Genomic DNA, 72,089 nt, shown 5'->3' on the forward strand with positions numbered 1-72,089 from the left:
CATTTTATTTGTATTTTAAATGACTGACTTAATTGTGATTGAAATGAACTTAAGGCTTTTTAAATTTCATTTTATTTGTGTTTTAAATGAATGACTTAATTGTGATTGAAATGAACTTAAGGTTTTTAAACTTTCATTTTATTTGTGTTTTAACTGAATATGACTTAATTGTGATTGAAATGATTGAAGATGATTATGATTATATGAGTAAATGATAGTATTATTTGATGATAGGGTGATGATGATATCTCTACATTCATTGTTTGATTCTTGGCAGGTCTTTGACAAATCAACTAATTTGATGGCTATGGATTGTTAGATTTTTCAAAAACAAATGAAGAACATAAATTTTATTTCAGATAATTATAGGATTAAGAAACATTGTTTGAATTTAATAGAAATATTATGTAGATTTGTTCACTAATAAAAATCTTATAATTTTGATTTTTGAAATCTTTTTGTTCATGTTAAATTATGTAAAATATTAAAAAAAACAATTAGTAATTGTTTTAAATTAATATAGTCACCCTTTAGTGACGGTAATTAAATACTGTAGTCACCTTAGCCACAGTAATATAATACCGTAGCCACTTAATAACAACAATACTAGGTCCTGTAGCTATATTTTAGCTATAGAACCAATAGCGTCGGTTGGCAACGGTCATGTTAACCCTGGTTATTAACCTTTAACGACAGTAAATCGATCAATAGCGACAGTATTTCTGGTCACTATTGATCTATTTTTTACTAAATTTATATATATCAATACTTTTAAAATTCTTAATTAAAAAATAATTATTATCTTTTCAAAAATAATAAAATCATTATTATTTTCATTAAAAAAATTTAAATAACTCAAATCTAAAAAAACAAAAAGATATTTTATTTTTATTTTATGATAAAAAAAGAGGATTAAGAGGCTGAAAAAAGATAAGTTAACCTTTTTTTTCTTTACAAAAAAACTCAAAATAAGTTGAAAACTCATTTATTCTTTTGTCTTGTTTATTTTTCTATGACAAAAAATTAAGTTAATGTTGTGTTTAGTTTTGTTTTTTTGGGTATTCTATTTAGCCATGAACAATATTTTCGTCTCATTTTTATAATTTGAAGGATATTTTTAATAGTTGATAGATAGTTGTTGTTTATGTCCTCGGATTTTGTTAATAATAATTTCTCTTATTCCGTTTCATTCTTATCAATAAATTAAAAGAGATTATTAAATTTAAGGTTGTTTTTTATTTTTTAATAATAAAATGTTATTATAGGTCAAAAATCTGATTGAGTTTCTATCGTATATTTAAATATGAAATTTAACAAATTATAGGATGATTGATTATTGTTAATTGAGAAGTTTATTTGGTAAATTATTCATATATATATATATATATATTATTAATTTTTTATTTTGTAGATGTTATTTGTATTATTTATTAATAATTAATTCATTAAAAAAAATATATATATATATATATATTATATATATATATAATATATATATATATATTATATACCGGATGATACATATCTATATTCTAAGATAATGAATCAATAATTCATTTCTCAAATGGATAGGTTTTGATTCAAGTTTCTCCATGTTAATTTTTTTTTTCCTATGATTAATTTCTGATTTTTTTGGTATGATTTATTCTGTTTCTTACTAATTAACTAGAGACATAATGTTTTACTTTTTCTAAAGAGATTTAAAAAAAAATTAAAAATAATCAGATATATATATATTTATTTTTTTAAGATGAACACCCATAATAAAATTAAAATTTCATAATAATAATAATATTATATATAAATGATATGAATACGAATTGTTAAAAGTTTATTTACAATAACATAAAATGGTAAAAATTAAGAGTTTACGTAAAATTGTTACACCATTATAAACTATAGTCGTAAACTAGAATGGTAAACTCGTAAAAGTTTACTTAAAAATAATATTTAATTAATCTTTATAAATAAAAATCATGTTAAAATATAATAATCATTTCAAACATATTTATAATTTATTTAATATTCCAATTAATATATAAAATATAAATAGATAATTTAATTTAAACCAAATTAATTTTTATTATAAATTATAATTAAATTCAATATACTGATAATTATATATTTGAAAGAATTAATGTTGACACTTACATTTTATACCCCAATATTATAATTAAATTCAATAGACTACAAAAATTAAAATGAGATTTAATTAATTTGATATATTTGATTAATTTGTTTGTATTTTGATCCTTTTGAAGAAATAAAAATGGATGTCAAACAAGAAGAAGAACACGCCTAAAGCAAGGCTTTCCTCTTTCATATTGCGATGCTCTGTTTTCTCTCTCTGAAGAAGAACAAACAGATATCTTCTTTGGGAAAGATTCTTCTTTTGACCTAATGGACAGTCTCATCCAAAATATTTGTTGTATTTAAGAATAAAAACAAATATGTGATTTAATATGAGAAGTTGTTTAATCTATCATCATTATCTGTTATTTGTATGAGAGTTATTGAAGTGTTTGCTTTACTTATTTATTTATTTATTTTTGTCCATCTCTTTTAAATCCGAATTTTGCACTTTTAGTTTGTGGATAAAAATAAGCTCATCAAATTAACCAAAAGTTCCAACAATTCATGGTGAAAATAATTCTCATCTTAATAATAAAACATATTTAGTTGATTTTAATACTTCAGTAATTATTTGAACACATTTTTTTTACATAGGTATGTTTGGATTTACGGATATTGTCTTAAACTTTACCATATTTAAAATTATTTTTGAAATTCTACCTTATTGTAAATGTATTTTCCAATATTATCTTTTAATTCATTTTTTTTTTGGCTATGGGATAACCTAGACCTTGACGCTTGGTTTGAGAAATATAACGATACAAAATTAGACACATGTTTATGTTTGGATTACTTTTAGACGCATATCATAAGATTGTTTAAATAAATAATGTGTAGAATAATTTTTTTTTTATGTCCAAAATTTTTTAAATAGAGATTGTTATATGATAAACACATTAGACATAGTGCGATAACCATTTCTAACGTGTAACCAAACATCAAACCAATAACAAAATCTCTAAAATGTATTTAAAACATGCAAAATATTTTTTTTTCATAATTTTTTAAATAGTAAATTATGTAACAATTTTAAGAAAGTCAAAACTAGTCTAAATCGATGTTTTTTAAATGCACTATCGCTAGTTAAGCCTACCACTTTGATTCATCGTCTCATTTGAGACTCGAAAGAAAAGTGAATTATGAAACGCGTCTATTGAAATACTATTTGAAGGTATGAAGGTGGCCGGTGGACATCTTCATGAATATTGCCATGTCTTATTAGTCGTTAATTATTATCTAAAGTTGGGGATTAATTTTTTTCTCATTTGTTAAAAAAATTAAAAAGTCTTAATAGATTTAGTTGCATTTAATTATTTTTTACTAGAGAAATTTGATGGGTCGGCAATAACATATTTTACTGACGTATAATTTTTCCTTTTCGCCGTAAATTGTGCCAGTAACTTTTGTTTTACATAAATTTATTTATGTGTCATCAACATATTTTTTTTATCTGCATGTATTGACTTATTACCAGCATAAATTTATGTGTCACACGATTTACCGACTCCACTTTTACTTATGTTAATTTAAGAATCAATAAAAGTCATCTTTTATAATGCCAGTACACATATAATTACTTATATAGAACCATCTATAAGTGCAAGAATTAATAGTATGAAAATAACATGTACCTAAATAAATTAAATACATTAATGATTTGGGAGGTGGACATTTTTTTGCCTATATATATATATATATATATATATTTAAAATTCCTAAATTCTATATTGTGAATTTCATTAGGATGGTCACTCGTTTAATTTACTGAATTAAAGTGTATTAAAAAAATGGTAAATATATATAAAAAGGGAAACTAGCTCATTAATTAAAGTAAAAGTTACTTGTTGTTTTCTTATTTAATGACTTTAAATTTTACATTACAAATCGATTCATTACATTTGCTTGCTGTCAAATTATTAATTAGTAACTAATTATAAAAAGTTATATATTTTCCAAAAAAAAAAACTTAAAAATCATTTTTGAGGCTATATATTGAAACTTATCTTATAACTTTTATGGATCTTGTTTTGTGATCCTATTATTAATAGTCTTTTTTTACAAATTTTAGTATTTGAGGTATGAATTGATATTTCATTCTTGTACTCTAATTTTGTTGTACAGGTTTATTTTAAAAAAAATACAATATAATATAAATAACAGTCTTTCAAACTATTAAGCGTAACAGAAAAACAATAAAAAAACCTGAGTGAAATTAATTTTGTTTCTAAATTCGCATGATGATATATGGTAAAAATCTAAGCTAAAATAGTACAAATTCTTTGTATTTTATAACATGCCAAATTATTGATGATCAGCTGCCCCAAATCTATGTACACTTATAAAACATTACATTTTATTATTTATTGGTCTAATTATTATTTCGAACTTAATGAGACTCAAATTTTGATTCGTGCCATATAGAGTTTGAACTATCATAATTTGAACAATTTAAGGTATTTTTTAAAAATAGACAGGACGTTCGTTTTTTATTATAACGCATAATTTTTGTTTTTTTAATTAATTTGTCACATAATTCTAATTTGTTGGATGTGGTTTGAGTGACTAAATAAATGTGTGATATAGAGAAATATTTAAATAAAAATCCGAATAGAGATAGATTTGGGATTTAATGATACTGTCTACCAATTTAAACACATTTGTTTTTTACATTGAGTATTTTATTTTTGAGATATACGCGTTTTAAACTATTGAATTCAATTTAAATATTGTAATAAAATTTTGATACATGGGTATATTTCTATTTTTATTTTAAAAATATGATAAATTAATTAAAAAAATAAAAATATTACATTAAAATAAGAAAACGAATATTAAATATAGCTTTAAATAATAAAAATTATGATTATTCAAGTCTTATATAACATTGACCATTATTTATTGAAAATAATTGCATACACATATAATAGATATTTAATTAATTAAGATGTAAAGTCTGAAATTAAGCTTCAATGAGGCTTCAATTCAGTATTTACCATACTTAGTCTAAATTAATGAGAGTACATGCATGATTATGATCACCTCGATCGATCGGGGCTATATTCTTTAGCAAAATATATATTTATTAAACCGACTCGCCAGATCTGTCCTTCCACTTCGACTTAAGCCACCCTGCAGTTACAACAATATATTATTTACCTCGACATACTTTGTTTGATTATTTGAAAAAAAATAAAATGAAAGGAAGAGAAATTGACTTAGTGCAGTCGGTACTGGGGTCGATCTTGTAGGGAATATTGACACCGCATTTGGCAGGGATTCCAGCTGCATATTTGAAAGTTGAGGCTCCGGCTCCGGCGAATTGTTTGAGACAAGCGCAGGCGGCACGACGGTCGGCGGTGGTCTTGCCGGCGGTACTGAAGTTTCTAACTCCGTTGCAGCAAGCCTGCGGGATTGCGCCACCATTCCTTGCGTAGGTGACGCAGGGTAAGATGTAACTTGTGACCGTGCCACAAGTTATGGCTGCTTGGGAAGTTGGACTCATCACCATGCAAATAACTACTAACAAAACACAACCAATTCTAACATTTTTTATCACCTTCATTTCTTATAATATTATCAAGACTATATATATATTAATTTCTTATGTCTTTGCAAACTAGTTAAGTCTTCTGTTGTTTATATAGTGAAAATGGACCCTTTCTGCATTTGACACGTGGCATGCATCAAGACGTACTTACACATAGAAACATCTTGTGGGCATATTATTCAATTCATGATTTAGATGTAAATCTAATATTGTTTTCTCTACAAACTGTTTATACAAAAATAGTTTATTTCAGTTTTAATTATTAACTTATTAAGATTGTTTAAGTGAAAATAATTAGTGTTTAAAAGATTAATGTCACCAATTGTAGTGAATATTATTTATTTTTTAAATTAAAAAAATATATATGTTAAATTTGAAAAGATATATCAAAACGTCCGAAGGACAATGTATATTATTAGAAAATTAGGTACGGGAGTACGAGAATTTATTAGAAATGTCAAATATACTTCTAAACTGAAATAATTATATTTATAGATACAAATTAACAAAAATGAAGACTTTAAAAAAAAATATATGACATGTGTATTTGTTTTATAATACATCTCTAATTTTAAAACAGTTTTAAAAATGTATTTGTTAACTATGAAATTGGAATCAAAATATCTAATTCTAATTTTAAAATTAGGTAGACTATCTAATATTAGGAAATGAAATTGAATATAGAATTTTAATAGAATTCAAATCAATACAATTTTATACTTTTCAAATTCTGTCATTTTAGCTTGGATAGTAATTTTAATATTTTTTTTTTATGTTTTTCAAATAAAATATTTTATTATTTTATTATTTACAACATTATTAACGTGTTTAATCAAATTTTTAAAATTTATAAGTTTAAAAACTCGAACCAATATTTTTTTCTTTTGTATTTAGTCAGTTAACATTTTGACGTGGAACTAATATTTTTTTTAATTTTAAAAGTTAACATGTTGAATCATTTTATATTTTTCTTATTGAGAAGGAACTTAGACATAATTCTTGACAATGTATTTATTTTAATTAATTGTGTAAATTTATAATAAAATTATTTTTATTATATATATATATATATATATATATATATATATATATATTAAAGGTAAGAATTAGAATTGAATTCTATATTTGGAACTAGAATTTCAAATATCAAATTTCTTAATTTTTTATATTTTTTATTTTAAAATTAAAAGGAAAAAATAAGTTCATTATTTTTCTTTCTTTTATCAAGGATATAGAGAGAGAGCATAACTACTTTCTTCTTTGTTTTGGTGATTGAAGTGGGTTTTAAATTATTGTATTTATTTATATGAATGTTTAAAATTACTTGATCATATTCTACAAAGTTGAGTACATAATTGCAAATAAGTGCCGACATGAGTACATAAACTCATAAAGCATCACTTTTATATATATATAGAACCATTTACGTGTAACGTAGCCCCAAAAATTAATTAAATTATTTAAATGCAAGTACCTAGTTAGCTAGGAAAACAACCAAACACCTAAATGCATTAATGGCTATTTTCATTTCAATTTTGATTGTAACTCTTCTATCTTTCAATATTTATACAAAACTTGAAAGATCTTTTTCTTTTTTCATTTTATCTTCTTTTTCATATATTCTTACAAATTTGTTGTAGGTAAAACAAAATAAATAAATAAACTCCGGGTACAATCTTTTTTTCAGAAGATCTGATGCTACTAATATAAAGCACATCATTTCTATTTATAAAAAGAGTTATAAAAAATAGTACTTACATTTTGCTAAGATTTTTTTTATCATTTAGAGTTTGAGGTGCTATCTTCAATTGTCTAGAGCCATATTCACAATATTCGATTATCAGGAGCCCGAGGAATATACATATGATATGTTTTTCTAGCTCGCGAGATTATTGTGGAAGAGCGAATTTTCCTAGTCCCTTCCTCGTGTATTTTTATACTCTTAAATTTGTATTTGTATTTAGAAGGCACTTAATTAATCAACTTCAGGTATATAACCATTTTCTCTTCTAAAGGAAATTGTGTTCTTCTCCTTTAAGACCTAGGAAGCTATCATAGAAAGGGTTTATCTCCATCAAAGGTTTTATGATTTGCTCTTGAGCAGCTGTTAAAATGCTCATAGGTATTGTCCAAAAAAAAAGTGTGTAAAATTAAACAGAAAGAGAAATAAACAAATCAATTATAGATTCAAATAATATTACAATGGTTCAAGAGACTCTTTCCGAAAAACTTCGTGGGGACAACTTTACGATGACGGACGACAGCCCGTAGAAGCAAATTTTTGTATATTAATTCTTTTTTTTTTTTTAATTCACCCCAACTCAAGTTTTTAGACCCTTTATCGATAATTGAATGATCATTTTTTTTATCATTCTTAGCATATATTGGGTGAATCTTCAATATTTTAAATTTGTACATTAACGCAATCGCACTTATTAACAAATTCTTGAGAAATGTATTTTTTTTTATAATATGATTTAAATTGTATTTATATATGATAATAAAATATTTTAATTGTTTTTGTATTGATGTGAACGATTAAGAGGATGGATCAAATGATGTTTTATTATGATTGCATTTTAAAAAAAAAATAACAAGCTTTAAGACTTTTGTCATTTAAATAGCATTTTTTTTTTAAATTTAAATTTATGTTTTTTAATTACCTATTTAAATTTACATGATAAAAAATATAATTAATTATTTAAAAAAATTAAGTTTAGTTTATAATTTTATTAAGGAATAATGGTGTTGTAATTAATAAATGTAGATATTTGTTGGCCGTTGCCTTAATATTTGTGGACGGCTACAAAAGTACTTTGGTCACTAATTGTTGTGGGTCCCGCCATGTTTCTTGTTCATTCACTTATTATTACTTATTTAAAATATTAATAATAAACAATTTAAAAAAAAAAATTAGAATAACATTTAAGTGCACATAATCCAAAATACTCTGTATATGATAACAATGTCAAATTTTACTAGTTTTTATTTTTTTATAACACAATGTTTATAAAAAATATAGTTTACAAACTTGTATATTTTTCAACAAAGATTTCTCACCAGCATGTCCTAAACACATGTTATAGTTTATTACCTCTAATTCTTTTTTACTTCCGAAAATTGATATAGTTGATGTTATCCTATTAATTGTACTACCTTGATAATAATAATACAAAATATTTAATTTCTTGATGACTTTCAACATTATTAGTGGTCTAGAGACCACTTTAAGAATATTATTTTAAGAAATGAAATTCTTTTTCATATTCGTTATGTATCGAACATCTCTAACAATTATGGTAATTTATCATCATTTCTTAACTTGATTGAACATATCTTATTTATCTTACATGTATGATTGTTTCTCATATAAACAACTCCTCCATCAAGTTCTTTAAAATTAAAGAACCACTAAATTGGTGTTATATGATAACTGAATGCCGAGTCTAATATCTACGCATCAGGATGTGATGTTGTGTGTAACATCGTTAAAGAGAAATTTGAATCTACATCGCTTTTATTTTTTGCAATATTTGCATCTTTAGTATCATTTCATTTCTTCTTCAACTTTGGGCAATTTTTCTTTCAATGTCCTATCTCATAGAAATCACATTCATCTTTTTGGCAATTCTACTTTTAAATCTTTGCCCTCTCCCTTTTGATTTGTTTTGCTGACGGACCATTGTCACCATTGTTTCATCTGTTGTTAAGAATGACAATTTAAAAACGATAATCGAACCGAATTGCCACAATTGTGGTGGGTATTCCCAGTTTGACCAGTAGTTGATCGGGGACGGGGCATTAATGGTATATGTGTCATCCACCCTGACCTACCCCGATATTATCATGATTCTGTCCCGAATACTATAAACACATTTAAATATATAAAATCATCAATATATATATTTATTTATTTATTATATTTTATAATAGTTTTAAATTTATTTTTTTATAATAATATAAATTTTCAATTTATATTAAAAAAATCATATATAATATGTATATTTAAAGAATATATGGTATAAACGATGTCTAGCGAGAATCCTCAAAACAAAACGGGGCGGGATAGTAATAAAAACAAATTTTCGAAATAAAACGGGACGGGGATGATAAATAAATTCTCCGAACCACCCCATTGTCATCCATATCTGTTATAATTATTTTGTCTTTAGTTTTGTACTGTTTTCTCAATTCGTTATTATATAAAACAAAACTTATAATATTAAAATTCACATTTATCTTCTAATGAAATAACGTTGTTTCTAAATATTTAAATTCACTAGAAAGAAATGATAACAATATCAAAATCAAATTTTCATGGTCAAAGTTTACATCAAGATTTAAAAATCTGCCATTAATTGATTAACTTTAAACTCAGTGATGCGTTTATTCATGGTGATATACTGATAATTAAACCGAAACAAATATTTTTTTTTTTTCTTAAAGAGTTTATTCAGATCAATTTTCAAAATGGCCTAGTTGATGCTTCTTTGGTGGGTTTATTACCCAGGAATGTGCGTGAAAGAAATAAATTTAGGTATCTGGTTCATGGGTGTGATTTCACTGTATTATTTTTAGTTACAGAAAAAAAAAATTAATAGAGTTAATTGACATTCACACTTCATTCATAGAATTTAATTAATATTTTTTTAATGTGATGATCGACGGTGATATAAATTATTGAAAACAATATGTGATTAATATGTTTATTGTCATTTCGATTTTTGTCACCCAGTTTTTTTTAAATGCTACTCGATTTGTATATGTAATTTAGTCATTTTTTAATTATTATTATATTTTATTATTTTGTAAATATTTTATGGTTGAATCTTAAATCTGATTTTCATAAATTATATCAAATTTAAATATCTAAATATATAAATAAATAGTATAAAATTATTATCTTATATAAAAGGAAATATATAAGAGAAGCAAAACAATAACACAAGGTTGAGAACAAATAGATATAAAGATAAAGATTATCTTATTTTGGCTTGTCTTCCATATTAATTACCACATACCCTAAAACATAGGCACAAAATGAAGATTTCATACAAGAATTTGTAAATATATTGGCCATTGTTTATGAATAACTTATTAAAGGAAGGCCGGTCTAATTCTTGAATGAATGAATGAATCAGTTTCTAACAAATATTCTCAATTCAAAAGCAACATACGGATGATGAAGAGGAAATGGAAATATAGTGTATATATTAAATTGAAAATATAGTGTAAAATATGAGTGTCTAAAACACGAAAAAATTAGGTTTTATTAATGTATATTTTAGTTTGGGTCGAACAAATCAACTAATTTAATCTTAATTAATAAATATATCAAAATCGAATGCAAAAGTGACCCAAAATAATAGTGCTAATACCTTTACAAAAAATTTATTTTTGGAATTTTGTGTTTTTTCCTTTACTACTCACTCTTCCATTTTCACTTACAATTATATATGTTTTAACTTGACTAATTCTCACTTTTTAGTTGTTTATCAGTAGGCATCAAAGTCACTTATAATTGTTATCTTCACTTTATAAATCATATCTATTTTATCGGTTTAACTTTTAACACGTTTGTTTTTTAATTATGTTATTCTTTTGTCTTCATCGCAAGTTGAAAAAAGTCAATCAGGATAGGTTTAATAAAAGTAAATATGAGTTAAAATTAATAGTAAGAAAAATTAAAATATTTTTATGCTATATATTATATATATATATATATTATATATATATTATATATATTATATATATTATATATATTATAATTATGTTTAATTTTTTAAGTATCCGGGTTGCAGAGTCGAGAGTTGCGGTTAATTTGGATATATATATATATATGTGTGTGTGAGAATAAATAGATTTTTGAATCGAATTATGGGTTGACCCGCCTATAAACTTATAACGTATAAAAATAAAATTAAAAATGTTATATATATGTTTCGAACTTGTAACATAACAAAATAAGTACAATTTTTAACTAACTACACTAATAAGACATTATATTTTAAATTAAACACCAAATTTGATGAACGCGAGACATTTTTAACAATAAAGGTTCAACTTTTTAACTAACTAATCTATATATATAATGATGCTTAATTTTCAATATATCCGGATTACCGAGTCGAGAGTTGTGATTAATTTGAATATATATGTGAGAGTAACTATATATTTTGGTTGTATTGTGGTTGATCTGCCCATAAACTTAAAACGGTCATTTATGTTTCGAACTTTCAACCTTAAAAACAAATACAATCTTTTAACCAAGTGTGATTGAAATGTGGTTTGTCGAGGAATAATAGACGATAACAATTGAAAATGGTTAAAATCTATAAATAAAATATTTGATTAACCAAAGTGTAAGGAGGTCATGTTGCTAAATGTTATAAAATATGAATAAGATATTTAATAGACTGAAAGTAAAAATATAAAGTCACAAGATGAGAGATTAATTGGAAAAAAATGTAAGAAGATGAGTTGTTTTACCGAAATGAATAAAATGTTAAAAGAGTGTTTTATTTTCCATTTTAATATATTATTAGTGATTTATTAAAAAAAATTAAATATTAAATAAATATTATTATAATTTTTTTTTAAAAAAATTATTTATAATTTTATTAATGTGTATCCCAAAATTTCCTAATCTATATATATATATAATGATGCTTAATTTTTAAAGTGTCCAAATTGTCGGATTGAGAGCTATGGTTAATTTAGATATTTATGTCGGACTATGAGTTGACCCACCTTTAAATTTAAAACGTTTGACCCACCTTGTTAAACAAGGCCTTAAATTGCTTTCCCTTTTCTCCCACAAATGAAAAAAACACGCCTAAAGCAAGGCTTTCCTCTTTCACATTTAGATGCTCTTTTCTCTGGACATCAGAGATCTTCTTTGGGAAAAGATTCTTCTTTTGACCGATAATTAATCTCATTTTGTATTTTTTTTTAAAATTATTCAAAGTATTTGTTGTAGGTAAGATTATTGAATTGTTTGTTTTACTTATTTATTTATTTTCGTAGGTACTGATTAATCGGATGATTTTTGTCCATCTCTTCTAAATCCAATTTTTGCAATAACACGTCCCAAAACGTGTTTATTATAGATAAAAATAAGTTCACTACTCAAAGAGAAGGTGAATTATAGAGCGCGACTATTAGTAACCAATTTTTTTGGGGTAATGATTAATTTTTGGTATTAAAACAGGTTATTACAGTTAATAAGTTAAATAAATTATTTTTATTATTAATAAAAAATAGGACTGCAAAATCATTTTATCAACTATCGAGTAATATAAACATTAATTATAGACGGTTTCATTTAGAGAAAAGTCATCATTTTTTCCTATACAGCATAGTTGCATAAATGCTTTCAAATGTTTTACTTTTTTAGAAAATTAGAAATAGAATATGATATATATTTATTTTTTATATAAAATAATTTCATAATAATAACATTATATAAATATATAAATGATATGATTACGATTATTAAACATTTATTTACAATAAAATAATTTATCAGAAAATACCAAAAATGGTTTCAGAACTCTAAACTTAACCTATTAGTTAGCTCAATTCAAATCATCAAACAACAACTCTTTCACAAGTATTTATACAATCGGCCCTAAGAATATGAGCCCATTAAAAAATAATATATTATTACTAATATAAACTAAAACTTATATTTATATATATATATATATATATATATTTTAGGGAATCCATAACTTCCTACTATAATAGGTAGATTAGGAATTTTACTAACGATTTTATCATTTTGGATGTTTTCATTCCAGGCTTCAGTTGTTGTATCCATGAATTTTCTTATTTTTTCTGCAATCGGTTGAAAACTCGTTCTCTTCTTTCTTCGTGGTGTTGATCCTTAGAAGTCCCCCTTCTAAGAACTGCACAAATAGTTCAACGCGAAGGTACTTCTCCGGATTCAACTTTGCCATACATTCGTAATCTATGATAATGTCTATAAGCAAAATATATCTTCCACCGCGACTTGGCAGATAAGTTTTGATTATGGCAGTATAATAACCCTCCTCCGTTCTTGTTAAATGTCTAACATATATATATATATATATATATATATATATATATATATACTGTTTCTCAAACCAATCTGGAATCGTCATGATAAGAAAAAGAGATATTATTTTGAGAATCCGGATAAATTATATATATATAAGAAGAATGAATATTGATTTGGAAAAATATTTTTGGTTTTGCAGGAGTGCATGGGACAGCTGTAAGGAGATTTGCTAGCAGTGGAGTACGATTCAGAGGCGTACCATTTTTTATTTATTTATTTATTTATTTATTTATTTTTATGGTTGTATCCTTTTTAATAATTAAGAAAATGAAATGGACTATTTGAAGCTTTTATACAAGTTGGAGAAAATGGATATATAATATGATTGTATCTTTTTAATAGGTCAAGTCGGGGTACATAGTTTTAAACTGTATATAGACTATGATTAAGCTATCATTTATAGAGAGCAATACATAAATATTTATTTTAGATAAAACCAAAATAGTACATTATGCATAATTCTCAATACATGACTGTAATAATCTAATTCATGTGATTATTTAGAAGAAAAAAAAATTAAGTATCGAATGATTATTTTGAGGAGGCCAGGAGAGTACTAAAATAAATTGATTAAAAAAAATGAAAATAAAATATATTTATTATTTTAATATTTTAATTAATAAATAAAGTGATTTGATATATAATATGAAGGTAAAATGATATCTTGTAAATTATTTATATATATATATATATTAAATTATTATTTTTTATTTTTTATTTAATTTTGTAAATGTTATTTGTATTATTTATTAAAAAAAATATATTAACTTCTGAATATTTTTTTGTATGATTTACTGTTCCTTACCAATAAATCAGAGAATTAGTTTTGTTTTTTTTTAAAGAGATTTAAAAGAAAATTAGAAATTCAATATGCTATATATTTATTTCTTTAAAGATATTCCTATAATAAAATTAAAATGTCATAATAATAACAATTTATATAAATGATATGAATACGATTATATTTACTGTAAAATTAAGGTGGTCAAAATCGTAAGTTTATGTAAAATCGTTACACCGTAGACTCGAATTATAAACTCGTAAAAGTTTATATTTACTGTAAAATAATTATTTAACTATAAAATAAAAATCTTTATAAATAAAAATAATTCCAAATATACTTATAATTTATTTAATATTTCAATTAATATATAAAATATAAATAAGTAATTTAATTTAAACTAAATTAATATTAATTATAACCGAATAAAAAGGTCTACATATACAGTATTAAAAATGAAAAAAAAAATTATTAATTATAATTAAATCCAATATGTTAACAATTATATATTTAAAATAATTCATTTAAAAGGTGTAAACACATACATTTTACATCCTAATATTATAATTTAGTCTTAGACTAATTTATATAAATCAAACAAATTAAAATGAAATTTAAGGTCTTTTGCAGAAAAAAAGAAAGAAAAAAGATGTTAAACAAGGCCTTAATTTGCTTTCCCTTTTCTCCCACAAATGAAAAAAGCTCGCCTAAAGCAAGGCTTTCTTCTCTCTGAATATTAACAAAATGGACAGCAGATATTTTCTTTGAGAAAAGATTCTTCTTTTGACCGATAATTAATCTCATTTTGTATTTAAAAAAAAAAAATTGATTCAAAATATTTGTTGTAGGTAAGATTATTGAATTGTTTGTTTTACTTATTTATTTATTTATTTTCGTTGGTACTGATTAATTGGATGATTTTTGTCTATCTCTTCTAAATCTGATTTTTGCAATAACACGTTCCCAAAACGTATTTTTTAATAGATAAAAATAAGCTCAACACTCGAAAAGAAGGTGAATTATAGAGCGCGATTATTAAGTAACCAATTGGGGGAATGGTTAACTTTTGGCATTAGAACAGGTTGTTACAGTTAATAAGTTAAATAAATTATATTTTATTATTAATAAAAAAATTGGAGTGCAAAATCATTTTAGCAAATAATATAAACAATAATTACAGACGGTTTCATTCAGAGAAAAGTCATCATTTTTCCTATCCAGCATAGCTGCATAAATGCTTTCAAATGTTTTACTTTTTTAGAAAATTAGAAATAGAATATAATATATATTTATTTCTTATAAGATTATTACCCATAATAAAATAAAATTTTCATAATAATAACATTATATAAATATATAAATAATATGATTACAATTATTAAATATTTATTTACAGTAAAATAGTTTATCAGAAAATAACAAAAATGGTTTAAGAACTCTAAACTTAACCTATGAGGTAGCTCAATTCAAATCATCAAATAACTCTTTCCCAGTACTTATACAATGGACCGGCCTAAGAATAGTAGCCTATTAAAAAATAATATATTCTGGCCATAAAATTAAAAAATGGTACTAATCAAAGTTTTTAACAAAAATAAAATATAAAATTATAATATTATTCTATAAAAACTTTTCTTAAAATAAAATTAATAATTAATTTATAATATATATTAATTAATCAATTAAGTAAATAAATAATAATACAATATGGGCCTGACCTATTTAATTTTAGACTCTTATCATTTAAATAATTATAATTAATATTTATGTTTTCAGTTTACATGATTAAAAAATATAATTATTTGTTTTAAAACTAATTATAGTTTATAGTTTTGCTAATTAATTAAAATGAATAATAAGTGTAAGTAAACTATTTTTTACCATTGAAAATTGAAGAATGGTAAATTGTTAAGATTTCTAGATATTTTTCACGTAATTAATAAAGGTAGCTAGCTATATTATAATTAATATTCGTGAACTGGTTCTACAAAGTAAAAGTAATAAAATATCTTTTTAACCTAGTTAGTTAATTTGATGGTCCTCCTTCCTAGTGGATCCCGCTCCGTCTTACAACATGTTTCTAGTTTACTCACTTTTATTATTTATGAAATATGAAATCCATACCATTTAAAAGCGTTTCATGAGAATTTCTTATTGAAGATATTAATAAAACAACTTTAGTTCTTTCTAAAATATATTATTTATAAATTTTTTATATTTGGTGAGAATGTTTCAAATTATTTATTCAGAAATTCAAAATAATTAATTAATTAACGGTAGTTGTAATTAAATAATTAAGTAATAGTTATAATGTTTATTACATAGGTACTAAAATTTAACTATCTCCATACATAATTTTGTTTGAAATTTTTTATTTTTTATTTTATTTTTGTTTGATATTTCTTTTATTTTACATTTTATTTTTATTTGAAATAGTTAGGCTCTTTCAAACGGTACAACAATTTAAAGAACATAACTCCAAGTATATATAAATAATTTTTATTTTTTGGTTGAAATTTAAGCTCTTTTAATAACTAATTTAAAATTATTGATCGTCTAAAGTTCTAACTAGATTGCGTTTCTTAAATTTGGATTAGAGCTTATTTTGATTAATAAATCTATTTCGTTTTTAAATTAAACTATATTTTAATTAAATGACTATCAGATATCTTCTTCTACTACATCAATATTTTTATTGTATATAAATGACATAATACAAACACAATATTTTCAATATCTTTATTGTATATAAATGACATAGCACAAACACACAATATTTAAATATCAAGTAGACAAATAAGTAAACAACTACGTTGTTGTTTTATTCTGCAAAATCTTTGTTTTTAAATAGAATAGAATAGATCTGTCACATTTTGAAAATTAAGTTAAAGAAGTTGTCTCCAAACGAAGTTAAAAGTTTTGTCCGCAACAAAACTTAGAAAAATAAAAATTTAATACACCACGTATAAGAGAAATTTGTACATATTTTCATCATAAATTAATTAACGATTTATAACATTTTAAATAATTTTTAGATATTTATGGTGTGAAATCAAATAAAAATAAATGCATAAAGATCAATTTCAATTTTATTTTTTTTAAAATAAACAATTTCAAATAGAGTAAAATCATGTAAAAGAATATATATTTTAAACTTAGTTAAATGTATATGTAGCCATTTATATTTTCCCTTAGTTAAACACTAAACCAATCCAATCCAACCAACCAATACTTAGATACATTAATGATTTTTGGTGTATGATTAAAAATGATTAATTAGATCTTTAACTAGCAGCTAATTATGTATTCGGGTACTTTTGGCTATTGTGCATTAATTAAAAAAGTATTACATTTTAAAACAACAAATTGATGGCATAGTGCATCGTTTGGTCGCATGGCCTGATTCTTATGCACGTCAATCTCCCCCTATTTCAAAATTTAAATTTTTTACATTTTTATTATAAAAAAGAGGGGAAAAAAAAGTAGAAATCATGTGATATTTTAAGTTAAAAAAAGTCTTAGATAGAAAATATGAAATTGAAGTAGTAATTTGTGTTAAATAAAGTGCAAGTTTGAAAAATTAAAAACATTAAGTTAAGATGCCAATTTGATATTTAAGAAAATTAAATGGAATCTAATTATTTCTATACAAGTCGCAGTCGACATTAATGGATATATATAATATGAACGGTTATAATGGGGAAATTTGATGAAATAATCCTCGAGGGTTATTTCCAAACTTAACATAGGTTAAGTAATTTTTTCAAATATAATCTTTTTTCTATGAAAAATGTCTCTTTTGCCTTTAAATTAAAAAAAAAATAAAAAATTCACTTCCCCTTTCTCCTTCCTTTCTTTCGTTTTCCCTCCCTCTCCCTCTTTTCAACTCTCCCTCTTTTCAACTCTCCCCTTCCTCTCCGTCTTCGACCGATCCAGCCCTCCTCTCCCCGACGACGAAAAGCTCCCGAAACATCAACGACGATCCAAACCCATGTAACCCTTCCTCTCCCCCGACCCCCGACGAGAAGAAGAACGACTATCCATTGAAAGTGAGTTTAGGGTTTTATCTTATATTCCATGCATGCTGAAATGGAATAATAGTTTAGTGTTTAGTGTTTAGGTTTAGGTTTATTGGCTGATTGAATCGTTTTGGGTTTAAAATGCATCTGTCAAAGGCTGTTGCAGGTTGTCGAAGGCGAATGCGCATTTGTCGTCTGCGACAGATGCGCATTCGTCTGCGACGTTTGCGATATGTATCTCTCAATCTCCATTTTATGTTTTTCTTACTGGTCTATGCATGTGTTATTTTGATGTCTATAATCAATGAATGAGCATAACTTCACTAGCCTGTACGTTTGAATGCTTTTAGGGCACACAGAATGGGCGTTGAGGATGGAGTTCGAATTAAATGAGTAATAATAACAATGGGTGGGCACACAGAATGGGCGTTGAGGATGGAGGGAGCCCGGATGAAATGGGTAATAATAACAATGGGTGTGGAGAGGTGAATGCACAAAGGGATGATCAAAGAGAACCTTCAGAGTATTTTCTGAACGACGAGGAGACTTATAATGGGCAAAACGATTGGCGTGATGGAGGGGGTGAGTTTGATTTAAATGCTAAGTAAAAGAGTAACAAATCTAAATTTGAATCCAAAGAATGATATTTTGATTGATTGATATGTTTGTGAATTAGAAAGGTTTTATTTAATCACTGAGTGGTGGTGTTTGTTGTTGCAGTTTTTTTTGTCATAATCATTTATATTGAAATCAGATTACTAGAAATGATGTTTAATTGTTGATATATGTGTTGAGAAATTAAATTTTATTTAAACCAATCAGACATGTCATGATATTGATAATTAATAATTTACTGTCCAATCTAATAATAATTAATCAAAATATTTATATTATTGATGTTTTGTACATAAAATGAGTGTTATTTGAAAACAATCAATTGGAGCTGGGTACTAAGATTTAATCATTCTCAACATTATTTAAATTATCATCATATATCATTTATTGTAAGACACTTAATTTGAATGTTCTAAACAATTGTAAAAATATCTTTGTTTTTCTGACAAAGTCTTCAACATCAAATGAACATCGCTCTTTTCATCGTTATACTGCATTGCATTGTCAAACACTAGCCTCATATCAGCAAAAATGTCACGGACATTCTTATAACCAGTTCCATCTTTGGCCTCCATTTGATTCTTTATAGTACTGAAGTACATAAGTCTGTCAATAACCTATACACACTTTCCAACATTAAAATCAATAGAAATGTAAACCAGAAAAGAAAAAAGTATCTTAACTCATAGTAGTTATCCAACCCAAGACCTTCAATATCAACATACTACATAAAGGGTCATTCCCACTTGTACTGAGTTATCTGATAAGTAAATCACAATGTCAGAAAGCAAACTAACATTGTTTGTACAAATAACCAAGTAAACAAAAGGTCGCAGGCGAAAAATGCATCTGACGAAAAATGCATCTGTCGCCTGCGAATGCGCATCTGTCGCAGGCGACAGATGCGCATTCGTCTGCGACAGATGCGCATTCGCAGGCGACAAATGCACATTCGCCTTCGACAACCTGCAACAACCTTTGACAGATGCATTTTAAACCTAAAACGATTCAGTCAGCCAATAAACCTAAACCTAAACCTAAACCTAAACAATAAACACTAAACCATTCTTCCATTTCAGCATGCATGGAATATAAGATAAAACCCTAAACTCGCCTTCAATGGATAGTCGTTCTGCTTCTCGTCGGGGGCTCGTCGTAGGTCGGGGGAGAGAAAGGGTTACGTGGGTTTAAATCGTCGTTGATGTTTCGGGAGCTTTTCGTCGTCGGGGAGAGGGAGGCTGGATCGGTCGAAGACGGAGGAGGGGGAGAGTTGAAAAGAGGGAGAGTTGAAAAGAGGGAGAGGGAAGGAGAAAGGGGAAATGATTTTTTTTTTTTTAATTAAGGGCAAAAGAGACATTTTTCATATAGAAAAGGTTATATTTGAAAAAATTACTTAACCTATGCTAAGTTTGGAAATAACCCTCTTATGAGGATTATTTCATCAAATTTCCCTTATAATGTATATGTCTTTTTTAATAGGCCTGTGTCGCGCGGTACGTGCAATAAATTAATATTAGTAGTTAAGCTCACTTTCTCTCATAAATTGTGATGAATTTATTATTTGTATCCATTCACTTATATATTATAAGCTCATTAAAAAAAAACTTATTAATTATTAAATTTTTATATATCTTAATGTTTTAAAAATAATAACAGCTTTTTCTTAATGTAATCAATTCTCTCTAATATATATTTTCTTTAAAACTTTTCCTACATTAATTTTAATTCTCTTTTTTTTTACACTAAACTCAAATTTATTAATTTTAATTTATAGTTCAGTCTCCTTACATATTCAGAGCGACTAGTAATGATGTAACATATGCATGTGCATATAATAGACACATCTTAGAGGGTTCATCAGAAAGCAAAACTAATATATATATATTAAGGTTTAAAACTATGACATATAACTAATTAACTAAGCTAAGTTAATTTTTTCTATATATCTTTATATCATTTAAAAACAATTAAAAAAATTGCTTAGAAGCATGAATATCAAACTTTTCAGAACCATTTACACATTCATCCAAATAGAGATAGATGCAAAATAGAAGATTTAATTAAGATATAACCAAAACATTACATTATATAATTGCATAAAATGAAAATCTAATTATTCATTAACATATCAAAAGCATATATATGCATGCAACTTCAAATATTATATATATGTATGAAGCTGGTAGCTATATATATATATATATATATATATATATAGACTAGATAATTAATTGATCAGTACATCTTTTATTCCCAAAATAATAATAGGAAAATTAGATAACTATGCGACGCCATAGGTTATGAACAAGTACCTGCGATCATGGCTTAAGTGACCCTGAAAGAACAAATCAATTAGTAACAAATTGTGTATGTATATATAAGTAGTAGAGAATATATATAGGTAGGGAGATGGAGAGCTGACTTGTTGCAGTCTGTGGAAGGGGCGATCTTGTATGGAATAGAAGCGCCGCATTTGCCAGGGATTCCTGCAGCCAATGGGTACGAGGTGGAGCCGGCGAATCCTTTAAGACAATTGCAAACTGTCTGGCGTTTGGCGGTAGTGTCGGCGTTTCTATATAGGGATCTAACTCCGGTGCAGCAAAGAGTTGGGATTGTCCCACCATTTTGTACATAATCAAGGCAGGGAGTTAAGGATATTGCCACGCTACTGCATGTTACGGCTGCTTGTGCATGAGGTGCACTCACTACCATGCACATCACAATCAGACAAACAATTCCTGAAGAGCTACCCATATATGATTCAAATATCTCTATATATATTCGAATTATTTCTTTGATTGATTAATTAATTTGACGATAAATGATTCTAATTTATAACATGCATGTCCTTGCAACCATTCCATTTATATAGTGAAAATAATGTATGTGGAGCTTTTATTGTGGCGGGGAGCCCTTGTCACGTGCGTGGTGGAATGCATCAAATTCATATAAGGTTTTTTTCTTATTTTATGACTTATAACTAATCACACTTGATAACTTGATTAATTATATGATTTGTGTGGGTTCCTACTTCCTATCAATATAAATAAATGTCAAAATAGTTCATTTTTCTAAAAAAAAAACAAATAATAATTTAAAAGGAAAATTAGATATTCATTATGAAATTCTAACCATTTTTTTATTCAAGACTGATTATAAAAAAAAAATCTAAATTATTATTATTTTCTTAATGTTGTAAACAGTATAATCTATGATCTCCATTTTATCTAATTAATGAATTCTAATAGTACAAAAATGATATAAATTAAAAAATTAGAGTTATAAAGTGTGAATATAAGGTAAGAAAGTAAATTATAAGAATTTAAACTTATTATAAGAAAAATAAATAAACAAAAATGCGTTAAAAGAAAATTGAATCAAATTTTTTTTTTATTCTCTTTGCATCACATTATTAATATTATAATTATTTAATTTATTAATTAAAATACTAAAATACATTATTTAATAATAAAATAATATTTTATTAAATTATCTTAGTGATTATTTTGTTAGATTTTTTTTTTTAAATTCAACCCTAATCCAATATATTGCAACACTCTTTTCATCAATTGTATTATTTAATTCATTAATCAAAATGTTTAAATATTTTCTGTTTATTTTTAATTTATCATTATAAATTAATAAATTTTAAGTCTTTTTTATCAAAACAAAAATAAAATAAAATTATTTTTCTTAAAATCAACAATATTTTTTAAATAAATTATAGTTTATTTAAATAATCAACAACCCAACAAACCCTTCCACAATTTTCAAATAACTCATTTTTTATAAACATTATTTTTGGAAAAATACAAACAATAAAATCACACAATATTTTTTTGAAAAAATAAAAAAATAAAAACAATCAATCTCTTAAAAAAGTAGTGGTAAAGGGTTAAGATTTTTCATATAAATAATAAGAAAAATGATAGGGGCAACGAAAATAAGGCCACGAATTCACATGCCACGTTGACTTACCTTACGTCGACTATTTAAAAAAATATATTATATATTTTTAATATTTTGTTTCTATTTTCCTCTCAATCTTTCACTCTCTTCTATTCAGTTCCCTCTTAGACGTCTCTTCAGTCTCTCTTCATCTCCGACGATTGATTTCTTCCTTTGAGCGTATTCTTCTTCCTTCTTCTTCACTTAGCGATTCCAACTATTTCTTCGGCATCTTCTTCCCTCTTCAACTTAAAAGTTCAAAATGGTAAGTCTTCAAGTCCTTTTCGTTTGCTCTTCGTTTTTGATAATTCTCTTCGTTTCCGTTTCAGGAGAAGCGATTCCATCAAGTCTGTCGAAAACACTCAAAGGTAAAATCTCGAATATTTATACATGCATGAACTTTCAGGATATTTTTGTTTAGCGATTATGGTTTAGCAATTAACGTTTTGCGATTAACTTTTTAATGGATTTTTGGTTGGAGCTGGTGAAAATGTGCATTTTTGGAATTAAATGTCCCAAAAATGTTTATATTTCAGGACGTTTTTTTTCAAAAATAAAATCTTTCGGGACGTTTTCTCCCGAAAATGAAATTATTCGGAACAATTATTTCCCGAAAATTTTCATTTTTGGGACGTTTTTCCAAAAAAATGTTTTTCTCAAAATTTTATTTGTTATCTGTATAGCGATCTTCATGGTTCATTTATTTATTTTTTAAAAGTACATAAAAGGAAGACGACAATTAAACCTCTAAAAGGAAGACAACAGTTAAATCTCTCAAAAAAGACATCAATGAGTACATCTCATGTTTATTTGTTTAATGAACTTCATGGTTGAACATTTATGAATCATAGTTCACACGAAATGAATGTGAAACTTTGTTGAGTTATGGTTTACAAAATAATTCATATAGTTGATTAAGAATGTTTAAGAAATAGATTAGAGAATACATATTTATTAATTAAGTTTAGTTATAGTGTACAAACGAAATATTAGAAAATACAAAATTATATGTACAAATCTAGTAATGACAAAGTTTGAACCCTCTCCCTCTTCCTCACGATTATAAAGAAATAAGGAGGATTCAGCTAACCAATTACACAAATCAGTTTTTAATTTGAGTTAAATAAAAATATTTTATTTAATTATTAATACTGATATAAAATGAATAAATTATATAAGTTAGATAAGGTTTGAGTTATGACATTATCATCAAAATACAGATTATGGAGTGATTAAAAATTTCTAACTCTCTTTACGGATGGTTAAATTATAAAATATTCTTTAATTGTAAAATATTCAAATATAAACAAATCATAAAATTAATTATCTAAGAACGTCTAATTTGAAAATTTTGACACTCAAACCGTCTTCGGGTAGATCTCCGAAAAATACACAGAATTATGCCCTTCCAAAATTATGACATTCCAATACAATTGTATTTTAACATAAATTATGTTTATCTCACTCCTCATTATTATGTGGTAAAGGCTAGTCCACATATGTGTATGTGTATGTGTATGTGTATGTGTATGTGTATGTGTATGTGTATGTGTATGTGTATGTGTATGTGTATGTGTATGTGTATGTGTATGTGTATGTGTATGTGTATGTGTATGTGTATGTGTATGTGTATGTGTATGTGTATGTGTATGTGTATGTGTATGTGTATGTGTATGTGTATGTGTATGTGTATGTGTATGTGTATGTGTATGTGTATGTGTATGTGTATGTGTATGTGTATGTGTATGTGTATGTGTATGTGTATGTGTATGTGTATGTGTATGTGTATGTGTATGTGTATGTGTATGTGTATGTGTATGTGTATGTGTATGTGTATGTGTATGTGTATGTGTATGTGTATGTGTATGTGTATGTGTATGTGTATGTGTATGTGTATGTGTATGTGTATGCGTATGTGTATGCGTATGTGTATGTGTATGTGTATGTGTATGTGTATGTGTATGTGTATGTGTATGTGTATGTGTATGTGTATGTGTATGTGTATGTGTATGTTGTTTTAATTATTGTAATATCATATGTCTACTTTAAATCTAGTTGAGTGGGCATATGATATGTAAAAATCATGAACTTTTTATTGGTCATTCTAAATTGATCACTTTGAACTGAAAATAAGTGTAATTGAATAAAAAAGTTCCAAAAATGAAAACTTTTGGGACGTTTTTTTCTCGAAAATAAACAATTTCGGGAAAAAAAATCCCTAATTAAGTAAACATTTTTGGGACATTTTTCTTTTGAAAGTTCCTGAAAGTGAACACTTTTGGGACGTTTTTCTCCAGAAAATGAATAATTTCGGGACATTTTCTCCCAAAAGTGAACATTTTCAGATGTTTTTCTCCTAAAAGTGTTCACTTTTAGGACATATTTTTCCGAATTTTATTTGTTATCTGTATAATTGTTTATCTGTTTAGGGAGCTTCATGGTTTATTTATTTGTTTATCCGTAAATAATGAATATTGTCATGAATTGTAACATTGTAAATAATTTTAAATTTTATAGATGAGTATTTTACAAAATTTGAGTTTTTGGATAATATATAAGTATTTTGTTTGAAAGAACACAATTTTATAGATGACCACCAAAATAAATAAGTGTTTTACTTTATTTTTAGGAAAAAGCGTCTTGAAAATGAACAATTTCGGAAGAAAACAGATCTTAATAATTTTTTGGGACAAGACATTTTGTTCCATCCCACTGAACACTTAGAATATGGAAATAATTTGTATGAAAATAACTTTCGTCAAAACAATAAACAAATATAATCAACGTGAACTCATTTATATAAGTCTTTCTTTTTTTTCTACAAAACTCAAAATGAGTTAAACTCATTTATTCTTTCACCTTTTTAATTGAATAATTAGAGTTTGTTTAGTTATTTTTTCATGACTAAAATTTAGGTTGGTGTTGTGTTGAGTTTTGTTTTCTTCGGTATTTTCGTCTTAATTTTTATAATTTGAATAATATTTTTAATTGTTGGTGGATCATTATTGCTTATACTTTATAAGGGCTTCTCCAACCCTACGACAAAATGGGTTTGGAGTTGCCCATTTTGCTCCAACCCTACGACATTCCCAGCGGCATTTTGCAGATTCCGCAAATATGGAGAGAGAAGCCGGCAAATTTGGCGTACTACTATTCATCACTGCAATTAGGCATAAAATGTAATCATGTCCTCCAACTTTTGTGATTCTTTTAATTAAATATTTATTTATTTTTATATTAAACATTTCTCTAATTTTATATATTTATAATCTTTAATATATAATCTTTTTATATTTATATATAATTTATTTAAGTATTTAATAATTTATTTATTTATATTATAAATTTATAATTATAAATAATATTAATATAGAAAAATTAACAACTTTCAGAAAACATAAAATAATAATAATTCGTTACATATTATGAATTGTTAATTTATAATTAAATTTTGTTTCATAAACAAATAAGAAAAGATTTGGGTTAAATTTATAAAGTTGATAAATATATATATAATATTAGTAAAGTTAAAAAGTTGGTATAAAAAAGAATATTATGAGAATATTCTTTTGAGTTTGGAAATGGGTTTTTAGGTTGGAGATAGATTACTGTTTGATATGATGTTTACTGCATTTTGGAGTTGAAAATGGTGTTGAGGGTTGGAAATGGTCTAATTGTGTTCATAATAATTTCTCAGTGTTCATTCCCATAGTTAACAATAAGTTAAGCGAAATTATTGAATTTAAAGTTATTTTTTATTTTTTAATAATAAAGAGTTATTATAGGTCATTTTAGGCCTGGTTTGATATGTGTTTTTAAAAAAATTCATACAAAATCAAACATTACTCCACTCTCTTTTATTCATCATATCATTCAAATCATTAACCAAAATACTAAAATATTATTTATTTTAAATTATTAATTTTATTTTATTTATATATATATCAATACTATTTAAATTTTTTTAAACCAAAAATAATTATCATTTTTTCAAAATTATCACTAATTATTATTTTTTTTATTTTTCTAAATTTTTATAAAAACCTGAATTCGAACCAGCTCTTACAAATATGAGCTTCTTGCGAACAAATCATCATTATACTATATATATTCTACCTGCTTACAAATGTTTAACAATTTATAATCAATTTATATATTTGAAAAAATTCATCTTTTTTTTTAAGTCAATAAGTTAAATAAATTATACTTTATTATTAATAAAAAAAAATTGTCTAAAAAAGACGGCAAAATCACTGCAACAGTTGAACAGTTGGGAAGGAAAAATCAAAACATTGTACGTTGATATCTTGTGGGCCCCGTACGATTTGCAGTGGCGTTGTACGCAATCAGATAGGCGTGCCAAATGAGAATGTACCAAAAATGTAAGGGTCATTTCGATTTTTGTCATCCAAATATAATTTTTTTAAATATATGTATTATAGTCCTTTCGAATTTTGTCACCAAATTTTTTTTTATTTTTCTTCAATATATGTATTTTAGTCATTTTGATATGGTTGAATCTTAAATTTAATTTTTATAATGTTAATTATAAATTATATCAATTTAAATTTATAAAGTGAAGATAAAGAACTAGAGTTTCAAAATGTATAGCTTCAAGAGTGAACCATTAATATTAAAATAAAATAAATGCTAAATATTATTTATAACTAAATTTGAAAAACAAAATATAATGAACTAAAGTTTTTAGATGTGAGATTATTTTCGTCGAAAAAGTTTGAAAAAAGAAATAATTTAAAGATTATTGCAAATTTTAAATTTGGAATTATATGTATACTATCAAATATTTTTTTTCTCTCTCCAACAAATGTGACAGACTAATGGCAAATAGAATTCATGTTCTTACTTTTTCTTCCTTTCGCCTCTCCATTAATAATTGTGCCAATTAGTTGGCATTTGCGTTAATATTTGTGGACGGCTAGAAAAAAGAAAAAGAAAAAACGCATTGGTCTCTAATTTAATGGTACTCCTTCCTAGTGGGGGGTCTGGCCCATCCTATTGGGTCCGGCCCACATCCTTAGACGCGCTTCTAGAACTTAATTTTAAATACATTTTAATATTTCTTATTTAAATCATTCAATTTAATTTCATTTTAAAAAATTTTAAATTTATATATTTAGAAAGAATGTTTCCAATTATTTATTCAAAATTACAAAAATATAATATAAACTCAAATAAATAAATAAGTAATATTGCTTGTAAAAACAAAAATGTAATTAAGTACCCTTCTTAAAAATACGTAATTAAGTAGAAACCAATCCAACCAATACCTAATACATTCATGATTTATGGTTAGCTGTAGGAATATTTTTGTGTTCATATTTCTTTCTCATAACTTTAATGTGAAATTTATTATGAATAACTCATTAATATTTCATTCTATTGTTGTTGGTGATCTATCGTTATCAAATAACTGTATATTTATTAATAGGAACAATATTATATTTATCCATTATTTCTTAAATATATGACTCATCTAAAAATCTGTTATTCTTATACTTAATATTTTAAGAAAAGTTTAAATTTGTATAAATTGACGGTACAACAACAGCATCAAGAGGTAAGTATCTTCAAGAAACTTTTCCATAGATTATACAGTTAGACTTCTTGTAAGATCTCTGTTAACATTTGGATTGAAACATTATAAATTGAAAATCCATCATTCTGAAAACAATTTAATATCTACTTGTTAATTTCTCTAAGAGTATGTTTGGATAAGTAGAATTGAAATTGAAATTCGCATTGGAATTTTAGTTCCAATTCTATGAGAATAGACAATGAATTATAATTCAATTCCTATATTAGGAAAAATTATAAAATTATAATTCAATTCCAATTCTTATGTATAGGAAAATTAAAAAATTGTAATTCAATTTCAATATTTTCTTTGGAAGAAATTATTTTATGAACATAATTTTAAAAAATAATTAAAAGTATCTTTATATCAATAAATTTAAACAAAATTTATAACAAGAAAACAACTTATTCAAACAAATTTTTAGCAAGACAATTTTTTTACTAAAAAATAGTATAACATCAAACAAGTTATAATAATATTTTGATACAAGATCAAAGTAACATAGAAAAATTTATAATTTTGTATGCAATAAGTTTAAAGTATCTCCCTACTCATATATGAGATAAAAACAGTCTTAATAACAAAGAAAACACGTTAAAAATCCCACAAAATAAGAAATTAGAAATCTCATAACTTGATGCTCACTTCTTTATTTGTAACAAAATCCATGCACGCCTCATACGCTCAAGGATTGTTAGAAACACTTCGTACTTCCTCTCGTTTGTTGTGAGTACATCAATAGCTTTTAGAAATTGTGTCTCATCTAAGTTTGAAATTTTTGATAGTTCATCAAAAACTTATTGAGCACTTGTCTTGTCAACATTGTATGCCTTACCAACCACGTCAGCCATCTTGGATATTGTAGTGGCAATATCATTATGACGAGTTCTTTTAGAAAGTCGTTCTACACTAGTTGATTCTTTATTTAATTTTTAACAGCTCTCTATATCTTCAAACATATCTCTTGCGCCTTCAACATCCGTTTCAGCTTCACTTCCATTAACTTTATCTTGTCCACAAATAATTGACAAATCTTCTCAATTCTCAACAATTTTACTTCTATAATGACTCGCATCTGGGTGTGCCTATAAACAAGTCACAATATATATATATATATATATATATATATATATAAAGTGTTATCTTAAAATAAGAATTCAAGCAACATAAACTAATATACCTTGGCATAAGCTGTCCAAACTTCTTCACTATCCACTTTCACCACTTTTCTAGCCCAATCCTATTCAAATCCACTCGTACCAAGCATAACACTTATAACAGCGTAATGTTTATCTCAAGTCTTAAGTCGCGATTGTATATTTTCCCTACTAACATTAACATTACATTGATTGTGTAATGCATTAACCGCAGTAGCATATGCAATAGATTTCCATCCGTTAGGAGAATGATTTCCCAAATTTTGTTGCTCAAGCAATACATTTGTTAGCACATTAACCATCATTGATGTCCATTTGAGATACGATTTAGTCTTCATTCTCTTTACATTTTCAAAATAGAGAGTGAAAATATAAGATTGATTAGAAAAGACGCCATCAAAGAATTTATATTGATTAAAGAAGATACACATCACCACAATTATACTAGCTTAACATAAACTAAAACTGTTCAAGTAGATATAAAATCACTAAAAACATGTAACAAAGTTCTACCACTCCTAACTTGATATTGGCTATACATCTCCCTCGCCATATAATCCCTAAAATTTGGCCATTGACTAACACCTTGTACATTTGTCATGACATCTTCATAGTCCACATCAAATACTTCATTTGATTGTTGTGCTAAATCACAATCAACCTCATGCAACAATGGATAATCCAATTCACTTGCAACTTCACGAATGTAGTTATGAAGAACACAACAAGTATTAATAATACGAACCTGTCATTCAAGTAAATTAATTATTGAGACAAATATTTGTGTATCTATGTCAAGAAAATAATATGACCAATTCTTATAATTATGTTATAAAAATCACATGTGTATTAGTACCAAAAAATGATGGTTAACGAAGTATTGCCCATCGTTTCTTAGCAATCCAAATGTTCTCTCTACTAAATTTCTTGTTATAGAGTGTCGTAGGTTAAATAATTCCTTATAGTTAGAAGGACGGTTGCCATGACTTGACCATTCATTTAGGTGATAACTAGTAGAACGATAAGGAGCTAAATATCCTAGAGTATTTGCATATCCAACATCAACTAGATAATACTTTCCTAAATAAAATTCAAATTTATTAGTATCTTCTTAATGCTACTAATATAAATAAAACTTAAAAAACAATACCAGTCGACACAAGAAATGAATCCCTTTCTCTCACTAATGCACTTCGTAAACTTTTGAATCTTATGATGAACCTTCCCATCTAGGAAGAAGATAAAGAAATTTCAAACTCTTTCTATCACATACTCCCAAAACATTAGTTGTTATATGTTATTTCTTATTTTGATATCTACCTTGATCCTTAAGTGGAATAGTCATCTCAACATGAGTTCCATCCAAAGCTCCAAGACAATTCTAAAAATTTTAAAATCAAACTATATAATTTCTAAAATAATCTACAAATATATGTCAAACTTAATTTTGGTACTAACCTTGAACCATCTCCATTTATGATCATTCTCATCAACATTCTCAACTTGATTAGGTAATCTTATAAAATCCTTATTTAAATTGAGAATCAATCGTAGTACTTTATGAAAATGCCTACTAATTGTCTCTAATTAACGAATATAGATACCTCCAAGTACCCGGAATTTTACTCCATGTCCTAGTACAAGTAAGAACATGGCTACAAATTTTTCAACAGTCACATTGCTATTATCGTGTAAACCCTTTTCACGCAATAATTCACAAAACATATTGAAATTGTGTTTTGTGAATCGTAATAAGTCAAAACAAGTTTTGTCTTTTTCTCCATATAATCTTTTTACCAATATTTTTTCTTAATGCATTATTTTCTCTCAGTGTCATATCGTGGAACTCTTGGTATATGTTGTTCTTGTAACTAATCCACAATTGCAATAGTGGTTTGAGTTATCACATCAAGAATTAATCTTTTTTTTTACTTGTATCAAATTGTTGTCTTCTATTAATAATCAAATACCACGTTCTGCAAAATAAATAAAATTAAATAAGATTTATATGTATCATATGTTGTTTTCATTCACAATTGCAATTAATGGCAACCAATCCACAATTGCAATATGACGACCTAAAAGGTATTGAGAATGTGTTAATCTATCTCATGTTTCAAATCATCAACCAACTTACCCTCTATTTGATTCTAACTCCAAATAACCTGATTTTCTATAATCTACATCAAACAAGGTTATTCAAAAACTCGAGATAAAACAAGGCTTAAATAAAATGAAACATCAATACATGTACTACCTCAGATAAGCATTCAAGTACAATTATATTCTTCAAAATTTACACTTGTTACTAGTTATACTAGATGAATTAAGTGATCAACTTTCAATCAAGTCATAACAACAAACTAAATAGAAAAAAAGAAATAAAAAAAGCTATCCACTTTAAGTGTTGAATGCATTTACAGTGATTGAGAAAAGAAACTATTCAAAGCATACGTGTAGTTTGCTTTAATTAGGAAAATTCCCTTAGTCTTTTCATTCAAAAGAGATTAAATACTAATAATCCTCATATGACTCCTAATCCTACTAAATACTAATAAATAGCCATAATCTTACTAGATACTAACAAACATATTTATCTAACTAACACTTATCTATTCTATATAATCTAATCTTAACATATGCTCCATAAATAGTCATAACTTTTTTGATAATCATAAACCATCACATACAAAAAACAAAGGGTCTACTACTACTCCACAAATACATGACATCACTAAAACTCTATTACAAAATACTAGGTCAAATATCTTTTTCTAAATAAATATTTGAATAAATATTTGAATTTGTATATAAGTAAGAAAATTTTCTGAGGAAATAGGATTTACAACCGTCAACGGCTCGCATTTCATATGATTTGAATAAATATTTGAATCTGTATTTGAAAGTCAGCAACTCGCATTTCATAAATATTTGAATATGTATTTGGAAGTCTGATCGGAATCCTATCAATTCTTCTTCTATTCAACATCTTCCTTTTACTGTTGATCGATTTGCATGTTCATATCTTCAATATAGGTTTTCCACTTCGAATTTTCATATGATTTGTGTATTGATGAAATGATAATATTTTCAATTGAATAAAACTCAAAGAAAGGAATATCTAAATGCATCCAAATTCATAAACAAAAAAAAAATGTTTCCAATGAGCGTTCTTTACAGAAGAGAAGAGAAAGAAGATTGTGAAAAATGATATGGGTGAAAATGGGGAGGTGAAGGAAATGGGGAAGGGGAGAGAGATGAAGAGAAATGAGTTATGTGGAAAATGGGTATGGTCCATTTGATTGGATTTAGAATTCTTACTTAATTTGACCGGAATTTAAAAGATAAAAAATACATGGTTTATAATTCCATCGGAATTTAAATTTTAAATCAAATTCTTATATTAAATTCTTCAAACAAACATCATAACTAAAATTGACCCCTCAATTCTAATTCGAATTCCAATTCTCCCTCATGAAACATATCCTAAGAAAAAATCGACCAATTTGATAGTCTATGACCGAGACTTTAAATGTAGACGAGAAAAAAAAAGGAAAACGCTCAAAAAGATCAACCATGAGAATTGTTGTGTACTTTTAAATATATTAATTTATAATATATATTTATTAATTAATTTAATAAATAATAATATAATATTGGGCATAACTTATTTAATTTAAGAGTCTTATTATTTAAATTATTATAATTAATATTTATGTTTTCAGTTTACATGATAAAAAAATATAAATATTTATTCTAAAAGTAACTAATTATAATTTATAATTTTGCTAATTAATTAAAATGAATAATGAGTGTAAATAAACTATTTTTTACTATTGAAGAATGGTAAATTGTAAAGATTTATAGATATTTTTCACGTAATTAATAAAGGTAACTATATTATAATATTTGTGAAGTGCTAAAAAGTAAAAGTAATAAAATCTCTTTGTAATATAGTTATGGTCTACCACTAATTTGATGGTCCTACTTTCTAGTGGATCCCGCCCCATCCTACATCATGCTTTAGTTTCTCACTTTTATTATTTTACTTAAATTTAAATACACTTCATATTTTTATTATTTAAGTTGTTTTTTGAAAGCCTTTAGGAGAATTTTTTATTTAAGATATTAATAATTCTTTCTAAGGTATTGTTCTCTAGGTTATTAAAAAATTCAATTAAAATTAATTTTTTAATTAATCACCTCTTAATAATTAAATTATTAATTTTATTAATCAAAATATTAAAATATTTTATATTTTAAATTATTATTTTATATTTTATTTATATATATTAATACTATTTAAATCATTTGATCAAAAATAAACACTCTTCTTCAAAATTATTATAAATTGTTATTTTTTTCCCTCTGATTTTAAAAACACCCGAATAAGGCCTAAAATTTTATATATTTGGTAAGAATGTTTCAAATTGTTTATTTAGTCAATAAGGATAGAATCTTAAAATAAATAATTAACTAATTAATATTGGTTCTTAGTTAATGTCCCCCTTCTTCACGAGATCTTAAGTTCTCGATAACTTATAAATAAAGTTTTTATTTTTGTTTGTTTCAAACCATTTTCATCGTTATTAAAAACATAGACATTTTCAAAAGAAATATATATACATTTTAAAAAAAATATTGATTATAAAGTTTGATATGAGGTGAAATACATATAAAATGTATTATGTATATTTTCTAAAATTATGTAAATATTTAAATCAATCATTTGACTAGATTAAATGATTATTTCCTAAACTTATGTACATATTAGTATTTGTCCTAAAATTATGTAATATAATTTAATAAATAAATTTTATCATTATCTTCCTTTATATATTTTTTTTTTATATAAGAGAATAATAATTAGTAATTATTTTATATTATTTATTTATATACTTAACAATTTAAATTGATATAATTTATAATTAAAATTATTAAAATAAAAATAAAAATTCAACCATAAACAAAAACGGTACGCTGCCCTCTGATTCTTACTGAAATTTCCTCTTCCGGCTGAAATTAAGACCCGTCCACTAAGTCCCCGGAAATACTTTTATTATTTATTACCAAGGTATCGCTCTATTATTTATTCGATTTGATTTCCGGAGTTCGATCTTAGAATGAGGATCAACACAAGGAAAGAGAGAGGAGATCAAAGGAAACTAACTATATATAGAGTTTTCAAACTTACATAAAAAAATAATGGGGATTTATTACTCACTGATATACAATTGAAGCTTTTGAAATGAAAACTTCCAAAATGACGAATTAGATTATTCTAGTCATGTATGATGTATGGTTATCTCAAATAATTCGTCATTTTGAAAGTTTTATTACGAAAGTTTCAAACATGGTGTTACTATGTGCCAAGCCGCAGCAGCCATCTAATAAGAAAAAAAGAGAGAAGAGAAATGAGTATTGTAGAAAGAGGAGGAATGAGTATTATATATATAGAGAGAGAAAATGAATGAGTATTATAGAGAGAGGAGCAATATATTTTAATTTTGTTCTACATGAAAGAGACAGAAGAAATTTGTTAGATTTTTATAATTTTAATTATAAATTATATTAATTTTAATTTCTAAATATATAAATAAATAGTATAAAATAATTATTTATTATCTTATATAAAAAAGAAAATATAATGATAGAATTTATTTATCAAATTATATTGAGTAGAGTTATCAATTTAATAGTTAAGAAAATGAAATGGACTATTCAAAGCTCCTATACATGATATAGAATTTGGTTGTATCATTTTTAATATATAGTTAAGCTATCATTTATATATAGATCCAATACATATATATTTATTTGAGATAATTATACATGACTATAATAATTTACTTCACATTATTATTTTTTAAAAAAATTATTAATAATTATTTTAAGGAGGTGAAGAAGGTATTAATATAAATTGATAAATAAAAATTAAAATTAAATATATTTTAATATTTGAATTAATGAATTATGTGTTTTTGATAAATAAGAACAGTGAAATTATAGTTTTTATTTTTTATTATTTTAATCTCATGAGTTGCTTCAAATATTATATGTTATATATAAATATTTCTTCTTCTTTTTTCTCTAAAAAAAACTCAAACTGAGTTAAACTCATTTATTCTTACACATCTTTTTTTCATGACTAAAATTTAAGTTGATGTTGAGTTGAGTTTTATTTTGTTTGGTATTTTAATTATTAGATCTTAATTTTTATAATTTGAATAATATTATTAATTTTTGATAAATGGTGGTGACTTATGCCCTATAATTGTGTTAATAATAATTTTTCATATCCATTCCATCCTTAACAATAAATTAAACCAAATTAATGAATTTAAAATTAATTTTTATTTTTTTAATAATAATGAGTTAGTATAAGTCATCTTACAAATAAGATCTTCCTGTAGACAAATTATCATTATTACTATTTATCTTACCTGCATAAATATTTTCAAATGTTTAACATATATAATCAAATTATATATTTAAAATAATTCATCTTTTTTTTAGTTAATAAACAAAATAAATTATATTTTATTATTAAAAAAAATTTGCAAAAAAAAAAGACTGCAAAATCACTGCAGCATGGACTGTTGGAAAGGAAAAGCAAAACATTGTACCGTTGGATATCTTGTGGGCCCCAAACGATTTGGGGTGACGTTGAACACAAGATAAGCGTGCCAAATGGGAATGTACCAAAAATGTAACAAATTAGGAAGGGTCATTTCGATTTTTGTCATACAAAATTTTATTTAAAAAAAAAAGTTATATGTATTTAAGTCATTTCGATTTTTGTCACACAATTTTTATTTATTTATTTTTATTTTTTATAAATATAACTATTTTAGTCATTTTTATATGGTTGAATCTTAAATTTATTTTTTTATATTTTTAGCTATAAATTATATCAATTTAAATTTCTAAATATAAAAATAAATAGTATAAAATAATTACTCATTATTATTATCTTATATAAAAAGAAAATATACAAGAGAAGATAATAATGATAAAATTTATTTATTAAAGTATATTACATAATTTTAGGAAATAATCATATTATCTATTTAAATGATTTAAATATTTACATAATTTTAAAAAATACATAATACTTTTTATGTGTAGTTTATCTTATATCAAAATTTATAATCAATATTTAAATAAAAAAAATGTATAAATATATATAGCAATTATGAAAATTATTTCAACCCAACAAACAAAATCATTACATGAATAAAAAATAAATAAAATTTAAAAAAATCAAAAAATATATATAAAAAAACGTTACTAAATAGTTAAATAAGTACCGAGCTCATAAGTTTTCGAGAAAAACGATTAACTCCTCTACGGATTCGGTTTTCCAAAATGAATCTTAAAATCATCATATTAATAACATTATGATTGTGTTACGACTTAAATTTGTAACTAGGGTTAGAGTTCTTGATCTCAAGGGCCGAGCGAGAAATCTTTGATCAAAGTGCGTCGCAAGAATTATAAAAAGAAGATTTCAAAATTATATGAGAAGAGAATCAAAGATGAAGAAAAAATACTATTGGTATATATCTATCGGTCCAAAAAAACAACCAAATTAGAAAATACAATTGAAATTAAAAAAATTCACAAGCTTTTTCATATATTCATTCCTAAAATTGGCAATGGGTACCCTACCCGCCGGGTAGTAAAGTACCCATTCTAGAACCCGATTTTTATTTTATTACTCATTCTCGATCCCGAACTCGACGTGTATATCTATTTGTATCACATCCCCGATTCCCCGAGTACTCCATTACTCGATTAAAATATAAATTTTTATTTATTATTTTTTAAATATACTAAATATTAAAAACACATAAAATATTATTTACTTGTACAATTATATTGTTGAAGTTGAACAATATACCTACATGAAGTTCAATAAGAATTAAAAATAAATTCAATAAAAATTAAAGAAAATGTTAAACAAAAGAAAGATAGAAGATGTTAATATTGAAAATAAGATGTGAACAGAAAGAAAATGTTTTGTTATTAAATAAATGAAAGATTAAGGGTCACGGAGAATATAAATTAATTAATGATGGCGTGGTTGAGTAGGTAGTTGGGTGTTGTTTAACTAATTAATTAATATATTTAATGTAAATTTGTAACGATGTTATTATGTGAAATTTGAAAAATCATTTTAAATTTTAATATATATATATTTAATAATAATATTTCGGGTATTGGATATCGGATTTGGGTTTTACACACTCCCCATTCTCGACCCCAAATCCGACGGATAATTATTTTCGCTCCCTATCTCCTACCCTGATTTAAAATACCAAACCCAAACCTAAATCCAACATTTTGAGTACCCACGGTATACAGGTAACCATTAATTATAGACGGTTTCAATATTTAGAGAAAGTTGTCATTTTTACTATGCAGCATAGCTGCATAAATGCTTTCAAATGTTTTACTTTTTTAGAAAATTAGAAATAGAATATGATATATATTTATTTCTTATAAGATTATTACCCATAATAAAATAAATTTTCATAATAATAACATTATATAAATATATAAATGATATGAATACATTATTAAATATTTATTTACACTAAAATAGTTTAACAAAAAAATAACCAAAATGGTGTCCAGAACTCTAAAACCTTCAAATATCTACCAATATTTATACAATGGACCGGCCCCAAGAATAGGAGCCCAAAACAAAAAAATATTATGGCCATAAAATTAAAAAAGGGTACTAATCAAAGTTTTTAACAAAAATAAAATATATAATTATAATATTTATTATATAAAAACTTTACTTAAAATAAAATTAATAATTAATTAATAATATTTAATTATTAATTAATTAAGTAAATAATAATATAATATGGGGCCTAACCTATTTAATTTAAAACTTATTATTTAAATTATTATAATTATTTATGTTTTCACTCACAATTCATTTTCACCAAGGAATGAATATCTTTCATTTTGATGTAAGTCATATTTAGCAGGTTGATCTAAGACTATTACGGGTTTTTTATTATATTATTATATTTTATAATCTCTATCATATTATTTATATTTTAATTATAAGATTATCATACATTTTTTTCTCCTTCAACATCAATATATTATATATAAATGATTTGGGATACAAAACCTAACACAATATCTAAATATGAAGTAGACGAATAAATAACAACTACGTAGTTGCCTTAGTCTGCAACATCTTTGTTTATAAATGGAATAGAAAAGATGTGTCGTCGTTTGAATTAAATTAAAGAAAATCGTCTGAAGACAAAGGTAAAAGTTTTGTTTGCAGTAAGACTTGAAAAAATAAAAAATAATATAACAAGTATAAGAGAAGTTTGTGCATATTTTCATCACGGATTAATGATTTTATAATATTTTAGATATTTATAGTGTAAATTCAAACAAAAATAAATATATATCAATTAAAAAAATGTAAAATGAACAATTTCAAATAAGATCATATAAAAGAATATATATTTTAAACGTAGTTAAAGATATGGAGCCATATATATTATCCCTTAATTAAACACTAAACCAATCCAACCAAATATATATTATCCCTTAATTAAACACTAAAAATGATAATGAGAGTGGGTTATATGAGAAAATAAAATAAAAATATATGAAGATAAGAAGAAAAAAGAATAGAAACAGACTAATTTATTAGTGAACTTCTAAATCTTTAAAAAAAATATTAGCTTGACTTTCTAAATCAAAATTAAGACAACATCGTACTAATAATATTATATATAAATTATATGGCTATGATTATTATTACATATTCATTTTTATTCAGATAGTTTAACATAAAATAGTCAAAATGATTTTTTAGAGTGAAATAAGTAATAACTAGCATGTATTAATGCACGATAATAATATAAAAAATATCGTGAAAAAAATATTACGGTAAAATTTTTATGGGCGGGTCAACCCATAATCCGACCCAAGTATCAATTTACTCTGACATATATCCAAATTAACCACAGTTCTCGACCCGACAATCCAGACACTTTAAAAATTAAGCATCATTATATATATATATAGATTAGTTAGTTAAAAAGTTACTTATTAAAATGTCACGCGTTTATCAAATTTTGAGTTAAATTTAAAATATAAAGTGTTATTAGTTTAGTTGGTTAAAATGTTGTACTTGTTTTGTTAGGTTGCAAGTTCGAACCATACCTATAGCATTTTTAACCGTTTTAAGTTTATGGGCAGGTCAACCCATATCCATTTACTCTCACATATATCCAAATTAACCACAACTCTCGACCCGGCAATCCGGCACTTTAAAAATTAAGCATTATTATATATATATATAGATTATATATGCTTATTTACTACTTTCCTGGTTGTCTCTTAATCTTCAGATTGAGAAATCCACTTATGCCCCTAACAAAACAATCTTTATGCCCCTAACAAAACAATCTAAGATCTTGTTTAGTATGAGTTTTTAAAAAAAATTCATACAAATGAAACATTATTTCACTCTTCTCTTATCAATCAAATCACAAAATTCATTACTCAAAATACTCAAATATTTTTTTTTATTTATATATATAAATATATTTTAAGTCTTTTTATTAAAAATAATCGTTACATCCTCAAAATCATCGTACATCATTCAAATTTACTCTTAGATTTTTTTTTTAAAACTCACTGTAGAGGCCTAGAAATGTAAATAAGCAATTGTCTTGTTGCTGGTAAGTTTTCCTTTTGTCAACGTCAAGATGCATGCAGTTTCATAGCTCCCTCATTTTTAAGAGTTTTCAAATTTTCCAAAATTTTAATATATAATATTATTATCACTATTATTAATTATATATTATAAAATATTTATTTTTTTATAGGATAATGTTAGATAAATTCAGACCGGTTCAAATAAACCTAACTTAAATAAACTTCCCATGCAGGAACAAGGAACCGGACCGGATGAACAAGAGAACCGACTAAAGAAAACCAATCGGTCAAGCTACTAAACCGATCAAGAATATTCGGAACGTGACCGCACAAAGAAAGGATCGGCCAAAGCTCAAAACCGGAATCATCAAACAACCGATCATCCACAAGACAAGAATAACCGGAAGAAGTCCGGTTACATCACTACCAAAAGACATTCGGCCAAGTCAAATGACCGACCAGTACAAGAAGACAATTCGGGTATCTGTTGAGAATGATACCAAAGGAACAGACTGAATACTTCCATATCCATGCAAGTCTGAGGAAAGACTGTAGGCTGCAGAAAAACAGTACTACCGGATCCTTCTACTTCAGGATAAGCCAGAAAGGAAATCTTCCAAGTACAGACAACTGTCCAACAGACAGTGCCTATATCAAGTAAAAGACAAACCCGACAAGTCTGTCTTACAAACCGGAAGAACAGACCGCCAAGTCTTAGACATAGTGCCAGGTCTGAGCTTGACCATCAGGTCTGAGGAAACGACCGCAGGTCTGAAACACTGAATCACTGCACCTCTGCTCAGCCAATCAGATTGGAGGAAGTGAAATATGACCGTTGGCATATTTCACCTATAAAAGGAGGCAGTTGCAGAAGAGTAAATGCGGGATATTAAGAGACAACAGTGTGATATTGAGATAGCGCTAAGAGCATTTACTACAAGTGATAAGAGTGTGCTGTTTTAGAAAGCCTAAGTGTTGAAAGTTAAAGTGTGTTTTACAATTTCAGTGTAAATTGTAAGAGTGTTATCGAGCAGGAAATAAGTCTCGATCGGCCTGTACTTGTATTCCTTAATGAATATCCTTCTCGCGGTTTCGAGAGGAAGGGGTGACGTAGGAGTTTTATCTCCGAACATCCATAAAATCTGTCTTGTTATTTATTTTCTGCCGGCTTCATTATCTAACCGACTAACTTAACCACACCGCTCCAAACCGACTCTATATTAACCATACCGAATATCCAGATTACCAAAATCGACCCACCATTTCCAAATCTCCATCATCTGAAACCGGCCTTGTCTATCAAACAAACGTGCCGCTTCAATCTGAAAGCAAACCTCTTCCGCGCTTGAACCTAGTTCAAGGGTTTGTGACAGATTGTGTAGTATTGAAACCCCGGTGTTAATCTCTAACCGGATTAACCACCACCCTACGAGTGAGAACCGCTAACCGGTCCAACCCCCAGTTCACCAGCGGCGATCTAGATCCTAACAATTGGTATCAGAGCAGTTAGTTTCAATACTCAAGCAAGCATGTATCAGGATAGGCCTCCTATGCTGGAAGGTGATGACTTTGCCAACTGGAAGGCACGCATGCACCTGCACCTAGTCACCTTGGATGATGAAATGGAGTCCATTCTGACCGAAGGACCGATATTCATTGATAAAGATAGAAAGGAATGGACGGCTGAAGATAGGAGAAGAAACAATCTGGACAACCATGCAAGAAACCAGATCTCAAACAGCGTGGACAGAAACACATATTGCAAGATCAGAGATTGCAAAACCGCGAAGGAGACATGGAACACGGTTATCCAGATCTTTGAAGGAAATGAAAGAACAAGGGAGAACAAAATAATGATGGCCACACAGAAATTCGAAAGCATCAAAATGAAACCAGGAGAATCTATGAAGGAATACAGTGACCGGTTCACTGGTGTGTTAGATGAACTAGCAACTCTGGGCAAGAAGTATGAGAACAAAGAGGTAGTTATGAAAGCCTTGAGATCTCTTCCAAGTGCTTGGGACATAAAAACGATGGTAATGAGGGAGTCAAAGAGCCTACGTAAGATGAAACTATACGACGTATTCGAAGATCTCAAGGCATATGAGTTCGAAATGAGATCCAGAACCGAAAAGGAAGTCTCGGCTTCAACATCAACCAGAGCACTAATCACATCTACAGAACCGGCTGCACCTGCTCCTGCACCTGCACCTGCACCGATACCAGTTCCTGCACCCGCACCGATCAGAACTGCCGAACAGTTCACTGAGGATGCCATGGCAATGCTTGCACAGAAGTTTGGGAGGTTCATGAAGAGGAGCCAACCGACAAACAACTACTATGGTGACAAATCCAATGTAAGATGCTATAACTGTAACTGTTTGGGACATTTTAAGTGGGAGTGCAGGAAACCGAGGAGGGATACCCAGAAACCGGACTATCAAAATGACAGAAACAATTATCAACAAACCGGTGAAGGAAGTGAGGTACCGAAAGCACTGATAGCCAACGATGGAGGAAGTCTATGGGCTCACAGTGACAGCGACGATGAACTCACGTGCCTCATGGCAAATGAAGAACAGGTATTTGACTCTCCTTGTGAGGAATTTACTAAAGATGAGTTATACAATGCATTAAATGACATGGTAGAAGAATATAAGAACCTATTGACCATGCTACCTAAGCATCTCAACATTAGAACCGATCCCATAGTACATATTCCAACAGATCCAGAGGTACTTATCATACCTGAACCGGAGGCCATACAACCTAATGATACCCATACTCTAGAAACTGAGTTAGATCCTAAGACCGAACAACCTAGTGAACCGACTAGAGAACTAACCAAGGAAGAAAATGCCAGACTTCAATATAAGATGGCCGCCTATAAGAGATCTAGCGATATAGTAAAGAATATGAATAAAAACTATAGGCATCCTCGTTGTAAGCGTGGCCTTGGATACACAGGGAATAGCTCTAAAGACCGAAAACCCATAGAGAAAGCAAGGCTTACAAAAGGAAACCTTCCTTTTATAAAATTTCTTAAGAGCACCTGGACAGCTGAAGAAGAGGAGACCGCATACTATAGGGAAGAGAAGCTAAAATACGATTATGTTGGTCCAACCGATTCATGGCTCGACCCTGTGAAAAGAAAAGCCGAAATCCTCAGATATAAGAAAGCCTTTCCTGAACCCCGTAGGTCAAACCATAGATCACCGAACCAAAGACCACCATTTAGGACATTTGAAGGAAAACCGAAATACACGAGACCGAGTTCCAAAAGGACAGTTAAAACCCTAGCAAAGAAGACCGTCCGGTTTATCAAGGTTTGGGTACCCAAGGGACTAATCGCATGTGGACCCAAGTAAATGTGGGTACCAAACAGTTGTAAATATGTACATTTTACAGGATCCAAAGAAACGGCTAGGAAACTCCGAATGGTTCTTGGACAGCGGTTGCTCCAGGCACATGACCGGAAACAGCAATTTGTTAACCGATATCAGAACAGCAACCGGTGCTCTAATCACCTTCGGTGACAACTCAAAAGGTAAAACTGTGGGCAAGGGTAAGATTGTCCATGGTAACCTAACTATTGATAATGTACTTTTAGTTGAAAACCTAAGTTTTAACCTACTTAGCATTAGTCAGATGTGTGATGCTGGATACACGGTAGAATTCCTTAAACATGCATGCTTAGTTAAGAACTCTCAAGGTATCGTACTACTAACCGGAAATAGGATAGGTAACATCTACAAGGTAGACTAGAAAACTAAAATAGAATATCCTATATGCATGATAGCTAAGACCGATCAAACCTGGCTGTGGCACAAGAGACTAAACCATCTAAACATGAAAACCTTAAACTACATTCGTGGTAAAAAGCTAGTTGAAGGTATTCCTGACATAGTATTTAACCAGGATAAGGTTTGTTCAGCATGCCAAATGGGTAAACAAACTAGGTCATCCTTTAAGAGCAAAGGAAACATTCAATCTAGCCGATGTTTAGACCTCCTTCATATGGATTTATTTGGACCGATTCAGGTCATTAGCCTAGGAGGTATGCTCTACACCATGGTAGTTATTTATGATTATTCTAGATATACATGGGTAATATTTCTACCATCTAAACGTGAAACCGTATCAAACCTGATCACACTTCTTAAGCGCCTGCAAAATGAAAAATCAACTCGTATTAATAGCATTCGACGTGATCGAGGCACCGAATTTACCAATAGTACATTAACTGCATATCTTGATGAATCCGGCATTAGACACGAGTTGTCTAGTGCTAGGAGTCCTCAACAAAATGGCCTGGCCGAGAGAAGAAACCGGACTCTCAAGGAAGCCGCACGGTCCATGATAGCCGACTCCGGCATTGCTCAGAAATTCTGGGCTGAGGCTATCAACACTGCATGCTATACACAAAACCGCTCTTTAATAAACAGATTTCACAACAAAACACCGTATGAGGTTTATTTTAACAGAGTTCCCAAACTCAAGTACCTCAGGATTTTCGGCTGTAAATGTTATATTCATATAAATGGTAAAACCCAACTCACCGTTTTTGATGCAAAAACCGATACCGGCATCATGCTAGGGTACTCGGCAGTAAGTAAAGCATATAGAGTATATAATAATAGAACTGCAACCATGGAGGAAACAATTCACGTTGTTTTCGATGAATCGGTTGAAAGCAACACTGCTTCATGTTTTGATCTACACAACAGATTGGAAAATAATGATATTCATTCTGATAGTGAAGATGAGACTCCGGTCTTCAGGCGGTTTGTCCATGACCAAATGGGTAATATTGATACCCAGCCGGATCAAGCTGTTCCACAACAGGAAGCTGACACTTCGGTCCAATCCGAGGAAGTTGGTCGGTCTGACAATCTAGTTCAGCCTACCGACATGTCTAGCCTTGGTCAAGTTAACGGTAATTTGGTAGACACTCCTGAACTGAATCTCAGAAGAAACAGTAAACATCCTCCTGAGCAAATTATCGGTGACCCTTCAGAACCTGTTCGAACTAGGAGTCAACTTCTGGAAGGATATTTTAACTCTGCTTTCATATCCCAGATTGAACCGAAAAGAATAGATGAAGCATTGTCAGATCTGGATTGGATCTTGGGAATGCAAGAAGAGCTAAACCAGTTCGAGAGTAGTAAAGTCTGGTACTTAGTTCCCAGACCGAAAGATCAATCGGTCATAGGAACAAGATGAGTATTCAGAAACAAACTCAATGACGACGGTTTGGTCACGAGGAACAAAGCCAGATTAGTGGCTCAAGGCTACAAACAGGAAGAAGGCATTGATTTTGAAGAATCATTTGCTCCTGTAGCCAGGATAGAATCCATTAGGATTTTTCTAGCTTTTGCGGCTTTCAAAAACTTTAAGGTTTTTCAAATGGATGTTAAAAGTGCATTTCTGAACGGTGATCTACGTGAAGAAGTGTACGTTGAACAACCACCCGGTTTCAAAAACGCTGCATTTCCAAATCATGTATACCGGCTAAATAAAGCTTTATACGGTCTAAAGCAAGCACCTAGAGCCTGGTATGATACCCTAACCGCATTTCTATTAAAGCATGATTTCACCATCGGTTCGGTGGATAAAACTTTGTTTAAGTTTGAAAAGAAGGAACATATCCTACTTGTTCAAATTTATGTAGATATTATTTTTGGTTCCACCGATCCTAAGCTTTGTGACAAGTTCTCAAAAATGATGACTGACAAGTTTGAAATGAGTATGATGGGAGAATTAAGTTTCTTCCTAGGTCTTCAGGTCAAACAACTCAAAGAAGGAACATTCATCAGTCAACCTAAATATACCAAGGAGCTACTGAAGAAATTCGGGATGGACACCTGCTCCTCGGCGGCTACTCCAATGAGCTCATCAATTAAACTGGACAGGGACGATGAGGGTCAATCGGTAGACCAGATTGCATACCAGGGCATGATCGGTTCCCTACTGTACCTGACAACGAGTAGACCGGACATCCTGTTTGCAGTTGGTGTTTGTGGGAGATTCCAAGCAAATCCAAAGTAATCCCACTACACAGCCGCAAAAAGGATACTGAAGTATCTGAAAGGCACTCCTGATGTCGGTCTGTGGTACCCAAAGGACTCATCCTTTAATCTAACAAGCTACTCAGACGCAGATTATGCAGGGTGCAAGATCGACAGAAAAAGCACCAGTGGAACATGTCAGTTCCTAGGTGACCGACTGGTGTCATGGCACAGCAAGAAACAGACATCGGTGGCTACATCAACCGCAGAGGCTGAATACTTGGCGGCCGGAAGTTGCTGCTCTCAACTCCTCTGGATCCAACAACAGCTGAAGGACTTCGGTGTCATAGCCGAAGAGTCACCGATCTTCTGTGACAACACAAGTGCCATTGCGATCACCTACAACCCGGTTCTCCACTCCAGAACCAAACATATCGACATAAGGCATCACTTCATCCGAGAGCATGTCACGCTGAAGCATATCCGGCTGGAATACGTATCGACCGATCAACAAGTAGCCGATATCTTCACGAAGCCGCTGCAGGAAGCTAAGTTTTCTCAATTCAGGCTTACTCTCGGCTTAACCGACATTAGCCAAATCCTTCCAAAGGATGCTTAAAGGGAAATCGGTTCAGACAGACAAACCGGTAATTCTTCCTAAACTGTTGAACTTCGAATCTTCGGGGTGTCTGTGGAAGAACCGCCCAGTTTATTAGATAGAGTAAACCGACCGGCTACTTGGTGCATGCACCAAATAACCGCATCGGGATGAACAACTAATACCTGACCGGTTCGGAAGCAGGCCACCCTAGTTTATTTGAATTTCAAACAGAAGAGGAATAGTTATCAGAGGTTAAGGATATCTGTTCTGCAACATTACCCTCTCAAAGTAAAACAGGTCGCGCCTAAAAAGACGTGAAGATCTTTTGATATCTTTCACAGTCCAGGCCTATGACCGACAGCCTAGTCTGAACAACATGCCTATTTCATGCAATAACTAATACCCTGCGGTCAATAGACATTACCTCATTCAATACTTGGATAATAGGATAGCCCCCATACTAGTATTTAAGGGAAGCACATATTCACTCAAACATTCACAATACAAAACACATCCTCTCACTAAGGCAACCTAACCATGTCTCAATTCCCAAACATTCTTCAAGTCGATTTTGAATCCTGCTCTAGTACCGAACACTATGAAGTGTATCGGATGATCAAGGCTCTGGAAGATACTGGTCTCCAGTATTTTCTAGATGACAAGCAAACTATCTACCCTGAATCCGTTTTGGAATTTTACTATAATGCTAGAGTATTCAGGGGCACACCTCACTTTGATACCCACATTCAATCAAAGGTTGGGGGTATAATCTTTGATTTCACCGAGCAGGACTTCGGTCGGTGCTTCGGTCTGCCTAAGCAAGGGATCACAGACCTCAACCCTCCGGCCGACATTAAGGCTGAGGTCTCCCTCTCCCTTGCCCGGTCGGATGAGCCTGTTGATGATCATGGCTCTAAGTCACTCTTGAGGGCTGAATATCAGCTCCTCAACGATGTAATAGGTAGGGGCATCTTTGGAAGAGATGTCACCAACACCTATTGCGCGGCGACTTTTAACATGATGGCAGCCATTGTCACCAGAACGTCGGTCAACTGGTCCCGGGTGCTATTCGACGTCCTCATATGGATGGTCAGCATCCGGTCGGTCGGTCTTATTCCCCAAATAAGCAGCCTTCTCGTGGAACTTGGTGTTCCAACCTGTCCTGGCGAGGGTTTGAATCAAGCCCAGGTGCTAACCAAAGAGACGACCGATTCATTCTATGATCGGTTTGAGAGAGAATGGAGGAGGAGGAACTTCAACCCCCCTCGTGAAGTCAATCGCCGCGCACCTTAAGTCACTCCTTCTTACATCCGGTTGTTTTGCAGTATGTACCGGATGTACTCTTAACCAACTCAAGTTTGATCATTTCGACTTTACCTATGTTTCTTTCGGCTTTGTTTGTGTCTCTCTTAATTTCATGTTTTCTTCATCGCTCTTTATGCCATTTTCGGCATTGTTTCTGTTATCTTCGGTTTCAATCTAATTAATCTCGGTTATGTTTAAGTGCATCCCTAATTAATGAGATAATACCCAAACAACTGAATATTTAATATCTAACTAATCTGGTCAGTTTCCAACTAACATTTACCTAGGGCTTTGCAATTTGCCACTTCCCCATGCGCCTTGAAAAGGTAAAGATTCTTTTCCTTAATAAAACAAAACTGACCATCAATGCTCAGATTTTCCCTCCAAAACCGATCCTATATAAGGAGCCATCCTCTACTCATTTCATCACATCCGAAAACACAAGATCACACCTGATACTCTTGAATTTCGTCTCTCTCAATACCGAAATCATGCCGAGCAGAACTCTGGGAAACTTCCTATGCATCGATTTCAACTCTTGCACGGGCATAAGGGACTGTACCACTAAGCAGAAATTCATGTATGACTCTCTCGTTGAAACCGGTCTTCAACCGTTTCTTGAAGAGGCCGGTCCTATTCTTCTAGACGATGTCAAGGCCTTCTTTCGAAGCGCCTGCATCAGGGGAAAGTACATCGTCTCTACTGTCAGAGACCATACATTCTGGATAGACGAGGTTGAATTTGCCTCACTATTCGGTCTACCCACTGAAGGTTTCTCTGACTTTCCGCCTATTCAGGACCTTGCGGGATTTGAAACCGCACAATACCTGTCGGCCACCCCTTTTCCGGTGGAAAACTTTGGGCCAAAAACCCAACTTGCTAGTCACGGTCAGCTACTGCTCGAAATCGTGACCCGGTCAATTCTGTGTCAATCACCGAATCAACGGTACTCTAGGAATACCTACAGCATCATGACCCACATTCTTTGCAAATCGGCCATCAACTGGTCAACGGTCATATGGGAAAACCTAAAGGATATGGTGCTGACCAAGAAAGGGCTCGGTTATGCACCGCATATTAGCAAGCTGATTCTTGGGTACCGACCAGAGTTCGGACCGGGCACACCGGCTCCCTCTTCAAACATCCTCGACAGGGATTCGGCAATAGACCGAATCTGGAGAATGTCTTTTCAATAGGTTATACTTTACATTATTTCTGTATGCCTATCTTATATCGGTTTCCCTTCTCTGCTATTTCTTGAATTTTAATATCAATTCAGTCTAAATGACCGTGTCTTCTTAATTCTTTGAACATTAATCTAAGTAACCGGTTCACATCTTCAAACTATAACCGCGTTCTTATCCGATCACATAAAATCTGCTTAATCTGTTAACACTCAAAATAACCGATTGGACTTAGAAACCGAATGATCAATCGGTTTCTAGAAGAAGAATGCGTAATCAATGACATAAGTAAAGGATTTTGGAGGGAAATCTCCCGCTCAAATTTGCCGCCCACCTCTTCTTGTTTTACCGCCCATAGTTTGGCGCCTTTTCATTTTGGAGGGAAAATTCCCGCCCATTATTGATGGGACGGTTGGGCTTCCAAACCGCATCTATAAAAGGGGCCTTCGGTCATTTTATTTCATTCTCACGCGAATCCACTTTCTCTCTCTAAGCTCTCTAAAACTCATTGAAGCGGTACTTTCTCACTTTCTCAAACTCTTTAACATGGGTCGTGATTCGGCGTTGTTCAGACTCTACTCTCAGGTGGATTTCGAGGAAATCCGGTTGAATGGTACGACCGAGGCGAAAGCAATTATTGACCGGGTAATCAAAACCGGTCTGGAATATTTCCTCGGCGGTCCTCACGTCATTTACAAAGATGCGGTCGAAGAGTTCTTCAAAACCGCAACAATCGCCTACGACAAGATCACCGCGACTGTATGCGGTTCCCGAATAGAGCTCACCGAAGAATTGGTGGCCGAAAGCCTGCGTCTTCCAACAACCGGCCATGATGCAACGGCAGAAATAGACCAGGACATCTTTGAATCGGCTTGCTACATTCTATCGGCATCTAATGAGCCGATCAAAACATCCGGGAGCAAACAAATGCTAAGGCCGGAGTATATCCCGATATGTGACATCTTCACAAGGGCGATCCTGGCAAGGGGAGGAAACCTCAACAACCTCACAAGGGACAAAATCAAGATGCTAATCGGTCTGATGGAGGGTAAAGAGATCAACTGGGCAAGATCGGTGTTCAGCAACCTCATGGATATGGTGAAACCGGATTCAACCCGGTCGTTGGGATACGCCGTGCCTCTCGGTAAGATATTCCTCCATTTAAATCTCAACATCGGTCCCGGCGTTGCGGTAGCAAAACGCTGCCTCATCAGATCAAGGCAATTCCTTGAAAGGACACAGCCGGCCCCCAGCTCCACAGGTGGCCGAAAGAAGAAAGCCGCAAAGAAAGATGCCCCGGCCAAACCAAAGACCGGAGGCAAAGGAAAAGAAAAGATAACCTTCTCCGACCCACCACAACAAACAGAAGATGAGGAGTGGGCCTCTGCGCAAACCGACACGGAGAGGACCGATGATAGAACGGTCAATGACGTCGATCATTCGGCTCGGAGTCCAAACAATGCCGAACCAAACACCAACCCTGAGACCACCGAGGATAGAGAAGAGGGTGGTGGAGAAGAGGTTGATAAAGAAGCCGATGATGAAGGCTACGACACGGAGAGGGAGGAGGCCGAAGAAGCAGAGGCCGATAGATTAACCCAGAAAATCCTTCAGGGCGTCAACAAGCGAGCAGAAGACGTTGAAGAGCTATACTTGGAGTGGCATGAGCACCGGTTCGGTACACCATATAGAGAAATCCTACCGGGCCACACGGAAAAGCAATGCATCGACAGATTGGAGGAAGTAGAGGACCTGATGATGAGCCTCACAAAATCCAACACAATTCAAGAGGTACAAAGCCGAACCTGTCTCCTATTACCGAGGATCCAACTTCGGAAACTAAGAAAGCGCATCCGGAAAATTAAGGAAGAGCTCAACAAAACGGGATCGGTGGACACCGTCGTGCCGCGGGTGTTAACAAGGCTTGAAAAAGGAAAAGGGAAATAATTCAAGAAATCGAGCGGCTGGAAACGATATGCAGCCGAATGCAAGTACCGGTCTATACTGCTCCCGTAATCAAAAAGTTTCCGGTTAACTGTCCAACACCTCCAATGGAGAATGCGGCACCGATCTTGGAGAATGCGGCACCATTAGAACTTCCAAAAGAGAATGCTGCACCGATAGAATCCAGTGAAAGAGCCGATCCAAATCTCACGGAGCAATCACCTCCCCCACCACCGGAAGTCACCGCCTCAGACCTTACTAAAGAATGGGCTGCTAAAGAATGGGTTGAGGACCGACTTCAAAAGCTTGAAGCATCCATATCGGAACGGATCGATGACCGCATACAAGAACACAACGTGTCCGAGCTTCAACCATTCAAGGATAGATCCAACAGAATAGTTGATTCGGCCCTGAAGTTCACCGACGTGACAAGGCTGCTTCTGGAAAAACATCAAGAACGACTCTCAGAACTCGGCAACGGTCTGTGGGAAGAGGCCGGTGAGCGCGATAAATGGGCTCAGCGAACCGCAACTCTGGAGGATGTGACCTCTGATTTAAAGAAAGACTTCGAACGGGTCAACACGACACTTAACCGGGTCTCCGAACTCGAGAAGACAAACGAGAGTCTCGTGGCCGAAGTAAAGGCACTTTCCGAACAAATGGCCGAAATTTTAAGGGCTAAAGTGAACGCGGACGACGCGGCTGTAGCGGCTGATGCTCAAGTAGCTAAGAGGATCCAGGATGCGCTGGACGCCGAAGTTAGCAAAGATAAAGAGGCACCGCGATCGTCTCAACTGACCGAAGCGGAAGTGGAAGCAGCGCGAATTAAAAGAGGAGAGACCATATTTCCAGGGTTTGCCGAAAAAGTGGCCGCTCTAGCAGCAGAGGACGCTGAACGGTTGGAAAGGGAGGAACGGAGGCTGGAAGCCTATGCAAAGGAAAACGAGAAGAAGAAGAAGGCGGCCGCCTCCGCCTCAGCGCCGAAAAAGCGGAAGAGGGAAGCTCCTAAAAAGGAGGCCCTTAAGAAAGTTCAGATTGCCGAACTGCTCAGAGAGGTCTCTGAACCGGTCATCCCAAGTACTTCGGAGCAGGATGATCAAATCGAAGATGAAGTCGAAGAACAACTGTGGTCCCGGTCTAAAAGGCGACGATCTTCCGAACCGACCGGGCAACAGCAACCGAAGAAAAAGAAGAGCGTCTATGATTTCACGGACTCTGAATAGGGACTATCCTTCTTTTCTTATTGGCCTTAGTATTTCTATATATTTTGTCTTTCCGGTCATCTATATATAAATATATAAAGTTATTTTTGAATCCGGCCTTATTTTGCATTTCTACTTAGTTTTGATAATTTTAAATAAAATAATCAAAAATGGAGAAATTGTTAGATAAAAGATAAAGACTCTTCCAAAACTTTTCTCAAAATTTTCTCTCAAAATTTTTCGAAAAATTCTCTAAGTCTTTTTCAAAAACCGGACAAACAAAACAACCGGCCTACGGTTGCAAACTTACATGATTTTGATAATTTTAAATAAAATAATCAAAAAAGGAGAAATTGTTAGATAAATTCAGACCGGTTCAAATAAACCTAACTTAAATAAACTTCCCATGTAGGAACAAGGAACCGGACCGGATGAACAAGAGAACCGACTAAAGAAAACCAATCGGTCAAGCTACTAAACCGATCAAGAATATTCGGAACGTGACCGCACAAAGAAAGGATCGGCCAAAGCTCAAAACCGGAATCATCAAACAGCCGATCATCCACAAGACAAGAATAACCGGAAGAAGTCCGGTTACATCACTACCAAAAGACATTCGGCCAAGTCAAATGACCGACCAGTACAAGAAGACAATTCGGGTATCTGTTGAGAATGATACCAAAGGAACAGACTGAATACTTCCATATCCATGCAAGTCTGAGGAAAGACTGTAGGCTGCAGAAAAACAGTACTACCGGATCCTTCTACTTCAGGATAAGCCAGAAAGAAAATCTTCCAAGTACAGACAACTGTCCAACAGACAGTGCCTATATCAAGTAAAAGACAAACCCGGCAGGTCTGTCTTACAAACCGGAAGAACAGACCGCCAGGTCTGAGACATAGTGCCAGGTCTGAGCTTGACCATCAGGTCTGAGGAAACGACCGCAAGTCTGAAATACTGAATCACTGCACCTCTGCTCAGCCAATCAGATTGGAGGAAGTGAAATATGACCGTTGGCATATTTCACCTATAAAAGGAGGCAGTTGCAAAAGAGTAAATGCGGGACATTAAGAGACAACAGTGTGATATTGAGATAGCGCTAAGAGCATTTACTACAAGTGATAAGAGTGTGCTGTTTTAGAAAGCCTAAGTGTTGAAAGTTAAAGTGTGTTTTACAATTTCGGTGTAAATTGTAAGAGTGTTATCGAGCAGGAAATAAGTCTCGATCGGCCTGTACTTGTATTCCTTAGTGAATATCCTTCTCGCGGTTTCGAGAGGAAGGGGTGACTTGGCCGAATGTCTTTTGGTAGTGATGTAACCGGACTTCTTCCGGTTATTCTTGTCTTGTGGATGATCGGCTGTTTGATGATTCCGGTTTTGAGCTTTGGCCGATCCTTTCTTTGTGCGGTCACGTTCCGAATATTCTTGATCGGTTTAGTAGCTTGACCGATTGGTTTTCTTTAGTCGGTTCTCTTGTTCATCCGGTCCGGTTCCTTGTTCCTGCATGGGAAGTTTATTTAAGTTAGGTTTATTTGAACCGGTCTGAATTTATCTAACAGTATTTTATTAAACAATTAGAATGTAAGAATTATAAAACTAAAAAATATAAATTAATGCTTGATAAATCCTCAAGATTGTAATATACATCAAATAAGTTATAAATATCATATAAGAAAAATGAATTAGAAAAAAAATAATGAATAATAGATTGTATATGAGAATTAAGAGGAAAATTTATAAAGAAAATATAAAAGAATTAAAAAGTAGGGTGTATGAATTAAATTAGCAAGAACTAGGTGGAACACTATAAAAAAAAATATGGTATATGAAATATTTAGAATTAGAGAGGCTATTGACCAAACATATTTATGAATTTATTTGATTTTATATTATATATAATATATACATAATCTAAATTTTATTATTATTCAGAGTGGGCTTAATCCCACTCAGTTCTCAGTTGTCACTTCACACCTGATTATAAAGACATTATATATAATATATCACGAATAAATTAGCTATGATATTAATAAATTATTATGATATATATTTTCATTTACAACTTATTATATTAATATTTTTGATATATATTTTGAAATATTTTTTTACACTAGGCCTTACAACTCTCGGGACCGACCTTAAGTCAACATGTACTCTTCTTTGTTTTCTTGGAATCCTAACTTTGCTCTTCTGCATTATGTTTTGAAAATCACATATGGTATTTGTCTTTTTGTCCTTTCTTATATTTAAATGGTTGTCAAAGGAAATTTTCTGACATATTAGAGTTGCAATTAACCAAGGGAGAGCTTGAACGCTTCTATAATATCTATTGTAAGCATGGAAAAGACTGGAAAAAATGTTTCTTATGATCTCCCAGTGGACTTCATGGCTTCAATGTGTTTCACATTTAAAATTCTTAATTTTGCTTGAATAAGTCATTTTCTTATAGTCTAAATTTGTTTAATGGTTCATTGCATGAAAGTAATATAGATAATATATTCTACCACCTACATTTTAAACTCTTCCTAACATTCTTATGGTTCTAGGTTGTTGTTGTTGCAATGCGAAACCGATATGTGGAAATGGCCGAGGCTCTTTACACGATAAACAGGTAACCTTCATTCCATTCCATCCCATAAATAAAGTCTCTGAATTAGTTTTAAATACGATACTATAATAATGCATTTTCTGCTAATTTATACATATTATGAACAAAATTATTCTAAAATTTGTCAGATGTTATTACTATATGATGTATGTGTTAGAATTTAAAGGGACATTTATATATTTAAATGAATATATATATATATATATATATATATATATATATATATATATATATATATATATATATAGTCATTGATTATAATAAGTCAATATTATGTGATTAAGGATGTTTGAGATTTGACTTAAGGACGTTATTGTTATAAATGTTAAATTGTGGATACCTTGCGGTATTTCTAATTTGATGAGGGTCCAAATTAGAAATTAGAGTAATGAGGCAGTTATGACTATTATGGTCCTCAAAAGTCAGAAGAAATTATTAAGGGAAGATATGTTGACTCTCTCTTAATCCCCGGAGAAATAAGGCTAAAGAATTTTTGCCCTTTTAGAAGAGCATCTCATTTAATCATGTCTAAGGATCCATGTATATATATTCAGTTTTTGTCTTTCCTATCTCACTAACAAGAATAAAGATCTAGGGTAATTATTCAAAGGAAATAATTTTATTTCATTATTTTTTATTTTTATTAGAAGAAAAGAAAATAATATTATTATTGAGGATCATTAGGAAATAATATTATATAATTATTTTATTGATTTTTTTTTATTTAAGGATTTTTTAAGAAATAGTATTCGATAATGTTATTTAATTTAGTATTTTTTTAAGAAATAATATTATTTAATTATTTTATAAGAAAATAAAATTTTAAGAAAAATAAAATTTTTAATTTTATTTTAACACAATTAAGTTTCTAAATAATATTATTATTTATTTACTTAAATTAATATAAGAAAAAGTCGAATTCTTTTAATTTTATTTAGATTTTAATCTTATTAAATAATTCAGCAGATTTTTCTTTATTTAAATTAAATAAGTTAATTTATGACATCACTAAAATAACATCTCTTTTAATTTGTTTAAGTTCGAATTTTGAATGTTTGTAATAGTGAATTTTAATAAGGTTACTAGTTGACCAAAGTTCACAATTACATATGATAATAAGCACGTAACAATTATAAGATTTTACATGAGAATATCAAATCATTCCAAAGAAAGGTTTGTTATTTGTCATGCATTATTGTTAGTGTTTGATTATTGCAACAAAATATCATTAACAATTAAATTTCATTGTCCAAAGAGTTGAATTTAATGGTGCACTAGATATTTTGGATGAGATTTGCTGATTATTTTAAATTTGATTAAAAATTAAAGAATTGAGCATGTTAGTTACAATTTAAATTATGTTATTTTTCAGTTAATGTTGCAAATATTAATGCCAACTTAAGTTCAGTCTCAGTCTTTAATGACTCAAACTTTAAGGATTGGAAGGAGAACATTCAGATAGTTCTCGGTTGCATGGACCTGGACCTTGCGATACGGACAGAGCAACCCACTACTCCTACAGTTATTAGCTCTCCTGAAGAGAAGGTTAAATTTGAGAAATAGGAACGCTCTAACCGCATGAGTCTTATGATCATAAAGCGTGCAATTCCGGAGGTGTTCAGGAGTGTTGTGTCTGAAGACACCACCAATGCTAAAGATTACCTTGCAGAAATTGAAAAGCGTTTTTGTTAAAAGCGATAAGGCTGAAACAATCACTATTCTTAAAAGTTTGATTTAAATTAAGTATAAGGGCAATGGTAATATAAGGGAGTACATCATAGAGATGTCTAATCTTGCATCAAAACTTAAGGCACTAAAGCTTGATTTGCATGCGAATTTACTTGTGAATCTCATTCTGATTTCTCTTTCGATTCAATTCAACCACTTTAAGGTTAGTTTTAACCGTCAGAAGGAAACGTGGAACTTGAATTAACTAATTTCTAATTGTGTTCAAGAGGAAGAGAGATTAAAGCAAGAAAGGACAGTATGTGCTCATCTGGCAAGCACCTCTAGGGATAAGGGCAAGAAAAGGAAGAATGTTGATGATGCTCAGGGTCCAAATACAAAGAAAAATGTTAACAATGACTGTTTCTTTTACAATAAGGCTGAACATCTAAAGAAGGATTGTACTAAATATCGTGCATGGCGCGAAAAGAGGTACATTTCTTAATCTGGTTTGTTCTGAAGTTAATTTAACATCAGTACCTGGAAAAACTTGGTGGTTAGACTCTGGTGCTACTACTAACATCAGTATTTCAATACATGGTTGCCTGAGCTACCGAAAGACAAGTGATGCTGAAAGACGTATCTTTGTGGGCGATGGAAAATCGGTAGAAGTTGAAGTAATTGGACACTTTAGATTGTTGCTTAGTTCTGGTTTCTATTTGGACTTATAAGATACTTTTATTGTACATTCTTTTAAATGAAATTTGGTTTCTATTCGTTATTTGGACAAACGTGGTTATTCTAGTTTGTTTGGAAATGGTCAATTTAAGTTATCTATTGGTACTTCGGATGTTAGAACCGGTTCATTAATGCATTATGACAATCTTTATTTACTTGATACAATTGCTTTATATAATGAAACCCTGAATGTGGAATCAAGAGGTACTAAACGAAAGCTAAATAATAATAATTCGGGTACATTATGGCACAAACGCTTATGTCACATCTCTAGAAATAGAGTTGAACGTCTTGTGTCAGATGGGATTCTAAATTCCATTGATTTTACGGACTTTAATATCTGTATTGAATGTATTAAAGGAAAACAAACCAAAGATAGAAAATTGAATGCATATAGAGTTACAGAAATACTTGAGTTGATACATACAGATGTTTGTGGGCCGTTTCCGACTCCGTCTTGGAATGATCATCAATATTTCGTATCATTCATAGACGATTTCTCTAGATATGCATACATTTTTCTTATTCAAGAAAAGGCTCAAACATTGGATGTGTTCAAGTCATTTAAGGTTGAAGTTGAAAATCAACTCAACAGAAAGATAAAGAAAGTTAAATCTGATCGTGGTGGTGAATACTACGGTCGGTATGACGGTTCAGGTGAACAACGTCCAGGGCCTTTCACTAAATACCTAGAGGAGTGTGGTATCGTTCCTTAGTACACCATGTCGGGCTCTCCAAGCATGAATGGTGTAGTAAAAAGACAAAATCGTACTTTACAGGATATGGTGAGAGGTATGGTTAGCCATTCATCCTTACCAAAGTCACTCTAGGTGAAGCACTAAAGACTGCAACATACATTTTGAATAGAGTGCCAACAAAAGCAACGACTAAAACCCCTTATGAGCTTTGGTCAGGGTGAAAACCCAGTCTAAAACATTTTCATGTTTGGGGATGTCCAGTAGAGGCAAAGCCTTATAAGCCTCATATGGATAAATTGGACCCCAAAACAGTTAGTAGTTAATTTATTAACTATTCTGAACGATCAAGGGGCTATAAATTTTATGATCCCAACTTAAAGTAAATTTTCGAGACAGGAACAGTTGTATTCTCTGAGGATGTTGAGTTTGGGGTGAAAAATCAAATAAATGATTTTGTCTTTGAGGAAGAGTCAACTTTTAATTTGGTTAACAAGGAGTTTACTCCTATTCCGATTTGTATGGACAATGATCAAGATTCTCATCTGACCATTGATAATATTGGAATAATTCCAGAAAATCAAGACGATGTTGATCTCCTAGAGGTACAAACTCAACAACCTCAAGAAGAAAGAATTATTGAGGAACAAGTGCCAATACGACGATCCACAAGAGTAAGGAGAAGTACTATGTCGGATGAATATGTATTTATTCAAGAACATGAGGATAATCTTGGCATTATAAAAGATGATCCAATCAACTTTCATCAAGCAATAGATAGTTCTAATTCAGCAAAGTGGATTGATGCAATGAATGAAGAGTATAAATCTATGCAAGACAATAAAGTTTGGGAACTTGTCCCATTACTAGAAGGGGTGAAACCTGTTGGTTGTAAATGGATTTGTAAAACCAAACGGGATTCTAAAGGTAATGTGAAAAAGTATAAAGCACGTCTTGTGGCTAAAGGTTTTACTAAAAAATACGGGATTGATTATAAAGAGACTTTTCTTCGGTTTTAACTAAAGATTCTTTTAAAACAATCATGGCACTCGTTACACATTTTGATATGGAGCTACATCAGATGAATGTAAAGACATCATTTCTCAATGGAGAAATTGATGAAACAATTTATATGGTGCAACCAGAAAACTTTGTGTTAGGAGATTCAAGGAATATAATTTACAAATTAAAGAAATCCATCTATGGGCTCAAACAAGCGTATCGTTAGTGGTACCATAAATTTCATGAGGTAAATCTCTCATTTGGTTTTGGAGGGAATTTAATTGATGATTTTGTGTATCACAAATTCAGTGGGAGTAAACATATATATCTAATTTTATATGTTGATGACATTTTTCTTGCCTCAAATGATATATGTTTATTGCACCAAACTAAGACTTTTCTGTCGAGAAATTTCGAGATGAAAGATCTTGGTGAGGCCTCATTTTTATTAGGGATCCAAATACATCGAGATCGTTCTCGAGGAATTCTTAGATTGTCACAGATGAGCTATATCGATAAAGTACTTAAAAGATATGGCATGCAAGATTGTAAATTAGAAAATACCCCGGTCGCTAAGGGAGACAAATTTAGTTTTCAACAATGCCCTAAAGGAAATTTGGAAATTCAAGAAATGCAAAAGATTTCATATGCTTTGCCAGTTGGAAGTCTAATGTATGCTCAAGTTTGTACACGTCTAGTATTGCGTATATAGTTGGCGTATTAGGAAGATATTTGAGCAACTCAGGTTTGGATCACTGGAAGGAAACTAAAAGGGTTATGAGATATCTAAAGAGAACTAGAAGTTACATGCTCACATATCGGAGGTCGGATAATCTTGAGATCATTGGGTATTCTGACTCTGATTTTGCGGGATGCCAAGATAGTTTAAGATCCACTTCGGGCTATATATTCTTTTTGGCTGGTGGAGCGATCTCTCGGAAGAGTTCCAAACAAGGACTTACAACTTCCTCCACCATGGCAGCAAAGTTTGTAGCATATCATGAGGCATCAAATCAAGCAATATGGCTAAAGAATTTTGTCATTGAGCTGCGTATTTTGAAAGGGATTGAAAGACCCTTTAAGTTATTTTGTGACAATAATTCAGCTGTGTTATATTCGAATAACAATAGGAGCTCGACTAAGTCAAAACATATCGATATAAAGTTCCTAGTTATGAAGGAAAGGGTACAAAGTGGTCAAATTTCTATAGAACACTTGGGTACAAACTCCATGATAGTTGATCCCTTGACAAAGGGTCTGTCGCCTAATGTCTTTCATGAACACACTACTAACATGAGTGTTTTAGAGATGGATGATCTCTAGGTTAAGTGGGAGTTTCTAAATTCAATTGTCTTTCAGTTTGTTTTATGGATATTTATGTAATTCAGTTTCTGATCAGATAAAGTATTGTACGGTTTATTGCATTTTGTACAATAAAGTTAAAGTTTAATCTCACTAAAGTTAAGGTAGGACCAGTTGAAAATTGACATGAATAGATCACCTTGCATGTAATTTTTCATACCACAAATTCATGATTAATCTACGTAATTTAGTCATATTGATATTTGTGACCATTGAATGTTTAATTGTGATTGATACAACGAAGACCGCCTTGATCATTGTTAATACGATTAATAGACGAGATTGTTAATGTTCTCGAAATCGATGACATTACTATGCACAATAAGGATATATTATTCATTTTTAAATATATATGTCTAGTGGGAGATTATTAGAATTTAAAGGGACATTTATATATTTAAATGAATATATATGGTCATTGATTATAATAAGTCAATATTATGTGATCTATAGATGTTTGAGATTTGACTTAAGGACGTTATTATTATGAATGTTAAATTATAGATACCTTACGGTATTTCTAATTTGATGAGAGACTAAATTAGAAATTAGCGTAATGAGACAGTTATGACGGTTATGGTTCCCAAAAGGTAGAAGAAATTATTAAGGGAATATAGGTTGATAAAAATAAGAACTAACTTATTTTTTATCACACGCTCTCTCTCTGAATCCCATCATCGGAGAAATAAGGCTAAATGATTTCTGCCATTTTGGAAAACTATCTTATCTAATCATATCTAAGGATCCAGGTATATATATTCCGCTTTTGTCTTTCATATCTCAGGAACAAGAATGAAGATTTAGATATTATAGTTTATGATTTAAGTTTATTATGGAATTACTTTAATTAATTTCAACAATATGATCACAAGTTTAAAGTAGAACCATCTTGTTTCTAGTTTGTGGAGGGTTTTTGGGTACTCATAACATTTCACAATCGAAAAATTAATATGAGAGAAAATAATAGTTTTTGGTGTCTGGATATTCCAAGTTGTTCATTCTTTTTATAATAGTGTCAATAAACATATGAACTTGAAGGAGTTCTTGGTAACTAAATGTCTTAGGTACTGATGAAATTAATTTGAGCACTGTTTTACAGGCTATACTTGTCACTTCCAGAGGGGAGTACTACTTCTGTATTAGGACTAATTAATCTTGTGTTTTCATACATGAAAAACTAACCATCTATGATGTATAAAAGAAAATGTTCCATTTGTTAGTGTTTTCATGTCAGGGACATTCCCCGTCCTTTAGGAATTAATTAGTTTCTTCAATCTTAATATATTATATTTTGCATGAAAAATTAGAGATGAAAAATTAGAGATAAGGGTTTTTTACCCACTTACTTAGTCAATATGCTATTATCTAAAACCAATAACTTGGTGAGATGCATTAAATGTTTTTGTTAATGTAAGGTATTTTTAGAAATAATTAGAAAAAATAAAATTTAAATATTAAATATATTGCTTTCTGACAGATATTTCAATAGAAAAGTTCCATTTAAATTAGATGTTAAAAATATTATAAAAAATTTTGTGGTAAAAATATCAAGAATTTTTTGACATATATTCAACTTTTCGACGAATATTCCATCAGAAAATTTTCAATGAAATAATACGTCGAAAATATCTTCGTAAATGAAAAATCAGTCGGCTAATATATATTCCTCCCATAGAAACGCCACAAATGATATATTTTTATATTTGTTTTTTTTACTAATAAGGAACTCCGGTGCAGCAAAGATATGGGATTTTGCCCCACCACTATGTAAGCTTTAATTGTGCCCTTGTCACGTGGTGGAATGCCTCAATTATAATTTAATCATTTATTTCTCAACTTCATAGGTTTCCTTATTTTATGACTTATAATTAATCACACTTAATAACTTGATTATATGATTTGTGTGGGTTCCTACTTACTATCAATAAATAAATGAGAAAATAGTTCATTTTTATTCTTTGGTCAAAATTTGAACTTTTTTTATAATTACTTTAAATCATCAATCTTTAAATCATCAATCGCAAAAAGTTCTAACTAGCTAATTTTGATTAATAAAGTCATTTCGTTTTCAAATGATCAAATTATATTCATTCTCACTCATAATCTATTTTCATTAAGGAATATCCATTATTTTAATGTAAGTCATATTTAGTTGGTTGATCTAAGCCTATTACGGGTTTGTATTACATTATCATATTTTATATTTTGTAATCCCTGTCATATTATTTACGTTTTAATTATAAAACTATCATATACCTTCTTCGCCTTCAATATCAATATTTTTATTGTATATAAATGATTTGAGACACAACACAAACACACAATATCTAAATATGAAGTAGACGAATAAGTAACAACTACGTTTTTTCCTTTGTCTGCAACATAAATAGAATAAAATTTTAGACACTCAAATTTTACCCCCTAAGATTATAATTAATGTTCTAGGCTTATTTAGATAAAATAAAAATAGTACAAAATAAATCAAGAAAATTAAATAGTTTAAATAATGAATGTTATCTAGTAAATTAATTTGTAATTATTTGTTTGTTTTGTAGGTGACATATTTTATTAGGAGCTCAACTTAGAGAAAGCTCCATACCTTGAAAAGGTTCCAGGAAATTGACAAAAGACACGATGGAAATCAAATGGGTGACTCCAATCCTCACGTTCAAAGTTTTTTTTTTTACCATTTTCGAGTCTCATTTATCGCTCACAAGTACTAAATTTTTATTTTATTTTATTACGTTTCAGATTTAGGACCATGACATAGACGAATGTTATATAAACAAAATGATACAAAACTAGACACATATTTAGACGAATGTCTTATGATTGGACAAATAAGGAATAAAATATTTTTTTTTTTTAAAATGGACAAAAGTTTATAGTAGAGACTATAATGTGACATGCATGTGAGATATAGCGCGGGAGTCATTTCTCACGTGTAACCAAACACTGAACTAAGAACAGAATCTCTAAAACGCATTTGAGCATGCACAATATTTTTGTTTCCTAATTTCCCGATTAGTAAATTAGGTGGCGACTCTAAAAAAGTTAAAACTAGTCTAAATCGATATTTTTAAATGCATTATAATCAAGCTTACCAGTTTGGTTCCTCGTCTCACTCGAGACTCGAGAGGAAAGTGAGTTATGGGGCGCAACTATCGAGTAACAAAAACCCTTTTGGGGAAGGGTCAATTTTGGCATTACAAGAACAAAGATGTGTTGTTGTTTGAAAATTAAGTTAAAGAAGCCGTCTCCAGACGAAGGTAAAATTTTTGTCCGCAATTGAACTTAAGAAAATAAAAAATAAATATACAATGTATAAGAGAAATTTGTGCATATTTTCATACAAATTAACGATTTTATAATATTGTAAATGGTTTAGATATTTGTGGTGTAAATTTTAAAAAAAATGTATAAAGAACAATTTCTTACCAAAAAACTGTAAACTGAACAATTTCAAATAAGATCATGTAAAAGAATATTTATTTTAAACTTAATTAAATGTATATGTAGTCCTTAATTAAACACTAAACCATTCAACCAACCAATAAATACTTAGATAAATTAATGGTTAAAAATGATTAATTAGATCTCTAACTAGCAGCTAATTATGTATTAGGGTACTTTTGGCTATTGTGCTTTAATTAAAAAAATATTACATTTTAAAACAACAAATTGATGGCATTAGCATCGCTTGGTCGCATGGCCTGATTCTTATGCATGTCAATCTCGCCGTATTTCAAAATTTAAAATTTTTATATTTGCATGTATCATAAAAAAAATAAAATTCATGAGATTTTTTCAGTTAAAAAATTCTTAAATTGAAAATATGAAGTTGAAGTAGTAATTTGTGTTAATTTTTGTGCAAGTTTGAAAACGTAAAAACATTAAATTTAAGATGTCTTTTTGATATTTAAGAAAATAATATGGTTGATTTGAATATAATTAATTCGGGGTCAGATCTGCTGTACCAGTACATGTTTCATTTGTTGAACCACCCTTCAAAAACAAATAAATTATACATTATAAATAGATAAAAAAGTAAATTTTATTGTTGTTTTTTAAGGATGGTTCAGCAAATGAAACATGGTTTGGTACAACCGATCTGACTCCAATTAATTCTATACAAATCGAAGTCGACATTCATGATATATAATATGAATGGTAATTGTACATACCTTTTTTAATAAGCCCGGTGTCTGTACACTAGTAAATTAAAGTTAGTAGTTAAGATATCACTTTCTCATCAATTTTAATGAAATAATTATTTGTACCCATTCACTTATATCTTGCTCTTTTTTATATTAATTATTAAATTTTTATATATCTTAATGTTTTAAAAATAATAACACTTTTTTTTTATTGTATTCAATTCTCTCTAATTTATGTTTTCTTTAAAACTTTTCTTACATTAATTTTAGTTCTCCTGTTTTTTTTAACAATAAATTTTATTTTATTCTAATTTATATAGTTCAGTCCCCTTACACCAGAAAAAAAAAACTAAAAAATATATATAAATTTTTTAAGGTTTAAAGTTGTGACATATATCTAATTAAGCTAAATTATTTTTTTTCTATACATCTTTATTTCATTTAAAAACAATTAATTTTTTTGCATAAAAGTATGAATATCATAATTTTCAGACCATGTACACATTCACCCAAATAGAGATGGATGAAAAATAGAAGATATTTAATTAGGATAAACAAAAGCATTGCATTATATAATTGCATAAAATGAAAATCTCATTATTTTTAACATATTAAAAGCATGCATGCAACTTCAAATATATATTGAGTACAATAACAAGTAGTAAGAGAGGGTCCACGATGACCCGCCTACATGTTTTATTCTCTCAAAATAATAATAAGAAAAATAGATAACTTTGCGCCGGCTTAGGTTTTGAACTCGAACTCTAACTCGTGTCGGCGATGTTTGTAGATCGGCTTAAGTGACCCTGAAAGAAGAAATAGTTAATTAATTTAAGTAACAAATTGTGTATGTATATATAAGTAGTAGAGATTATAGGTAGGTAGGGAGATTGAGAGCTGACTTCTTGCAGTCGGTGGAAGGGGCGATCTTGTATGGAATAGAAACGCCGCATTTGCCAGGGATTCCGGGGGCATTTGGGTAAGCGGTGGAACCGATGAGTGCTTTGAGACAATAGCAAGCTGTCTGGCGGTCGGCGGTAGTGGCGGCATTTCTATATAGGGATTTAACTCCGTTGCAGCAAAGAGGTGGGATTGTCCCACCATTCTGTGCGTAGCCAAGGCAGGGAGATAAGGCACGTACCACGGCAACGCATGTTACGGCTGCTTGTGCATGAGGTGCACTCACTACCATGCACATCACAATCAGACAAACAATTCCTGAAGAGCTACCCATATATATATGATTCAAATATCTCTATATATATTCGAATTATTTCTTTGATTGATTAATTAATTTGATGATGAGTGATTCTTATCATGTCCTTGCAACCATGTCATTTATATATATGGAGCTTTTATTGTGGCGGGGAGCCCTTGTCACGTGCGTGGTGGAATGCATCCAATTCATATAAGGTTTTCTTATTTTATGACTTATAACTAATCACATTTGATAACTTGATTATATGATTTGTGTGGGTTCCTACTTCCTATCAATAAATAAATAAATCAGAAAATAGTTAATTTTTTCTAAAAAAAAAAATAATTTAAAAGAAAATTTAGATATTCATTATGAGATTCTAACCATATTTTATTTAAGACTGATTATAATTTGTTTTTTCTTAAAGTTGGAAAACAGTATAGTCGCTCGTAACAATGATCTTCATTTTAATTAATTAATGAATCCTAATAGTACAAAAATGATATAAATTTAGAAATTAGAATTATATAGAGCTTGATATAAGAAAAATATTTTATTAAAATAAAAATGCACTATGTGAAAATTGAATACAAACATAAAATATACCTTTGTTTATTTAAAAAATCAATGGAATGTTAATATGTTATATGATTTAAAAGATTTGAGAATATTAAGTTTATACAACAATTTTTTACTTTTAGTATGATATTGGGTTTTTCAAATTTAATTTTTTATTTCTTTTATTCTCTTTTCATAATATTATTAATATTTAAAAATTAAATTATTTAATTTATTAATTAAAATATTAAAATACTTTACTTTATTTTTATTTAATATAAAAGAAAATTTTAGTAAATTATCTTAGAATATGTTTGGCTATTTTTTTTAAAAAAAATTCAACCATATATAATCAAATATTATTACAACACTCTTTTCATTTCATCAATTATATCATTTAATTAATTAATTAATCAAAATGTTTAAATACCTTATATTTTTTTAATATTTTTTTATTATATATTAATATCTCAAGTCTCTTTTACAAAAAAAAAAAAAAACTTTAAATTACTTATGATTTATTTAAATAATCAACTACCCAACAAACTTTTATAAGCAAATTTCAAATAATTCAATTATTTTATCAAATAATATTTTTTGAAAATGATAATGGATAAAATCACACAATATTTTTTGAAAATACATTAATGATTTATGGTTAGATGTAGGAATATTTTTGTGTTCATATTTCTTTTTCATAACTTTAATGAGAAATTTATTATGCATTAGAATTTCATTCTATTTTTGGTGATATATCGTTATCTTATTAACTGCATATTTATTAATAGGAACAATATTATATTTATCTATTATTTCTTAAATATATCACTCATTTAAAAATCTGTTATTCTTATAATTATGTTTTTAAGAAAATTTCAAAAATATATATATATATATATATATATATATATATATATATATATATATATATATATATATATATATATATATATATATATATATATATATATATATATATATAATGATGCTTAATTTTGAAAGTGTCTGGATTGTCGGGTCGAGAGCTGTGGTTAATTTGAATATATATGTGAGAGTAAATGAATATTTGAGTCGAATTTTGGGTTGACCATGCCATTATTATTATCTTATATAAAAGAAAATATATGAGAAACAAAACAATAACACAAAGTTTAATTAAACTTTATTATTAGGAATTATGGGAGGAAAACTATGCTTTATATCATCAGCCTGTTAAACTAGTTAACATACCATTATCCAAAAACAAAAACGAATAGTAAATACTAAATAGTATCATAAAACATTGCTGATTCATTTGGAAATTAGAATGAATCCGATAAAACTGGTAAATCACAGAGAAAAAAAGGAAAACAAAATAAAAAAGAGGTGACCAACAAGAAAAAGGAAAGCACAAGGGAACAAAAAGAAAATAGCGCTGGTCTGTAAGAAATCAGAGTTGGAAACAAATGTCAGAATAATGTAGTTAACAAGAAAGCAGGGGAAATAGGGGAAATCGAAGAGAAGACAAAAGGCAGATGGAGGGTTGGTTTTAATGAGAGGGAAAACCTCAAAGGGTTGAGAAATCAAATTTTAAGGATGCTGATGCAAGCTAAGAATGGAGAAATTATTCTCAACAAAGAATTCAGCTAAACCTGCACTACCTCCAAGATTGGAACCTTCTAAAAAGAGAGGAGTATGACATTATTGTTAGCTGGTCCGTCAACACAATGAAAGAATTGGCAAAATATACCAAGACAAAAGTTATATTTATACTCTGAAGAAGAACCCAAATTGGAAGGTTGATCAAGTCTGGAAGAAGAATCCAGACACAAAGTAGGGTCAAAACTTATCAAAAGAAAGTGAAAACAAAATCCCAAAAAAGGGACATATTTTCCTGGGTGTGTTCAAAGCAAAGGTTGAAAAACTTGAAAATTCTTTGAGTTCAAGCTACCATCAGACGTGGAAGAAAAATGTGTTCGATCATGGAAACATGTGATAGTGGGTAATTATATTGGGAAAGAACCTGCCACTTTTGATGCCACCAAGGAAGAACTCATGAAACAATGGGGAAAAGAAGGTCTAATGAAGGTCACCTCTAACAGTCACGACATGTATTTCCTGAAATTCAATCAAGAGGATAATCTTGAAAAAATTTTAGAGTTGGGACATACACATGCTGGGAAAGAATGCATGAAGCTCGAAAAATAGAAGGAGAGTACGAGCTATGACAATATTCCAAAAGAAACAGTGCAAATCTGATTCAAGTTGCGAAATATCCCTCCCCACATGTACAACGTAGAAGCCTTAAGCCATATTGCTAGCCTTTTAGGAAACCCGCTATACATGGACAAAATCACCGAGGAAAGCTAAAATCTCACATATGCTAGGATAAGCGTTGAAGTTCAACATAGAAGTGTTCTCCCCAACGAAATTACAGTGGTGGATCGAAAGGGAAATGTTACCAAGATGGGCATACACTATGAATGACGACCGTACAGATGCGTGAACTGCAATACCTTTAAACATTCTATAGTGAGATACCTTAAATTAATGACCAACTAGAAAGAAAATCAGGAACAACAAATGCAGAATGGAGAAGCCAAGCAACAAAAGGTTCCTAGTACAAATGAAATAGTGGTGGAAAAACAAGCAGCAAATGAAAGCAATGCCAAAGATGAAAGATGTTCAGAATTCGGGTGTAGGAACAAAAGGAAATCAAACTCAAGAAGAAGGAAGTAAGAAAGGAAAAGAAAATGTGGAAGGGCAAGCCAAAGAACCTAAGGAAACAGAAAATGTTGAGAAGGGTAACCCGGAAATAGAGTAGATCCCAACAGAGGCAGGAAACGAAGAACCCGTAGGCGAAAGAACTTCCAACTCCTCTTCTAACGAAACAGTTCAGGTCCAAACGCATATGAGAGGAAGGCAACATCCTAAACCTGTAATTCCATACAAACCACAAATATGGAGGAAAATTGTGGGGGAAAAGGAAAGGAAAGAATAAGCATGTTGTCAACCTTTCTTCATGAATATAATGACCTGGAATATTAAGGGGCTCAACGACCCCATCAAAAGGAAGGAAGTTAGGAGAATGATTAAAAGACATGAAATCACTATTATGTGTATACTGGAGACGAGAGTAAGACACAATCAAATTGAAAATGTTAGCAAAGGCTGTTTTGGTAGCGATTGGTCTTATATTCACAATTCAGATGGGTGTAAAAGCATAATCTGGGTTGATTAGAATAATAGCTTAGTTGAGGTCGAGAAGTTATTCGACAATAAGCAGGTCATCATGGTGGAGATTATTAGTAGGATAACAAAGGAGAAATTCTTTTTTGCTTCTATCTATGGAAGCAATGTATCAGGAGAAAGAAAACAGTTATGGAGAGAGCTCAAGAGTAAATTTAATGATGATGAGCCTTAGATATTAATGGGTGACTTCAATGTCACCAGATTCATTCAAGAAAGAGAGCCAGAAATGGGGATCCTGCTAGACATGTTAGACTTCAATGAATGCATCAAAGACATTAACTATATCGAACCTTCTAGTTCTGGTAATCTATTTTCATGATCAGCTACTAGAGGGTCAGAGGAAATGAGGAAGAGTCGCATTGATCGTGGGTTGTTCAACGAGAAATTGGCAGATCTCTACCCAAGAAGCCAAATACAGGTTTTATAACCATGAATCTCTGATCATTGGCCGTTGAATTTTTTTTGGGAAAAGGAGAAAAAACTAAAGAGGTCTTTCAAATGCTTTAATTTCTAGATGAAAAACGAAGAATTCAAAAGAGTACTGATGGAAACATGGAATACCAGTATTACGGGACAAAGATGTTTAGAGTTTGCGAAGAGTTCAGGATCCTGAAAGGTAAGCTCAACAAGTTTGACAGGAAAAATTATAGCAATATTTAAAAAAGGGTAGAGGAAGCACGAGTATAATTGGAGGATATTTAAAGCAAAAGCTTGAGGATGCAGAACCTACCTAATAATCAATCTGAGGATAAAGAATCACTGACAAGTTTTAGAGATCTCTACTCAAAAGAAAAAGGTTTTCAAGCAAAAGTCTAGATAAAGTTGGCTTTCTTTGGGAGACAAAAATATCGCATTCTTCTACAGGAAATGCACGGCTCGAAACTTCGGGAACCAAATCCTCAGATTGAAAGATTGTATTGGAGAAATTCTTCAGGGACATAAAGCAGTTCAAAAAGAAGCTATCAGTTAATATAAGAGTCTGATTGGAACAAAACTGAGTAACAAAGGACTCGATGCCAGACTTGGGGTGTTGCAATAGATTGTTCTAAGAAGAATCGACAATGAGGATGCTGATAAGATGGTAGCAAGGGTTAGTAAATAAGAGATCAAGAATGCTTTCTTTACGATGAAAGGAGATAAAAGTCCAAGGCTAGATGGATACAATGCGAATTTCTTCAAGAAAAACTAGGATATAGTTGGGAAAAATGTAAGTGAAGGGGTCTTGAAAATCCTCAAAACAAGAAAATTCTTAAGCAATGGAACGTTACAGTATTGAATCTGATTCCCAAAATCTCACTTTCGGAAAAAATTCAGGACTTTTGTCTTATTTCATGCTGTAATGTAATCTATAAAATCATCTCTAAAATCCTTTCGCAAAGATTTAAAACTGTTGTTTCAAAATTAATTAGTTTAGGGCAATTATCTTTTATTCTGAATCGCTCTATCTCTCATAACATACTTCTTATGCAGAGTTTATTGAAAAGTTATGGGAAGAAATCTATATTTCCGAGAGTGGCTTTCAAAATTGACATTCGAAAAGCTTTTGACTCGATAAGATGAGAATTTATTCATGAATTCCTTTTTGTTGTCGGTTTTCCTAACATTTTTATCGAGTGGTTAATGTAGTGTGTTTTGACCCCTCACTTCATTGTTAGCGTAAATGGCATACATAGTGGCTTCTTTAAGGATGAAAGGTGAGTAAGGCAAGGAGATCCTCTCTCACCTTACCTCTTCGTTCTTATTATGGATATCCTGAACTGTATCTTTAAAATACTCTTAAGGAACCATAAATTCAAATTTCATCCCTACTACAAGGAACAAGCAATAACACATGTTTGTTTCGCTGATGTTGAATCTGTTAGTACAATCAAGGAAGCACTGACAATGTTTTCTAATATTACAGGTTTATTCATTAATGAAGACAAAAGCCATGTTTCTATGGAGGAGTAGTGAAAGAGAATTTGAAGCAGAATATATTTAATATCATGAGGATAAAATAAGGAACGCTTCCAGTCAAATATCT

General features: G+C 29.9%; 3 protein-coding genes across 3 annotated transcripts; all 3 read right to left on the reverse strand.

Moving 5' to 3' along the window:
- Positions 1–5,023: 5,023 nt before the first annotated feature.
- LOC124936886 (non-specific lipid-transfer protein 1-like) lies at positions 5,024–5,723 on the reverse strand. Its single transcript, XM_047477417.1, has 2 exons — positions 5,349–5,723; positions 5,024–5,262 (listed from the first exon to the last, which is right to left on the reverse strand). The coding sequence occupies exons 1-2, from the start codon at positions 5,693–5,695 to the stop codon at positions 5,253–5,255; spliced, it is 357 nt and encodes a 118-aa protein (XP_047333373.1). The 5' UTR covers positions 5,696–5,723; the 3' UTR covers positions 5,024–5,252.
- A 15,567-nt stretch (positions 5,724–21,290) lies between these two features.
- LOC124937092 (non-specific lipid-transfer protein 1-like) lies at positions 21,291–22,000 on the reverse strand. Its single transcript, XM_047477604.1, has 2 exons — positions 21,622–22,000; positions 21,291–21,534 (listed from the first exon to the last, which is right to left on the reverse strand). The coding sequence occupies exons 1-2, from the start codon at positions 21,951–21,953 to the stop codon at positions 21,525–21,527; spliced, it is 342 nt and encodes a 113-aa protein (XP_047333560.1). The 5' UTR covers positions 21,954–22,000; the 3' UTR covers positions 21,291–21,524.
- Positions 22,001–65,716: 43,716 nt separating this feature from the next.
- LOC124936756 (non-specific lipid-transfer protein 1-like) lies at positions 65,717–66,327 on the reverse strand. Its single transcript, XM_047477276.1, has one exon. It carries the CDS (start codon positions 66,311–66,313, stop codon positions 65,951–65,953), a length of 363 nt encoding a protein of 120 aa, XP_047333232.1. The 5' UTR covers positions 66,314–66,327; the 3' UTR covers positions 65,717–65,950.
- Between the last annotated feature and the right edge of the window lie 5,762 nt (positions 66,328–72,089).

Source organism: Impatiens glandulifera, chromosome 4 (genome assembly GCF_907164915.1).
Source record: "Impatiens glandulifera chromosome 4, dImpGla2.1, whole genome shotgun sequence".
In the NCBI taxonomy this organism is placed as follows: Eukaryota; Viridiplantae; Streptophyta; class Magnoliopsida; order Ericales; family Balsaminaceae; genus Impatiens; species Impatiens glandulifera.

Excerpts from the sequence above, each read along its gene's own strand:
- LOC124936886 (XM_047477417.1), bottom strand. The coding sequence starts at position 5,695 with ATGAAGGTGATAAAAAATGTTAGAATTGGTTGTGTTTTGTTAGTAGTT.
- LOC124937092 (XM_047477604.1), bottom strand. The coding sequence starts at position 21,953 with ATGGGTAGCTCTTCAGGAATTGTTTGTCTGATTGTGATGTGCATGGTA.
- LOC124936756 (XM_047477276.1), bottom strand. The coding sequence starts at position 66,313 with ATGGGTAGCTCTTCAGGAATTGTTTGTCTGATTGTGATGTGCATGGTA.